The sequence below is a fragment of the Enhydra lutris genome, unplaced genomic scaffold (genome assembly GCF_002288905.1).
Source record: "Enhydra lutris kenyoni isolate GAN:26980312 unplaced genomic scaffold, ASM228890v2 scaffoldscaffold74, whole genome shotgun sequence".
Taxonomy (NCBI): domain Eukaryota; kingdom Metazoa; phylum Chordata; class Mammalia; order Carnivora; family Mustelidae; genus Enhydra; species Enhydra lutris.
The window spans coordinates 3,728,672-3,800,760 of record NW_019154158.1 but is presented as its reverse complement, the minus strand read 5'-3'; the positions used below and the strand labels follow the sequence as shown (position 1 = coordinate 3,800,760).

General features: G+C 39.4%; 1 protein-coding gene across 1 annotated transcript; it reads right to left on the bottom strand.

The window, feature by feature from the left end:
- Positions 1 to 12,198: 12,198 nt before the first annotated feature.
- Positions 12,199 to 60,392, bottom strand: LOC111160152 (leucine rich repeats and immunoglobulin like domains 3). The gene is made up of 19 exons (XM_022523023.1): positions 60,108 to 60,392; positions 54,386 to 54,457; positions 54,104 to 54,178; positions 31,394 to 31,525; positions 30,695 to 30,838; positions 29,546 to 29,689; positions 29,087 to 29,230; positions 28,530 to 28,673; positions 27,511 to 27,591; positions 26,522 to 26,593; positions 23,909 to 23,980; positions 23,262 to 23,425; positions 20,903 to 21,223; positions 19,106 to 19,387; positions 17,512 to 17,964; positions 16,565 to 16,723; positions 14,619 to 14,762; positions 14,244 to 14,519; positions 12,199 to 13,009 (listed from the first exon to the last, which is right to left on the bottom strand). Exons 1-19 carry the CDS (start codon positions 60,353 to 60,355, stop codon positions 12,765 to 12,767), a joined length of 3,372 nt encoding a protein of 1,123 aa, XP_022378731.1. The 5' UTR covers positions 60,356 to 60,392; the 3' UTR covers positions 12,199 to 12,764.
- Between the last annotated feature and the right edge of the window lie 11,697 nt (positions 60,393 to 72,089).

Sequence of the window (72,089 nt, the reverse complement as noted above, 5' to 3'; positions counted from 1 at the left end):
AGTGCTCCCAGAGCATCTTGGACAATATGATTTTAGGTGTTAGCATGCTTGATGGAAACCACACTCCCTGCCACCTCCTGATGCACCGTATCTGGTTCATGGCACACATTGAGATTATGTGCCTGGCCCATAATGTTGCTATATGAGTTTGCAACAATTCACACACTGCCATCGTGAAGCTTCTGCAAGAGGTACAAGGCAGGGATCGAAGATGATAGGAAATGAGCATGTTGTGAGTGTGGAGACCACAAAGCTGTATCATGAAAGGGAGGAGTTCCTTAGGTTTGTCTAGGCTTTTAGTTATGGGGCAACTACAGCTGAGAGTAACTCTAGGAAAGGCCTGCCTCTTTCTACTGCCCTCAGAGAATGACTGGTTGGTCAGCAGAGGTCCTCGTGGCAGGACTGGGCTCAGCGTGCCTGGCTTGCAGAGCTCACAGAGCTCGCAGTGTTCCTTGATTACCATGTGCCTGGGTTATAGTATACCTTGTTCATAGCAAGCTTTGTCACAAGGTACCACATGCTTTGATCACAACCTGCCTCACTTACACTCCTTAGACTTGACACACTTTGGTCAGAAGGCATCTTGGTCACACCATGTTTGTGCCACATGCTCCTTGATCTCCACACGTCTCGGTCCCAGCATACCGGCCACAGAACCCCTCTCAGCATGGTACATCTTTGTTGTGGCACCGTGTGCTTTGGTCATAGTAGATCTTGGCCAGAGTATGCTCGTTTTCTTCTGCCTGTGTGCATGGGGATGGGTCACAGCAGCACTTGGTCATTGTGGGCCTCTGTCTCTATGGTCTTGGGTCACAGAGTGCCTAGCATGCTTCAGCCACGGCATGAGGATGGTCATTCACACCTGGGTAACTGGGTGCCTGAATCATGCCTCATCCGGGTCACAGCACTGTTGTGGTTATAATGTGACTTCTGTTTACAAAGTAATGGTAATTAGAAATCTTCTCTGAGCCTATAGTGTTCTCATGGGATGTGGAGAGACAGGTGGGATTCTAGAAGCCAAGTTAGAGAGGCATCATAGAGCCAGTAATACAGGTCCTCAAAATCAGGTTGATATACATAGTAACAGAATCTGTGTCCCAGAATGTTGAATTGGGCACTTTAAGAACTATCTCTATGCTAATGACTCCTGAATTTATGAATTCTTCCCAGACCTGTATATCCATCTGCTGGCTTGACATTACCACTTTTCTGTCACTCAGAATTGATGTGGTTCCAAAACTGGGCCAGTATGTTCTTCTAACCTGATTTTCCTGCAGTCTTCCCCCTCTGAGATCAGACACCTCCATTTCTCATGTTGTTCAGACCAAAAGTTATGGTCATTCTTGGCTTTACTTTTTCTCATACCCCACATCCAACACATCAGCAAATCCTGCTGACTCTCAATTCAAAATAGGTAGACAATATAATCCTCCCTACCTTCATAACTGTAACTCTAGTCCAGAGGCCATCTTGCTGGGATTATTAAAATGGTCACATAATTAATCTCTCGTCCTCTTTATCTATTATCAACACAGATACTAGATGAACCTGTTAACATAGAAATCTTTGCTTTGGTGAAAACCCTTCAAAGTCTATGCGTGGTGCACTGGGAAAAGGCCAAAGTCTTTGCGATGACCCCTAAGGCCCCACAGTCTGAACTGTGTGACCTCTCTGGCATCCTCTCCTGCTCTTTTCGCCCTTGGCCATCCCCTGCCAGCTGTGAGCTCCTGCTCGGACACCTTTGCACTTGTACTATTTCCGCCCCATGCAGAGCACTCTGCCCCCAGATACCAACAGTGCTGAATCCCTCACTTGTTTTCAGCACTTAGCTCAAATGATCCTGAATTTTGTCTCACTGTTAAGCACATTCCCTTCCTTTTTCTTTTTAGCATTTGCCACTATGTACCATACCATGTATTGGACTCATTTATTTGGCTTATTGTCTGTCCTCCACAGTATGCCAGTGAGGGTAGCAACTTTCATTTCGTGTGTACTTGCATTCCCTGCTGGTGGAACAGTGCTTGACATATGAAAAAGTGGTCAATGCATGTTTGCTGAATGAATGAATAATAGGCAATTACTGCAGTTTAAATTTCATTTCTGCTCTTTGTTTTTCTTTTACCCTTCTGAAAACTCTTTGAGGCTTCAATGTTAATCCCATGTTACCCTTTTGTCCGCTTTTTGGCTCTTTTATTTATTCCCTCTACAAACTCTTCATCTCATACTTCTCAGGACTTAGACTAACATACTTGCTAATCGTTCCATGTGGTTTTCTAATAAGGTCCTCAAATTGTATAAAATAAAATTCATTGCATTCTACCAAACTTGTCATGTTCTATAGCTCAATTAATGATGCCATAATCTATCTAATCATAAAAGTTAGAACTTGGTGTCTTCTGCAGTTTCTCCATGATAGTTATTTCTAACTTCAATTAGAAAACCTCTTTTTGGCCAGGATGACATTTTGATTTCTTGTTTCCATCTTCAGCTAGCAAATATAAACATCTGTACATACATCTATGGGCCTATGTGTATAAGATGCACGCACACACACACACACACACACACCCCAGAGGTTAAAGTCACAGTTTTTTTTTTTATTTAAATTCAATTAGCCAATATACAGTACATCATTAGTTTTTGTTCTATTAAGCTCTAAGTTAGAAAACTGGCGGTTACAACCAGAAGTTTGACCAAGAGCCACAAGTTCCTCAGGTGTCAAAGAGAATGCAGCCAGATTCACTGCATGAACTCGGACACTGAGGCAGGGCTCTCTACCTGCAAATACAATGGAAGAAACAGTGACTTCTGACCAGGGTGAAAGTGTTTGTCAACCTACACACTTGTAATGCTTGAATGAGATACACTGGGCTTGAACCAAGCTGCCAGCCAGCTGCCATGACTGAATTTGCTAAGTGCCGTGTATCACCCATAGCTTCTACTATACGAACTGCTTCTGAACTGGAGGTCCAGCTGTGCCCCCAAGGCAATCATAAAAAACACTATAAAGAAAAAAAAAGTGGTCCTAAAGGGAGCAAAGAAAAATTATAAACCTGTAAATGAAAATTCCAAAGCACATAACTAAAACTAACACTAAAAGAAACAGTCAATGGTATTGGCAAGTGAGAGACTGTCTCAGTCTTAAAAAAATTAAAAAAAAAGGGAACAATCTATATGTGATTTTGAAATCCTTTTAAGGTTCTCAGAGACACAAAAAAAGGAGGACCCAGGGAAGAAAATTGTGAAATGCCAACCGGCAGATATAGCTCAAGAAGAAGCGGTTAAAAACAGACACAACTAGCAATCGTGTATATGTAGACAGAGTCTTTGATTTAAAAAAAAAAAAAAAAAAAAAAAAAGGACCTTCCAGAATGTGGTCAAAGAATTAGAGAATTCAGACATTATTGAACATTTGCCTAGAACGAACACAAGAGAGTAAATGAAAAATGTAAAAGATAATTTGAGGTTCCAAATTTCATCTTAAAGAATTTGAGAATTCAAAAACAGAAAGGCGAATAAGCAATTTTCTAGAAACTAATTTTTCAGACTTGAGGACAAGAGTTCTCCTACTAAAAGTGCATCCTTTGTTTCAGGTATGGTAAACAAAAACAAAGCCACATCTACACCCATCACAGTGAAACTGAAAAGCATAAAAAATATAGTAAAAAGTCTTGAAATTTATGAGGGAAAAGATGGATTAGCAGCAAAAGAATAACAATTATACTTAGAATTTATTTTAATACTATCTCTGAAATGCCAAGAGAACACTTTATATCAAGCTAACCCACAATCAAGAGTGAGGACAAGATGAAGATATTTCTAGACTCATAAATGCCATGAAAATGTACCTTTCAACAAGTTAAAAGAACTTTTAAGGGATAGAGTTCATTGATAAGAAAAACAAATCAAAATTAATGAAATCAAATATGAAGACAAAAATGAAGGAATGGTAAAATTATGTTGGGCAACCTATAACTCATGTGAAAGAAAATTCTAGAAACAACATTGAAGATTGTGGGGGTGGTAGGAAGTGGTAGGAACTCAGTGTGTAGGAAAAATGTGCTGAGGTCATTAAAAGAAGGACAGAAAAGCTTCACCTCTTGTTAGAAAAAAATACGAGAGAGAAATGCATGTTAAAATTTTAGTAGTTATTTCCCAAAGAATTAAAGTACAAACAATATGTTGAAATTAGCAAGGGAAAAGAAAAGTGAACAAGAAAAATTTCAGCAATCTAATAGAAGTCAGGAAAGGGGAAAAAAGAAAGCATAGGAAACAGAACAAAATAAAATGGTAAAAATATTTCCAAATATATTAGCAACCTCAAATGGTAACAGTTGAACTCCTCTACTAAAAACTAAAAACCATATTGGGGAAAAATTTCAAGTATGTTCTGATTATAAAAGATACTTTTTTACTGTGGCAAAAAAAACAACAACAAAATTTAGCCTCTTACCCCTGAAACAAATAATACATGTTAATAAAAAAAATTTAGCCTCTTAACGATTTTTTATTTTATTTTATTTTTTTTGACAGACAGAGATTACAAGTAGACAGAGAGGCAGGCAGAGAGAGAGGAAGGGAAGCAATCTCCCTGCTGAGCAGAGAGCCCGATGCAGGGCTTGATCCCAGGACCCTGGGATCATGACCTGAGCCAAAGGCAGAGGCTTTAACCCACTGAGCCAAAGGCAGAGGCTTTAACCCACTGAGCCACCCAGGCGCCCCCTCTTAACCATTTTTAAGTGTACAGTTCAATAGTGTTAAGTGTATTCATCTTGTTATGAAACAGATCTCCAGAACCTTTTCATACTGTGAGTCTGAAACTCTCCTTATTAGAGTAGAGCTCTCCTTCCCCCTAACCCTGGTAACCATCATTCTACTTTCTGTTTCTATGAATTTGATTTCTTTGGATACCTCAGATAAGTGAAATTATACTTTTCAAATCACACTGAAAAATGGAAAATGACAGGATTGGAAAAGATACACAAAGGAAGTAGAAAATTAGTTGGTATAGAATAGATAGAATCATATTGGACACTCCAATTGGCTTAAGCACTGAGCAACACCGCTTTTTAAGGGGTGGGCCGTGGAAAAAGCATCCATGGAGGAAACCAAGAAAAAATGATTGGTAGAACATGAGTAGAAGAAGAAGAATGTAGAGATTCAGAAAGTAAGGATCACGCAACTATGTATTAGGTCAGTCAAGTGAGAACCTAAACATACACCCTTCCATGTCCTTTTCTTGGGAAATTTGGAAGTTCGGAGTACTGGTGATCCCTATTGGTGACCTTTGCAAAAGCAATTTCAATTGAATTTGAGCAAATTCCTCTCTCTCAGATTGAAGAGGAATTATGCTTTTGAGAAGTTTGAGAAAAATAGGAGAAATGATAATCTAGAAGTGAGGCTGAGGGAAGATAAATATTGCTTTATAGGACTCACATAACCATACTGATAGATTCAGGGCAAAGAGATTACAATGGAGGGGTGGCAACTTGTCTCTCCAGCTGCATCTACAGCCCCCACATAAATTACATTTTCGTTAACAGGGGGCCACTCACTGGTCCCTGAACAACCCCATACCTTTACCTCTTTTTGATAATGGTTACTATTCCCAGGGCATAAAATTTCCTTTCCCTCTTCTGCCACTTCTTACTCATCTGTTTAGATTTAGCTCAGATATTCTCTCCTTTGTTAAATCTTCTCTGACTCTCCTATGAGAACTAAACTCTCATTCCATTGTATTCATTGATAAATGATAAGAAGATATATGTTATTTCTATATGGGATATAGTTATAATTTTTTAAATATCTTGCCTACTAGTTCTATTATGCATGTCATTTCTAGGTACGATTTTAGCCATGGAGTACCCCCCAACCTTTATTACAAGTCGTATGTTCTTCTGCTTTTTTACACACCTGGTAATTTTTTTATTCTATATCAAATATTATGGATTTGAAGTTGTTGAGTGCTGAATATTTTGGTATTTCTGTAAATATTCTTGAGTTTTGGTTTCAAAGACCGGTAAGTTACTTGGAAGTAGCCTGATCCTTTTGAGCCTTGATTCTTTTAGGTGGGACCAGAACAGTCTTCAGGGCTAATTTTGCCCATTACTGAGGCAGGTCCTGAGTACCCCACCTGATGCCCACGGAATTATAAGGTTTTCCACTCTGGTTAGTAGAAAAACTACTGGCCCTGTGGGAACCTCAGGAACATTTCCTTCTAATCCTTTTGGATGCTTCTTTTCCTGGCCTTGGGTATTCGCCTCACATGCATGTGCTAGTGGGTATTCAACTGAAGACTCAAAGGGGACCCTCTGCAGATGTCTGGAATTCTGTGTGTCATCCTCTCTTATGTAGTATCCTAGACTCCCAGCTCTGACTTCTTGACTCAGATGGCTGAGCTCCATTCGGCTCCCTTTTCTTGAGCCACAGGAAATTATTATAGGGTTCACCTCATTAATTTTTATTTTCTTAGGGATCATTGCCTTTGTGATTCCCAATGTCTGACATCTGAAAATAATTGTTTCAATAATCGGTGTTTCAATAAGGAAAAAAAATAGGAAAGCTAGTAGCAGTTTTCAGATTAAAAAAAAGTCAACAGTAAAGTTTTAAAAGTTATAAATGCATAGCTATAAAATTTAAACATTACTGATTAAATTCGTTTAATCAAAATGAGATTTTGCATAGGTTTAATGGCTTTTCTTTTCCTATGCAGCTGCTATTATTACTAACAAAGAGCTTTTTGGTTATTGGCCTCCATGTAATATGATATGTAGACTATAAGGCCACTCAAAAGAGCAAGCTATGTGGGCAACAGCCCTTTTTTTTCTGGTAGTGATCAGATAATAACCAGTTGCGTCCTGAGAAAGACAAATCACATCCACTAATTGATTATATTCATACCTACTTTTATTGTGAACTTTACCATAAAAAAATCATTTTATCAGGGTCTGACTTCCTCAGGACAAGAATTCTTCGGTGATCCAGGCCATGCCTCATTCATTTTTGATATCCCCAGAGCCTAACATATTGCTGGAACTCACATATTATTAGGAGCTAAGAGACCCTGAAACAAAGTTGCAAAAATCTGGATGACCAAGTATACTAAGCTTTCTTTAAAACTGCATCTACAGTTGAGATGGAAACAGGACATTATAACAGCTACAGGATATACTATTGCAATAAAATATTCAGTAAATTCTAGTGGGGTCAAAGGCTTAGTGACCTGCCACAACAGTGGGACCCAGGTCCTGGCATCTGTGTTAAGGCTGTTCACTGAGGCCACACTGTTCATTTTTAAAAGGGAGCTTTATAAATTAATGAAGAACAACGTCAATAAGAATCTTAGGCAGTTCTTCACATTAAAATTACTATTTCAAGTTGGGGCAGAACAAGCTGCTATAAGTAAACTCGAAATACAATTTTCCAAGTGCAATAAACTTTTTCCTCACTTACATTAAGTTAGGCTTCAAAGCAAATACTCTGGGTTGGTGGGGAGACCATACTCCATATAGCCATTGAGAGACCCAGTCTCTTCTACAAGTGAGGTCAAGAAAGAGTAGTTCTTGGCTATGGCTTTCCAATCGGATAGATGCAAGAAAAGGACATGGAAGGGTGTATGTAAAGGTTTTGTTGACCAGGCTTGAACACAGTGCTTTACGCCTCTGTTCACATTCCACTGGGGAAAGATGTCAGATGGCTACAGACACACCTAAACGCAAGGTGACTGGGAAATTTTCAGTAGCTGGGCAGCCATATGTGCAGTTCCAACCAACCAAAAAAAAAAAAAAAATCTGTGACACACCTGGCCATCTGTTTACTTTTAGTAAACTGAACAGGAATTGATATTCCCACCAACTGTTAGACCACATCATCTGGTGATTGTTTAAAAAAAAAATACAGATCTTTTGACTTCCTTTCTTTCTTTCTTTCTAGATGTCCTATTGACATACAGGTTAACTATTCTTAGTATTTCTCATACAGTGACATCACAGCTGGCTTTATAAGTAACAGCTTTCCTCTGATTTTCTCATGACAATTCATATAAAGTTCTATGGGAAAACATTGCTATGTGTGGGACAAAAAGGAAAGGTTTGCTTTTGAAAGAGGTTCTGTATTCTAACAAAGGGAAAAAAAAAACCACCTCAGGAGAATAATTTTGTCGTGCGTCTAGGAGTTTCTTTGGGTAAGAATATTTATTTTAATATTTGTATGTTAATAGCCCGGACATCTAAGATAGGACCTATCACAGTAGATACTCAAAGGTTTCTGAAACAAAACTGAGACAATATGCATAAGGACCAAGTGTACTGTTGCCAAATTTCAACTTTGAGCTGCACATAGGTCAACATAAAGCTGCAGAGGTGCACAGGGGCTGGTCAGGGGTACCGTACTGTACTGTGAAAAGCTGACAGGTGGGGGTTCCATACAGGGTATAGCTTGAAGGGTGGGCTGGATCAATGAGTGAAAGGTCTTAGACACCATAACTGGGATTTAAAGTGTAGCCATCAATGGTTTTTAAACAGGAAAGTAACAAATCCAGATCTACTTTAGAAAAATAATTCTGTGAAACAATGAATTGGGTAAGACAGAGACAAAGGGCAAGAAGATACTGATGAGAGAGACAGAGATGGGTCCGAAGCTGGCAGTGGCAATGGACTAAGAAGGGAGGCATAAACAATCTTGAGGACTTCCAGGTGCCAGAGCCACAGGAGTGGTGCTTACTGATAATTAAACATGGAAGGGAGTACCAGAACTGCAACTGTTCTGGGATGCAGATGGAAAAACCCAGATAATCAACTTGCTCAAGGACATGCAGAGCGAAGTGCATGTAACACTTCTAGGTAGTTCAATTAGAATTAGAGACAAAATCAGTGTCAGTTTCAGGGGCCCTACTAAGCTATAACACTTAACACAATGTACTATAAATATTTATGAATTTGCTTCCTGTCCCACTGATAATTAGGACAAGGACCACTTTCTTTGTTTCTACATCACCTATTCAAAATATACGACTAAGTATATATGAAATATTTGACAACTGATAGTGTGCTATCAGTTTTCAACTCTGAGATAGATCAAAACACAATCATATGCAGAAACATCAAAGTAACTACCAAAACAATGGCAATAATCTCATGAAGGCTTTAGGTGTTATGTTCAAACAGGATTTAAAAAAAGTTAAACTTGTTAAAAGCCAAAGTCAACCATGAAACCCAATAAGGATATGAGAAAATTATAGCAATCCAGGAGTGAAACTCTAACAGTTGTGAATTGCTTTGCCTTATTCCTTAAAAGGCATTCTCAAAAATTCTTTAATTAAAAAAATCTAATTCTAGTAAAAAGCTACATGTGAATACTGGTTATAATTTCTGTGTTCATGCATATCAATCACCATATGGGAGGGTATAGGATTCAGACCCTTGAAACTAAATACAATAGGAATAAGAAATTAACTTGCAATTTTACAGTAGTGAGAATTTGAGAAATGGTACACATTTCAATCTACAATATACTTTCATGTTTTTTATCCTAATATATCTCAAGTAAAATCAAGCATCTTTACTAAAAGACACACATCACTATCAGATTTCTCAAAAAAAAAAATGGCCCCCAATATTGGGATAACTCAGTAAATATATGTTGGCAAAACCTCTTCTCTCTCTCTTTTTTTAAGATTTTATTTATTTATTTGACAGACAGAGATCACAAGTAGGCAGAGAGGCAGGCAGAGAGAGAGGGAAGCAGGCTCCCCACCAAGCAGAGAGCCTGATGTGGGGCTCCATCCCAGGACACTGGGATCATGACCCGAGCCGAAGGCAGAGGTTTCAACCCACTGAGCCACCCAGGCACTCCAAACCTCTTCTCTCTTAAAAGAAAATCCCAACTGAAGTACCTCTGTGCCATTTTTGGACAAATCTAAAACCTCTTGAGATTCTTTCAGGACTTTCTTTTTATACATTAGTTTAAGAAATGCATCATGGAAAAGATAAGTTCTGGTAACTGGATATTTCTAGAATATTGAAATTATTCAATTCACAAAGAAACTGTACCTCTCTTTGAAGACTCTAATAGTTTTTTTTTTTTTTTTGGCAGGACACTGAGTTATTCAATGTGTTAATAGAATGCTGTCTTAAAAAATTGTGAGTTCTAAATTATCCTATTACACAAGTCCAGCCACTGAAGATTCCAAGAGTGGGAGGAACAGAACAGGCACTCTGCGGTAACATTTGGTTCTCATTTTCTTTGAAAAATACCACCGTAGCACATCTATTGTAATATTGGCTATGAATTACTTCCTATCACATTAAATCAAAAAGACCAAAACCCCTCAGGTGTGTACAAATACCACATCACTTTCTTTTTTTGTACCAAGTTTTTAAAAAATAGTACCAATGGTTTTATTCTGAGGAATACCTTTTGGTTTGTTCCTGTAAGAAGATTGTGAAAATAAGTTTGTAAATGTTCCAGAGATTATATTTTATAAAATGTTGCCTGCCACAATTAAGGAATAGTCATCTCTCAACATCTTAAAAAACAGACTCTTTATACATATTAATGATGTTATCATTAGTGCTGATAATGAAGAAAAAACAGTGCCAAAGTTGGGTGAATATCTATTTAAGGAAATGTTGTACATGAATTAGTCTCTATCAAAAGGCTTTATAGAAAGATTAAACCGAAATTTTAGGCATCTCTTCTCATAAATAAGCCGAATGATTTGATATTTATCTACTCTTTTCTGAAGTCTGTATTATTTTAGGACACTTTAATACCTAGTCGATGCATTTTAATATGGAATCTCAATATTATATATCCATGAAAAACTGAGCTCCTCCTGTAACATAAAAATATATAACATAAACATATGTTATGTGTTTATATAAACACATAACATAAAATACATGTTATCCATAGGTTTTAGCACACACAGTGAAAGGGAAAAATGGTATTGATGTAAAGTTAATCTAATTTTTGAATCTCAAGTGTTAATGATTTAAACTCTTGTGGCTAAGTCCGGAAAAATTAAATCCTTTAAAAGGGGTTCATAAACATTGAATAGAATCCTATCAATGCTTGCATCACATCTGGCAATAATGAAGACAAATTAACAGTAAGATTTTGAGAATCTGGCAAAATGATAAAGTCAAAGCATACAAAATCACTTCTCTGCACTTAGTCAGCGGTGGTCCAGGGAAGGATCAACTTCCTGGACTCTGGTGTCCAAATAAAAGAAGGAAAATCTTAACTGCAATCTGGGGTCCAGGTTTCTGGCTCACAAACAACAAAGCTGTACACTCACAAAGCAGAAAAACATCACCACCTCCCCTGAGAGGAACCTGCTTTTCTAATATCTGCTTTCACTTTAACTCAAAGAACTGACGATGACATAAATTCACACCTTCTTAAGGTAAGATTTTAAAGCTTAATGTGCTATGTTAACTCTTCCCACATGTATTCTTTTCTCTTGGGCAAATGGATTTGTCTTTAAACCAGATGTAGACAAGAATTTGCTTTAAAAAAATCATTTGAATTATCAAACTTAAGTTTATGTCAATTACTTGAGACAACGTCACTTAATTTTAAAAATGACTACATTCATTTTGTGCATGTATATATGGCAGTCATGTAATGCCATTTTTATCTAAATACTGTTTAAAACAAATACTTTAAATAGTTTAAGTAATAGATTTGATACTTAATTTTTAACAAGTAGAGCAGGATGACCAAATTAGAAAAATAATTTAATTGTTAAAGAATGTCGCAGAATGGTTTAAAAGTGCCTTTTCTATTAGAACTGCTCATCCAGCAGAAAATCAGTAAGAATAGCCAACAGTTCCATCAACATCCCATTATCATGGGGAACAGTAGATGAAAATCCACCTTCGTCATAGCCATTTTAACTATAGAAATGTGCAATAAACCATGCTCTTGTTGTAATTAAAGGGGTGGTGAATGTGAAACTATTTGGAAAAGCACAAGGCGTTAGACCACATAAGGCATTATTATAATTAAAGAAACATGGCTTGAACGGTGATTTAAGCCATGGTGGCTGTATTGCATTATACCAGACTATATCAATAAATCTTTTTTTATTTGTAAAGTTAGGGATAAATTAACGTACCTCAAGTCTTTGCAGCTCTTTTTCATTTATAATGTGTTTTCACATACACTAATCTGATTTGAATCTGTATTACCCCAACTTTGCGTGATAGGCAGAATGGTCATTTATTCGGCTCATATTTTAATGTGCTGAGTATAATTCCATCAACTTGAGACATGATAATATGAAATTATTAAGCCGAAAATGTGTTGAAAACAATAAAAACTGTAATTGTATAGATGGGGCTTGGGATCAAAATGACACATTTTATTAAATGCAGTGTGCAAAATAAAATTAAGTGAACTCTATTTAAAAGGGTATAAGACAGGTATTATTTAAAATGCTTTAGTACTCGTTTTCAATAAAAAGGAATCTGGCATTATAAAAATACATAAAATAGTCATGGATTCATACCATTAATTTACATATGATTTTTTTTTTTTGCATAAAACAAAGTTAAAATAGTTTAAAAAGGTATTCTTATATGAAAGTTACTCCCAGTATAAAATTTTTATAACATTTTGTAATTTTGGTCCATCTGTATAAATAAGACATTTTATCCTTTTAAAATTCATAACTCCATTAAAAAAACATAGGATTCTCTCTTTTAAATAAAAGTCCACTTGAGGTAGTATGTTTGAGCTCTTCTTTGCTCCCATTCAGTCTATGTGTCCAAGTCATAAGACTGAAAATGTGGAGTCCTATGGTTTTCTAAGGTCTGTTTATAGGTACACGTGTGATTTTCTTGCTGAAAATCTGTCCTTTCTTTCCCATATTCCTCTGACTCAGAGTCCAAGTCTGGAGAAGAACGAGCTTTCAAGGGAAAGGCTCTTGGCTGACAACCCACTGGCTGTCCAAAGCTTGAAAAGGCATCCAGATGAGCTCTCTTCAGAGGCTTTCCAAATGTTCCTGAAAGGAAGAAACCCCTTGAGCATATAGGTCCTTTGGCTAGCATTTAATTCAAAACACATTTCAAATGGAGGAGCATCTTAGCCCGTAAGCACGCATAAGTGGGTTCTATAAGCCATTTACAGTATCAGGTGTATATGCATTCCTGGTATGGAGAGAGACGTACAGAATGGAGCTGGGGAATGAATACATACGTCCACTCTTTATTTCATTTCATCACTCACAGTAATAGTAATCATTGAGCAATGAAGTTCCCCAATATAATTTCTTCCAAATCCTGGCTTTAGTTCTTGCCAGTCTGCAATTCTCTATGAAGGAGATCTGGATTGTTGGTTATAAGTAAACTGTGCCTGGATATGGAAAGTGTCTTTCAAAATAATCCTTGTGCCTTGCCCTTTCTTCTTTACTGGCAGAATGTTACTTAACAGATTCAAACTCTTGTCACAGTCACATAAAACATATTTGCATTTTTTTAAAAAAAGGAATATAAAAAAAATTATACTGTGACAAAACATAAAATTTCATAAAAGCTGGGTAAAATATTTTTAAATTCCTTTTTTTTTTTTTTTTTTTACACAAGATAATTTGTGGTTCATTTTCCCATATCTCCATTCAGTGAAACGATGATCTCAGTTTTTCCATCTACCATCCCCATGTACAGACAAAAAAATTCACAAGCAAGTCTTGGCACTAGCCACTGTCTACCACCCCCAACTTATGCTTTAAGGCTCTGGTAGTCTTCTCCGCCAAAGCAGTCAGCTTGGCTGACAAGCAGTTGTTGCCAGGTGGGATGCTGTCCACCCTCCCTTTCTTTGACTGTGGTCAAAGGGTGAGCCACCAGACATCCCAAACCACAATCATGCAGCGCATACAACTCCACCCCAAGAGCTGCTGTAGCCCAAAACCACTTTTTCCACATGGGTGACAAATGGAGCTCCTAAGTCACTCCCAAAACTTGTCTTCTAGATGATGCCACACACAGAGTTAACCAGAAAGCATCTAAGGCTTAGTTACGGATTAGACACATAATCAAGTAAAATCCCCCATGTCTGACTTTGCCTTTAGAAACACGTAGACTAACTCAGAGGATGTCATGACTACATGATTAAAAACAAACAAACAAACAAACAAACACACATTTTCACAAGTTTGGCATCTGAGACTCACTGCTTTCCCACATGCAACTTGGAATAGGGGTCCTGAGTCAAGGTGTCTAATAATTTAATAAACTTACCCATGAAAGAATTACTTGAAGTAACGGATGCTGGCTCTGGACTTGGACTAAAATCCAAAGAGGACTTGTTTAGACACAAACTTTTCATTCCAGGTCCTTCATTTTGAGCGTAAGGAGAGCTGATTAACTTCCTCACATGGGAAGGCCATCCTATGTCACTGATACTCTGTTCACAGGATTCTTCTGAAGGGTAAGGACATGGGTAGCACTCCTTTTTCTTTATGTAACTGGGCTCGCAGTGGTCTATTAAGGCTGTTCTCAGGTCAGGGCCACAACCTTTTACATTTGGGGACAATAACAGAAAGAGACAGAGTTAGCGCCTCTGGGAAGTCTCTCCAGGAAACAGAACTGAACTCAGGTAAGAAAACCGCATACCTGTATGATAGGCTTCAAATGGATCTGAGCCGTACACATTCCCCTTCAAATACACAGGGCCTGAGGAGCCCAAAAAGGGACAAAGGAATGGATCCACGGCGACTTCCACGTCGGCTTCACTACTATTGTCAATATGGCACGTCCCTTTAAAACAAGACATTTCAGTCACCGAATTAATGTGATTCAAGTACCCTACAACACTCTCTCCACTTCAGGGATTTTCCATATTTGTAAATAAAAAGTTTGGATCGAATAGCATGTAAGAGGGAAAACTGGAAAAATTTATAGTAGGGTTTTAAAACATTTGCTGAGGCTTACGGATTAGTAACTGACGAAATCTGTGCCATCTTACAAAGACAGGACATGATGAACCATTGAACTGCATGTGTTCACAGAGCACTGGCCCCCAGTGGCTTCCCAGAGAAACTGATCTGTGTGTGCACACCGCAGCCAAAGCAGCCATTGAAACACACAATGCCATCAGCACTGCCCCCTCCCTCCAGGTCAGATGAGCAGGACCAGGAAGTGGCATTCAACAAATCATCTCTGAATGCCCAGATCAAAGAGAAGCTCAAAAAAAAAAAAAAAAAGCTGTTGTATCTGAGCCAAACAACTCAGAAATGACACGCCAGTTAGGAGTGGTCACAGCAGTTGAAGGACAAGAGATGTAGTGTAGGTGAGAGATGTTGCAATGGGCCATGTGCCTGGGAAGCAGGAACTGGGCACTGAGTAGTCTCAGAAGAGACTGTGTAAGATGCAATCCCTAGTGCCGTTGGCCCCTCGAGCACTCAGAGCAGACCAATCCCCAGCCCTAGCGTCTAAGAGACATAGCACTACTATGTTCCAGCTCTGTCGCTTTAAACTTTCCTAAATGTCTTTTCCGTCAGCCCTGCTACATTTGAACAACGCTGGAACCAAATGAGTCTAACCAGAACACCCACCTGTATGTGCACATCTTCTATCTCTACACCCTCTATCACTGCCTTTGCCAAGCACTTTGTGACTATTTGTTGCAATTTTCATTTCACCACGGCCTACACTATGAGACTGAGAGCACATATTCCTCCCTCTCAACTATAGAGTCCACCACAGAGCACACATTCAATAAATACCTGTGGGAAAAGATGGTAAAATGTTTGAAAAGAATGTCAATAGTTTTCTCTTTTGGAGCCCTTCATATGTACCAAGCACCATGCAGTTTTCCACCATAGCATTTTATTTAGTTTCACAACAACCTAATAAGGAAGTACTATGTAACTGCCCACGGATACATAGTAAGCGACAGAAGTGGGTCTTGAACCAAGCCTGTGTGTGTGTCTGTGTTATGGTGCCTCCATGATTATTCTTTTTTTTTTTTAATTTTATTTATTTATTTGACAGAGATCACAAGTAGGCAGAGAGGCAGGCAGAGAGAGAAGAGGAAGCAGGCTCCCCGCAGAGCAGAGAGCCCAATGTGGGGCTCGATCCCAGGACCCCGGGATCAAGACCTGAGCCGAAGGTAGAGGCTTTAACCCACTGAGCCACCCAGGCGCCCCCATGATTATTCTTAAAACCACGCAGTTCTTAAAGCAAGAGTCAGAATTTGATTTCCCTAACAGAATTTTAAATCATTTGACTTTTAAGACCTTACATGAAACCAGTTAATGTCATTTAAGAAAGGAGAACATTCAGGGCCAAAGAACATTTATAGTGTAAAGAAAAGTATCAAGTTGCATGGAGAAATTAAACTTTAATTCTCCTACTTGTCTTCTCTTATTATCCAAAGCAAAGATTTTTCTGCTATTTAAGAGAATGGCATAATAGTATTTAATTTCAGCTTTGCCAGTGAGCTTGGGCCAGCTCAACATATGAATGTATTGACTGCTTGTGAAAATTAATACTGTACTTGAGCCTTCCATCAGATTGTTTTGAGACAGCTACAGCCTGTATTCCTTTTAAACACTTACCATTGCTGTCGTGTTGTGGTAAGAAAAACCCGCCTCCTGAAGACGTGACGAACTGGTGGTGGCTTCCACTTTCTGAGGAGATGTACCCATCCTGTCTGTCGGCTAAGGTTCCCTGAGATGACAAGTAACTAGGGATATCTGCCGGCAAGTTGGTCTCATCTATAATCCAACAACAGCATTCTGTTAACCAAGACCGACCATACATACCCCACAGCCTTCCCTGATGAACACTCTATACTGTCTTGGTTTCTGTACAAATCAAATAAATCTACTCCTGAAAACCCACCTTGACTGTCTAGTCTTCAGGTTAGGAAGGTTAGGACTCGCTGCTCTGGGAAGCACAAGCCAATTTTCTATTTTGCCTTCTATAGGAAGCCCTTCCCAAATGTCAAAAAAACAGATGTTTCAAGAGATAAAGCCTTAGGAATTTTTGTGGGGTAGTAGCTAAGCTTTTGGATTAAGCTTGATTTCTGCCATATTTCTCACCTAATATTCATCAGTGTAAGAGGTGGCACGTATCAGGTCACAGCCTGCTCCCACTAGTAACAGAATCCTCCCTAGACGCCTGCACACATACACACACGGCAACATGTGATGAGAGAGAGAACTATGGCAGAGTGTAGACCTCATAAATGAAGGGCTGCTCCTGTTCTCCATCACCTCTGTGTGAAGGCGTGGGACTGTTTTACACTGTGCTTTGGGCTATATCTCATAGCCAACAGGATACTCCTATGAGGTTTTAACAAAAAGGGTTAATCTTTAAACATCAGCTTTATTTTGGGGCTGAGGTGTTATTTTTAGCTAACCATATTCCTGCCGCTTGAAATAAATGAGTCACCCTTCTGACATGGCCTCGGGCTGTGAGACACACATTCTGGAAGAAAATTACCCCAGGACCACAGGCACACACGACTCCAGCACCCCGTGCCAAGCTTCTGTTTACACACCTGTGTTGGTAATGCTGCAATCTTCATTCCTCCGCCTTGTGTGGTATATGATGACCACCCACACGAGCGACGTGCCCACCACACAGCAAACCACCGCTATGATCACGACACCCACGGTGGCCCATCCATCATCATCTAATGATGAGGTGGTCATCTGAGGGGAGTCACAGGTGGGAGTGGGGATCACGCTGAGGCGCACGTTGCCTCTCTCAGTGCCGAGGGTGTTAGACATCTCACACGTGTATTTCCCGGCATCACTGACATCAGAGTCCACGATGATCAGCAGCTGATTGCCTGCTGCAAAAAAGTGCCTTTCGGTGACCACCAAGGGGCTGTCATCCTTGGTCCAGTTCAGTCTGGGAGGAGGGCTGCCTCCAGCGATGCACTGCAGGACGGCAGTTTCTCCCTTGGTGACGGTTCGGTCCAACAAGGGCCGCAAAAATGATGGTGTTTCTGAAAGGACAAGTTATGTTTTCAATCTCCTAAATGAAATCAGGTTTTGCATATCGTAAGACCGACCACTTGAATTTACTAACACTGGAACCTAACACTGTATTCATCCACAAATTCATGCGCATGCTTCTGTGAGAGCCGAAACACGGGTACGACATTCAGAATCTCATTTCATTATTTGCCTGTCATTTGTTACACCACCTGTTAAGGATAATGTTTACTGTTTTTTAAATCTCTCACACTCTTGACAAGATTGGGAATGGTGGAAGAAGGGCAATGCAAAACATTCTAGTCAAATGTATAAAAGTAATTTCAAGGGGCACCTGGGTAGCTCAGTGGGTTAAGACTCGGCCTGCGGCTCAGGTCATGATCTCAGGGTCCTGGGATCGAGCCCTGCATCGGGCTCTCTGCTCAGCAGTGAGCCTGCTTCCCTCTCTCTCTGCCTGACTCTCTGCCTACTTGTGATTTCTCTGTCAAATAAGTAAATAAAATCTTTAAAAAAAAAAATAAGTAATTTCAAGCATGGGGGGTATGTTGATGGGTGGAAAAAGTCAGAATGTTTACATTTTTAAAGGGAAACTTTCTAGTGCTAGACATCCAAACCTATGCATAAATTCTGAAAGGACTTTTATTACTTGGTGTTCACAGGTTACTTTGCTCAACCCCAAGTTTTGCTCAACTCATAAGAAACATGTATGATTAACATGTTCACATTTTTTTAAAAGCTCCTGTTCAGGCAAAAGATAAAAGACAAACTCTGATTTCCAGAATGGTAGGGTAGGTCTAGAAAAGAGAGTAGATCTTTCCCAATCTGCTAACATGTTCTATATGTTTATATGTGTTTTATAGTGTGAAGACTATCAGTAGCGCCTGTGTGATGAGAAGAGGAGAGCAGAGCAAGTGGAGGCAACAGAGCATTTACTTTTCCCCTCGGAACAGAGGAAGCAGAGTCATCTCACCGGCCACAGGCTAAGATGTAATGCACTCCTGACTTCAAAATTCCTGAAAAGCCATTTGTTCTCTCCAGGGAAGGGCAGCGTCCTATGGATTACCTCTCACCCTTACAGCTCCTGACACTTAGGGCCTTTGAGTCAGCCGGCATCTTTAATTTCTATCCCAGAATCTGACAACAGCCGCTTACCTAGGACAGTCAGAGTTGCATTTGCAGAAATGCTTCCTGCACTGTTCTGAGCTGTGCAGCTATAAACCCCGATGTCCTCTATCTTCACATCCACAATAAAGAACACATCATCCTCGGGCATAACATGCATGCGTCTCTCCCTCGCGGCGGGGAAGTCTGTGCCCCCATCCTTTTGCCAGGCTATCTGTGGGGCTGGATGTCCCAGGGCAGCGCACTCCAAGCGCGCCATGGCCCCGGCACGGATGGTGAGGTCCATGGGGGTCTTGGTGAAGGAAGGAAGCACTGAAATCAGAGAAAAAATGAGGGCATTAGTGCTATGGAGTTTTAGAGGTTCATTTTCTTTTTTTTTTTTTTTTAATATATACTTACAAATGCCCCTGCCGTAGGTTAGGCTGGGGTTATTTCTGATTACAAGAGAAGGAATCTGAAGTTGAGATAAAGAGATTCCCTCAAGGTTACACACAGGTACAGAAATGATAAAGTCAGGCAGAGACACAGGTCATCCCCTGTACAAACTGAAGGTCTTTCTCCTATTTTCTAGTTACTTTTTAGTTTCCTCAGTAATTATCTGTGAGATCTTGGGCAGATCAATTAATCTCTTTGTACCCTGACGACTCACTTCATCTTTTTTTTTTTTTTTTCAAGTCCCTTCTGGCTCTAACATTCTATGACTTTAGATATGTGTTTTCTCCTACAACTTTAAACTCAAAATTGTTCTGTGTGTCAGTCCTCAGCAATCATTTGTAGAATGAATGCATTAATGAGTCATATACAAAAATCTTCTACTATGGAAAGTACAAATGATTAATTAATACAGTGGTAAGGCTCCTGTCATAAAAAATGTATTCAGGTCACACAGAGCAAACAATTATAATTTTTATTAACAGCAACTAATACTTATTGCATTTGGTGAGCATTCACTGTATTCCAGGCTAATCCTTTACACCAATTATTTCATCTAATTATCATATCTCTATAAGATATGTACGATTTTTCCTAATAGAAAAATGTAGAAATGGAGGCACACATTTGCAACGACGTGGGTGGAACTAGAGGGTATCATGCTTAGCGAAATAAGTCAATCAGAGAAAGATAATTATCATATGATCTCCCTGATATGAGGAAGTGGAGATGCAACATGGGGAGTTAAGGGGGTAGGAGAAGAATAAATGAAACAAGATGGGATTGGGAGGGAGACAAACCATAAGTGACTCTTAATCTCACAAAACAAACTGAGGATTGCTGGAGGGAGCGGGGTTGGAAGAAGGGGGGTGGGTATGGACATTGGGGAGGGTATGTGCTATGGTGAGTGCTGTGAAGTGTGTAAACCTGGCGATTCACAGACCTGTACCCCTGGGGATAAAAATATATGTTTATAAAAAATAAATAAAAATAAATTAAAAAAAAAAAGAAATGGAGGCACAGGATGGTTAAGTACTTTGATAAGAGTTACACAGCTGTATGCAGGAGTGGCAGGAATCAAACCCAGATCTCTGAATTAAAGGTGGTGTGCTGTAATGCTTCACAGCCTCCCACAGCCGACGAATACATTGTGAACTCCCCAAGAAGCACAACCCGTGTGTCGTTCGGCTCTGTGCTACCCACCATGGTGGGGTCCTCAATGCAGTCCCCGCTGATGTAGATTCCAAGTATATTAGTTTTGCAGAGTGAGAGGTAGAGAAAGGAAGGGTGAGGTGGGAACTACAAACAGAAGACAGGGTTAGGAGTAAGAGAGAGAGAGAAAAACCCAATCTAAAAGGTATCTTTAAATGCAAACGGAAAAGTTAGATCACGTACTGTTGACTGTAAGCTTGGCTTTGACCGAGTAGGATGAACCGAAGTGATTGGAGATGACGCACTGGTACTTCCCTTCACTGGTAAACTCCACGTTGCGGAGCCGGAGGATGGTGGTGTATTCCATCACCTCGCCACCTTGGGCCCGCAGGTGTGCATAGTTTTCCATTTCCGCATCATGCAGTAGTTCATTGTCTTTTTTCCAAGCAAACGTCATTGGGGAATCACTGCTGCTGGCAGCCGAGCAGACAAAACTCAAATTGGAACCTTTTATTGCTGACTGTGTTTCTGGCTGAACAGTGATCTGGGGTTTAGGAAAGTCATCTGTTCAAGAGGGAGAGGAGGAAACAATGATTTTAAGGCTCGACAGTCCAAATGCTACTCAGTTTTTAATACCAAGAAACCCAAAACAAGTGAGTGCTTAGGTTTTACACTCAGTGTATGTTTCACAGATGGACTACCAATCCTCATGTTGAAATGATGGCCTAAATTATAAACTATAACTAATAATAGTTATAAACTAATTTGTTCACTTCAAATAGGGGCTGGCACCTACATATCAATCATTAACTGAGAGGCTATTATTCTGGAATATAATATAGTTTATCCTAGGCCCCTTATGCTTTTTTTTTTTACATAAATATGAGAAGAAATCAGCTAAGAAACTTCTAACTCATGGATCATCTTTAAACGCTACTAGTAGGAACTGCAACTTTTTCCATGTTATCCACAAAAAAGCCACAGCAAAATTAAGAAATCAATATCACCAAAGACAGCAATTAACACCCCATTCACTAAAAACAGAACCCGTATTAAAGAGCAGTAATCTTTAGATCGAGTTGAAACAAAGAACTCTGCCCTCTCAAACTCCCTGTGAGAGCCTGGCTTCAGCCTGGGGTTGAGGGTAGACCGTCAGTCAGGCCAGGCCGCCGTGCTTCACTGTCAGAACTACATGATAATTAGAGCTGGGTAACTCTTTCATTCCAAACGGTTATTTTTAGTTCTCTGTTACTTTTTGGAAAAGTTACCTTTTTTGAACTGCAGTTTCTTGGAGATGGTCGAAACCCAGAAGGAAACAGTTTAGATCTACCAAAATGTATTATCTGCATGCTCTGGAGAAAGGACACCCGGTGGCCTGCATGCCTGTGCGTGTTTGTGGTGGGGGGGGGGGGGGGTGTGCGTGTGAGTGAATGGGCTGTGGGAAGGCTCTGGGTGCTCCAGTGCGGCTCACGTCCAATACCACGCTGTCATCAAGACGGTTTCTGCGTCTGTACGGCTACTCTAAATTTCTCATCTGATAAATCAATGTTTAGATTCACAGTTGAGGTTGAAAGAAAAATCACAGTTGAAAGAAAAATCCAAGGATACCGTAGACACGTCCCCAAATAATAGAGAGCTCTTATCTTGGGACTAGAGAACTGCAAAATAAGCACCATGGGAAAGGCATGGCTCGGGCCCTTCTAGATGAATGCCAAAAGCTTATTTAGATCCAAAAGCTACATCAGACGTTTTATTTCCAGAAACCGTTGGCACTGTTTAATGCTGCAACCTAAAAAAATATATTTTTCTTGTACTTGACTAGACAATCGTAGGCAAAGCAGTTTCAAATAAATTTTTAAAGGCCAACGTAAAATTAGGTTCTGTAATATCTTAACACACACACTAAAATTTAAGCAAACTTTGATTTTGTGTTCTACATGTGCATTTATTTTTACAAAGGTCTTCATGACAGTGAATAGTAAACAGCAGTGTAGTGTAGTTGACAGAAGCCTACACCAGGGAGAGGAGAACCTGGGGTTTTGATCCAGATCTGCTGACTAGCTATGTGAGATTTGAGGTTTGAGATTTCTAGCACTGAGATTCTTCACGCTAGAACAATGGACCTTATGCTGACTGATAATAAATTCAAACTTCCTATTACTTATAATGCTTTAACTGCCAGGAGCAACATTTTTAGCAGCCTGTAAATTATGAACTGATAATTTTCCCTTCGTACCCCAATACACAGCACTGACATGGGTGAGTTCAGCCTCTCCACAATCCCGGAGGTGGGAAGGGCAGTCAGCACACGTCCCACTTCACAGACGCAGACACAGAGACTTAGGGAGAAGGGAGCGCTGCGACTGCCCACCAGTGCTCCCAAGATTCAACATCCTTCTTGTTCCATCAACCCCCCCCCCCATGTCCAAACAGAGACATTTAAGGACATTCTCTCTCATCTGTAACATTAAAATCATCAGCACACCATTTTCATCTACCTCAGCAGAAATAAAAGATTCATCAAGGCAACATAAGCTTATTCAAGACCATTCATGGGCAGGAAAAAAAGAAGAATGAAGACAGAGGCAACAGTCACACTCACCGCACACAAAGCCATCTGGGCTAACAGCAAAAATACTTCTTCCTTTTAGCAGCTGAGGATGGGCGCAACTGGCATTTACAAAGCTCTGAAAGTTGTTTTCCGCCACCCACTGTGGGAGCCATTTTAGTTGGCAATCGCACAAAAGGCTTGATGTATTTAAATGCCTGAGGAGAGTAATTATGTTCAATTTGTTTTATATGAAATGCAGATTCTATGAGTAAACTAACTCAAGTAAATATTAACAAAGCAATGAATGTGGAAACCAAATACACACCCCCATGCAATAAATATTCTCTAGTCCATCTTAAAATGTAGGAAACGTATTAGCACCACGTTGTTGCTGTTTCTGACTTACTGAGGGAGAAGTGCTGATATACTGAAAACACCTCACTCCTGAAGGCTTGCTACCCTGGTCAGGCCTTGCACCACATTAGGTCCCACACATTTAAATTGCAAATTCGTTAACAGAAACAGAAAGAAACTTCTCTTCTCAACAAAGGGAACAGATCGCCAACTCCCTTTGCTTTTTGGTATAAAAATCAAGCTAAGAAAGCACTAGATGCTTTTTATAGACATGTGATCTAGGCTGACATGCCCCTTGACACCAGGTTTCATTTGAAACTCTTGGAAAGAAAAGGAAAGCTTACAATTGCTGAAGTTTCTTCATTTGTGAAAATGCATTGCCTTGTAATGACATGATTGCGTTGTCACTCAGATCTCTGAAAATAAATCAAATACATTAGAGCGAATTATGGTCACTGCCTGCCTCAGGCAAAAGCTGGGCCCACACTGCCCACCCCATCGCCAAACTACTCCATGTGCTGAAATGCACCAACCAGGCAACTCCAGAGAACCCATTAGGAAGCTTCGATCAAAGAACACGAATATTTGTATCAGAGGCAGATCTCTTATAGTAAAAAAGATTTGCTTTATATCCTCATGTCTATGTTATTGGACTCAGGAGGGCCTACACTGTTCTGCTGTATTTTTTTTTTTTTTGTAGTTACATGGTTTGTTCTGCTGTATTATTTTACTGTTTCTCAATACTCAAATTAGTAACCAATAGTAACTTTTAATTAGCAATAATCGCGCCTCGGATAAACCTCATTGGCTACGATACTGCCACTGCGCAAAGCTCAATAGTAACTTTTAAATACACAAATAAAATTTCTCAGTTACGCTTTTTAAAAAACCCATCATGTATAAAATACTTTCTATGACATGCACTGGGTTAAAGGATTTACATTTACATAGTGTTACATTTATTCCTCACAGCAACCCAAAAGAAGATGGTTTTACTATCTTGTTTGGCATGAAAGGGGCAGGTAAGATATGAACTCAATTATTTTCCATTTCAACACCTATGCTCTTGGTCAGTAGCCCATTCTGCCACACACAACTCATGAGTAGAGAAAGCAAGGTGTTCAGACAAGAGGTACTTGCTAAAACACACTTCAGGCAGGACATTTATAAAACCAGAGAATATTCCAGGCTGACTTTATTTTTAACTAGTGCTTACAAACAGTTTGAATTAAAGCAGTCTCCACAACGATTACTACTCTGTTTTTCTTTTATGGGGTCAGAGTATACAAAAAGGATTTTGAATGAGATGAGAGGCAACACAGGACAGAGGGAAGGTACCGAACATGGGCAGAAAAAGAGGCTGGGAGAGTCAAGAAGGTTTTGAAAACTGAAGCAGAGGTTAATACTCCACTGATCCACTAATTCCACTTTCCCAGAAATGGAAAGGGTCAGATGACAAACCCTTTGGCTAGTTTCCCTTTGAAAATAATTTGTTTCAAGGAGTCCAGCAACACTGGTCCGCCCTTCCAAATTCTGCTTTGCAGAATCATCCTACTCCAGCCTGAATGCGTCTGTCAGCGTGGCTAGCAATTCGAACCTCCCTTAAACTAATAAGTGAGTCAGGAGACAGAAAGATGGTTGCAGATAATGATGAAATCGTCTCTCTCAATACACAGTGCAAATGCGGGTTTGCCCAAATGTGTTCTGAACTTCTTTTGTCCAGGTTAATAGATACTAAACTTTTGGTTATAAGCATTCCCTCACAGAGTGGAGATATTTTGTATCACTTTGTACTTTTGCTGTACAAGTGTAAATATTCCCATAGTTGTTAAGAAGCTGGTTGGTTCAGTGCTCATGCGGGTCTTGACTCCTATCCAGGGTAGCTAGCTTGCCCTCCTAGTGACTGGAAATACCTGCGTACCTAAATGTCATTTCAAAAATGTGTGCCAGCAGTTACTAAGAGGGGATGGCGCAGAGACTGTGAAGACAAGAGTTAGCAGCACAAGGACATGGACAGCAGAGGCAGTCCTGGTGTGAGTCCTGCCTCAGGCAACTCTGAGCTGATGGGCTGGTAGCAAAACGGAACAAGAGAAAGAACGAAGGTAGAAAAACAGGTTGTATGTTTTATAATTAAACAACAGCAATGACAAACTAATACAAGTCTCAAAGTAATGTCACTACCCTCCTAATGTCACTCCTAAGGACCACGGGGAATTGTTTTTAATCTTTTTTTCTTTTTTTTTTGTGCAAAGATTTTATTTATTTGACAGAAAGAGACACAGTGAGAAAGGAAACAAAAGCAGGGGGAGTGGGAGAGGGAGAAGCAGGCTTTCCACTGAGCAAGTAGCCCGATGTGGGACTCGATCCCAAGACCCTGGCATCATGACCTGAGCTGAAGGCAGAGGCTTAACCCACTGAGCCACCCTTGTGCCCCTGCTTTTTTAATCTTTAAAATGCAAGACATCCATCGTAACTGTTCAACAGAATCAGTGGACACTCAAAACCTCCACTTCTTTTAATTAAAAATAAAAGTAATAGGAGCTACTGAAAATTTTCTTAAATTAAATGAAACTATATATAAATATATATATTATATATATATAATGATTAAATGGATTAAATGAGACTATATATAAATATCCAGCATAATGCCTGATGTATAGTAAGTGCACAATAAAGTGTCGGTTTTTGAAAATTAAATATATCACTACTTAAGAAAAATAACTCAAAGAAAACCCAATAAGTATAGTTCCTCAAATGCAAAGAGAAATGTATACCTATATACTTCCATATAGATATAGATACATAGATAAACAGGTAGAAGATAAACAGATGTGAAAATATACTTCATGGTACAGAGAGAATGCCAACAAAATTACATTCTAGTTTATCTTTCATGACACATAAATAGATAACCATCTTAGATTCCTTCAGGTAACTAAATTCCAGTCACTCACAGATGTTCTAATGCGTCCAAACCAGTAAAGGCTTTTTTGGTAATAGATCGAATCCGGTTTCCCTGGAGTATTCTGAGGGGGGAAAAAAATTACATTGGAATAGTTAAAGACATTTGGGGGTGGAATTCTCATGAAAAGAATCTCTTTTAAAATCACTGTGGAAAAAAGAAATCACTGTGAATAATTCTATTTTCTTCAACTAAATGATATAATGGGCACAAGCGTATTCATGCCATCTATTTCAGTAATACAGTTCAGCATGATCTCAAAGCATTCAACAGAGAGCCCAGCAAATATAGGTATTCAATAAGTTACTCCAGCAGTCAAATTAAAACTGTGACTTTCAAAGTCTTCTTAAGAGGTAGAAACTTCCTTCCAGGTAAATGGTTTCAGAACTGTAATTAGTGAGGCAGATAATAGTGGAGATCTTCTCCTTACCCTCCTTCCCCACGGATACTTTTATCATTCATGGAAGTTTTGGGCTACATGGAACTCAACTTGAAAACTTAAAACATAAGGCCACTGTAAGGCCAAACAGAAGCCTGTTTTTTGCCTGTATTGCTCAGTGCCCACTGCAGTATTATCAGGGGACACTGGATCGTGTCACTTAAAAAGTCCTGTGAGCAGACTGGAACACTCAGAGTTTCAAAATGGTGAAATTAGGAAGTGTCCTTTTACACAGTGATAAGCTCAAGATTCTAAGTGATCAAAACAATTTAAAATTCTTGTCTAGATGTTAAAATAAGTCACATCTCCCCAAAGTGCTGAATAAAACTGCCATACCAAGGAAGAAAAGCAAATTAATACCCATCTTGTATAGCAACACTCATCTGGGGAGATAGCCAAGGGAAGCAACCAGATTCAGCCTCTAGTTCTAAACTCTCTCAAATCTTAACCTGTAGAATGGACTTCAATGAGTGTAGGTCAGACAGGGAGTTCAACAGGTGTAGGTCAGACAGGGAGGCCACCATGAAGCAAATCCTACTCACAGCCGTCTCAGTTTGTCAAGCCCAGAGAAAGCACCGTTCATATCTTCAATAGTCCAGGAAATTTCATTGTTCTTCAGATCCCTGATTATAAGAAGAAATGTTATTGAAACTCGTACCAGGTACTTAACAAAAGATACAAGCATTCTCCTTAGAGAGATGCTCAGAAAGCCAAGATCACCACCCAGGTGGCACGTAATTCGTAATAAATTCCTCATAATCCCCCATATCATCTCCACCCTTTTCAAAACAATAGAAAACTCTTTCTCTCTCCCAACACTAAGTTTTTGCTCAAAATCAAGAGAGTTGATTCTGTCCTATTAATTCCTCTATCAAGATGACTAAATTCTGAAAGACCTGAACAGTCTGAAAAATACATTAAACTTTAAAACCACTGATCCAACCACACAAGTAGGAGTTAGCCAAAGCACACAGCATGTCTTCCAATTATGTAATGCTTCAAATAGTGAACAGAGCAAAAGTTTCTGACCGTGCAAAAACCAAAAGCCCATTGCACAACATTAAAATTAACATTTCAGAGATTTTTCAAAGGTCAATTAATCCAACTCTCTCTTCTTCCTCTGAGGACAGAGTTCAAGCCTGGATATAACTGGTATACCAAACAGGCATCTTCCTTTGCTCCCCTTGTATATCTTTTTGTTCTGGGTAATTTCTAATCTGCATTTTTATAAAAATCGGTGGATTTATAAAAATCAGTGGATTTTAGAAAAATCAGTGGATTTAAAATCGTTTCTCTTTTGAGCAGTTACCAACTTCCTGGAGATCTGAGAAGGTTAAGTGTAATCACCAAACCAATCTGATCATTGTCCTTTTTAATCTCTCTAAGAAACACATATGGATGAAATGGACTGATTTTAATCAAACTGATCTGGGAAAGATTAAGACACTACTTCTGAGGCTGTACATATTTCCTTCACAACAAAGGAAATCTGCTTGGAGAAAAGTGGGCACATTTAGGAACCAATTAGGTTCATGCACGGAGAGTAAAATGTGTAACTTACAAAGTCTTTAGACTGGAAAGCCCCCGGAAGGCACAATCAGCAATATAGCTGACTTTGTTATTCCCAATGTGCAGTGTATTTAGTAAGCTTAAGCCCAGGAAGCTTGAATCATCCAACCTCGATAAGTGATTGAAAGTTAGGTCCCTGTTAAAAAAAAAAAAAAAGAATAAAAAATAAATAGTAGCCTTTATTCTCCAGTTCAACACAATGATTTGTTTTCAAACAACAGGTAATACATGTAACCCCAATAATCCTTATTTTAACACTCTGCCGTCTTAATAATACTTAGGTAAACATTATTTGTAATCCTACTGGTTAAAAAAAATTGCTCTTTATTTGAAAATAAACAAACCATCACTGATTTAGCCCATGTGGCCTCGAACTCAAACAGCACAGTTGGCTTCAACTTATCACAACAAAAATATGACTAGGTTGCATGTGAACAAAGCTGTCACCTTGGGAACTTTGTTATGAAAATTTCACAGATCAGTGGTAAGAAGCTCATGCTCCAGCAGGATCCCTGCTCTCGGACCTGAGGAGAATAAAAGGCAACTCACAGCTCGCTGAGTTTCTGGCAGAACTCCCAGGCATCGGGGCTGATCCTGCTGATGGCATTTTGGCGGAGATGAAGTTCCTGCAGCATCAGCAAGCCGTAAAGCCAGCCTTTGGTGATCTCTGTTAGGTTGTTATGGTCCAGCTGCCTACATTTACAAGAAGAATCAAAAGCAGGATCACAAGCTCATTATCTAGTCTCTGCAAAGGAGACCTAGGATTACAACCTATTACATATTCCCATTGTTACGAGACGTTCAGCTTTTGTTGTATAAAGACATCAGCAAAAGATACCATGGGCTTATAAATTCTCAGTCATGTTACCTGAAACAAAACTGAATATTAAATTATAAGACTGTAAATTACGAGATTTTTAACATAGGATCTCAAACAAAGCTACGGCATATTCACTGAGCACTCCATGATTGTACTATCAAAGCAGGAACTGTGATAAGCACACTTACAAGATTTCCATGTTGCTCAGCCCCCAAAAAGCTCCATCCATAAGTTTTGTTACTCCATTTCTTTGCATTTTCAGAGACTTTAGAGCACCAAGTCCTTGGAATGTGAGCCCATCTACATTTTTAATCTTGTTCCGGTTCAGTTCACTGCATTGGATAGAACAGTTAGTTTATACGACAAAATTCTGGGGGTAGTAATAAAATGTGACATTACAACAATACAGTTAAACCAGCAAGTGTTAAATTACATAGAACATTTTAAATTTCTAAACATTTTTATTGAGAAGAATTTTGATTTATTAGCAGAGTGAATTTCCTCCTGAAATGTGTGATGTATTTTTGGAAAAATGCAATATTGAAACTAGACTACACTTCAATTTCTTTAAAACACTTATCTACTCCGTGTATTTGTTTTTAAATTATCTAGAGTTAGTATACTGAATATTATGTTAAAACATGAGATCTATTCAGGGGTAGGGCCGCCAAGCTTATTCTGCTTAAAAAGTTGGTTACTCTCACTTTCCAAAATTCTTTTTTCTGTTTAATCTTTCTCTTCAAGGCAGTCATTTTCAACCTTGGCTGCACACTGGGATCACCTGGAGAGCTTTAAAAATTACCAAAGCCTGGATCATACCCCCAGAGGTTCTAATATAATTGGTGTAGGGTGTGGCCTGGACATAGGGATTTTTAAAAGCTCCTCAGTGCCTATAATGTGCAGCCAAGGTTGAAAACCACTATATTGTAGGAGCTGTTCACAGATCATTCCACCACTATTAACGAGCAGCTCTTTGCAGCCACTTAAGCTATCAGAGCCTCCTGGAATTGTCAGTATTATTTTCACAAACCACAGCTGCTGGGCGTCACCATGATTTCGTCAGGGCCACAGTGATGCCTTTGTATGGAGACTGTTCAATGATGACGCTGTTCATTCTTTCAGTAACAATCTAACCTGCCCTGTCAGGCAGGATTTTGTACTACGCGGCTGCGAAGGCTCTTTCTGATTGAGAAATTCAGCCACTCCAGTTCTCAATGGGAAGAGAACCACATTCTTGCTTCGAAACTCCTCTTTGGTCACGTTGTGGATTTTAGGCAACAGACACCAAGGGTTTAGAGGAGGTGAAGAAACACCGTCTAAGAGAACATCTTACTTACAGGTGTTGTAGCTGGGGCAGTTTAAACATCTTGGGCGGGATAGCTGAGAGTCGGTTCCTGTTCAGCTTCAACACCAGAAGTGTGTTGGCCAGACTGTCAAAATACCCAGGTTCCACTGAAGTGACTCGGTTGCTACTGAGATACCTGTTAAAAAGTTTGAAGGTGAGCTTCTCCTTCTGGCTCTTTGGAAAGTTAAAACACATAAATTCCCTGTATTGTAATCTCCAGAGAACCTAACCATCATTTGTATCAATGGACACTTAAAAATTAAGTCTTTAGGTCCTTGTGGACCAACGTGGACTACGATTCACACATACTGCTAAGGAAGGAATGACTGGAATATTTGAAGGGTATAAAAATTTGTTTCAGATACTCATCCAATTTTTATGAAATTCATTTATTAATGAAACAAAGAGTGGCTTAATTTTCTAAAGAAGCACTTTTAGCTCCACATAGTTTTTCTAACAAAGGATGTCTAATTTTTTATAATCGGAAAGTATAACAACAAAATAAAGACTGTGGTTATTTGGGTTTGTAGCAAATTACACGTCAAGAAAAAAGTTAAAGTTACACTGCTGCTACACCAGCAGTTTAAAAACAAAAGCAGACTTCATTACATTTTAAAGTTGATTTTTTTATTATTATGACATTGTATTGTCATCATAGGTGAATATCTTTGTTAAAGAAGACTTGACTTACAGATATTTGAGTTGTAGGGATGGAAGGGGAGTTTTAAGCTCTGAAATATTATTGTTGCTCAGGTCCAAAGTTTCAAGGGATTGAAATTGTTTCAGATGTTCAGGTAATATTTCAACAATTCTGTTTCCAGCTCTGGAATTTAAAGATAGCACAGAAGACAGGGTTAATAATACAACAATCTGAAAGGTGTAAAAGAATTTATATTCCTAATTTGTTCTTCAAAATATGGAAAACTGATTGTTCTAAACTGTACTTTTAAAAGTTAAACAGCAATTCTTATGTCACTTTAATTTCACCTTAAATAGTAAATCATAATATTCAAATGTATGAAAAACATTCCTATATAAATCTGGGTGTGTTTAACAGCTATGGTTACCCAAATGCTAAGCACTTAAAAGTTATCTGATTTTTACATTTTTTTTGTTACCAGTCCTTCTTATCATTTTATTAAATGGTATATAAAATGACTAACACTGAGTTGGCATTCTAGGCACTGATGTGGTCTTTGTCTATTCTTTTTTTTTTTTTAAAGATTTATTTATTTGACAGATAGAGATCACAAGTAGGCAGAGAGGCAGGCAGAGAGAGAGAGAGAGAGAGAGGAGGAAGCAGGCTCCTTGCCGAGCAGAGAGCCTGATGCTGGGCTCAATCCCAGGACCCTGAGATCACGACCCAAGCCGAAGGCAGAGGCTTTAACCCACTGAGCCACCCAGGTGCCTCCTTTGTCTATTCTTTTCCTTGATTCCTAACCTATTTCTAATTCTTCTCCTGGAGATTATGCACACAACAGGTACTAATGAATTTAAAATACTCATCAGATTGGGATTGTTTTTTAAGCCATGCTAGAGAGCTTTTTCTTTAAGAAACAGCAGGTTTCAAGGTATTGCCATAGTCTTCAAAACCAGAGGATACGCTCCAGGGCTTTGAATATTATAAAAGTATTACATAAAAGCACACCAGTCTAAATAATCTCTAGTTAATTAGATTAATAAGATTTGTCATTAATAGTCTTAAATACCAGACCACGATGAGCAATATGGTAGCCACAAGTAGTACTCTAAATTAAAGGTTGAAATTCAGTTACTTAATCACAGGAGCCCCATTTCAGGTCCTCAACACACACATGTGCTTGGTGGCTGTCAAATGGGTCAGTGCACATACAGATCATTTCATCACTGAAAGTTCCCTTGGTGAGCCCTATACTAGACCACAAATGAAAAACAAAACAAAACAAAACAAAAAGGGGGCAAGTCAAATCTCTTAAAAGGTCATCAATACAACAGCTTTCAAGGGGAAACTCAACATTAAATGACAATCTTGCTAGAAAACAGGAATCAAATTGATGTGTAAGCCATCTTATTTGTCACATTAGATCAGGGAGCCTGGACTTTTTAGAGCATCATTTGGCAGGGGAAAACAACATATCAACGTAGGAAGGCCAGGACGAAAACAGACTCCACTTACAAAGAAGGTCTCTTTATAATCCACAGAAAAATCAAACAATGTGGAGGCTCTAGGCAGAACTCCATATGTGATATGTCTCATGCAGCTGTTTTTATACATAGTCTAAGAGTAAGCCTCATTTAATGAGAGAACTTAGGAAATATATCTCATGTGTGTATCTTTCGACCAATAATGTATTTCTATAGTGCTCTGAGAATTTATTAAGCTCTTTTGCATTATTATAGCACACAGGCCTCTCACCATCTCAGAAGGTCTCTGAGTTAAGAGTCCCTCATGCATATTTTTCACAAAATCTTATGCTGCGTTCTGACACAGTGCTTTCACACAGCTGGTCTTCTCTGCCATACTTTGAGGTCCTCTGAAGTAAGGAGATAGGTCTCTACCCCTCTGTCTTGGACTGTTTATGAAATCTAAGAACGTGGAGAACATCTTAAATGTCAAGCTGAGACTAAGGATTGTTCATATATTATACCATTTGGCATTTAATCACAGTAACATTCCCCCATAGAGGTATTATAGACAACTGTAAAATTAGGAAACTAGGGTTTTTGACCCACAAGGTCATATTCGTACCAAAGCAATTGCTGAAGACTAGTTTCATACAATATAGTGTCAAATATATTTGGCAGTTAAGTTCTTATGTGGATATGCACACTCCCACCCCTGCCCAGAAAGGGCCACGACTTCCCACTCTTGCAGAAATGCTGAACTTCTGGTTTCAAACTAATGTGGGAATCAACCCTGCCTCATGGAGCCATAACCATGCCAACACTAAGGATGCCCTGGAAACAGGGTCTCCTCAGTCTTGCTTGTACCCCAGGGAGACAACCGAGGGGTGTGCACATGTTTGCCACGCACCAGAGTAGAAGACCAACTTCCTGACTATGTGCCAAAGTCAGGTGCTGATTTCCCCACAAGAAAGAACAGTAAGGGAGAAAACAGGTTGGACTTTTTCTATTTAAACTACAATAACCTAACAAAACTTCTCAAAATACTGTCAAAACCCTCTGTACGTTACTTTTAAGGACTGCAGGGAATCATGTCTTTTGATCCAGGTCATCTGGGAATCTAACTATGTTCTCATGTCATCCTATACAAGGTAACAGGCATAGATGATGCGTATCTTAAGAGCTGAATTTGTCTGTGATTATAGTAATGTTAAAAAAAAAAAAAAGGTTTAACAGTCCTATTTACAAGTAACAAATATCAAGCCCCTTCGTCTCCCATAAAGTCTTACAGACTTTGTTTAGAGTCAAGTCAGCCATGACCTCTGATTTTGACCATTTCCCACATCTGGATTTGCCAGTGTATAAACTCCTTGATCTAGTTGTGAGGTACAGGGTAATGCAAGAGAGACAATTAGTCAATTTCTAGATCCCGGAGATGGATTTAGTCCAAGAGACAAGCCACAGGGCCTTAGGGTCAGGGTGTGTGGGTTAAACAAAACCACACTTTAGGGAACAAAAATGTTCTCTTAAACACATAACCCAAATGTGTGCATTACCAGGATGTCCTCCCACAAACAGCAGAGTAACCCTGAAATGCTCCCCTCTCTCCATTGCCCTCCCCTGTCCCTAGTCACCACCTCCCATCAAACTCTGCATCCCAGGCTGTCTGAGGCTAGTAGAGCCACACTTAACATTCAACAACACAAAGAAAACACTCAGCCTTAGATTTTTGCAATAAATGGAACAAACTGGTTTTTTGTGGGAGGGAGAGGGAGACCCACAGGTGTCTATCATGTTGGTCAAATAAGGCCACGAGTTAGATAACAGGCCATACAGTCTTTGGTTTATATGTTCGTTTGTTTATTAAGTAATTATGAACAAGGTATTAAAACTGCCAATTACTTGAGTGACGAATAAAATTTTCCTTGCAGTTAAAGTATGCTCCAGCCAAAGCCAGCAATTTCCTGAACTGCACACTTCCTAAATTGCAGTGTGAAAGTGCTCTGTTACAGACGGAGCGTGCACAGTGCCCTCTTTGTCAGCCCTGCTTCCTTGCACAAAAATCCCTTACAACTGCCAGGATAATAGTCCCTGTATCACAGAATTTTAACTCTGTTCTAATGGAACTGAATTAAATCCAAATACCAGTTTCATATTAGCTCTCGGAGACTGACAAATAACCACGTGATATGTACCAGTTTAAACAAAACAAACTTGCTCTGTATCATGCAAGAGTTTCTAAAAACGGAGACAACTCCATTAAAAACTAGATTGAAAGATCTTTTTAATCACCTAAAACCCTCAAAATAAACATAATTCTAATAGAGTTGGTCACAAATAGCTGCTTCTAAAAGATAAAGATTCAATTCAACTCCAGCTTTAATTTTTCTCCAAATATGGATAAATGCCAAAACCGATGAACACACTGAAAGCACTGTGGTTAATTAATATTTTTGGCAGGATGTGCAATGCTTTAACAAAACAAACAAACAAACAAACAAACCGAGTGAATACTTTTTTCCATGACTTGATGTGGAAGTACCATCTTTCCATTGTTCAAAAATCACAATACGTAAGTCATATAAGTATTGGAAGGCATTGCAACATTGTGCAAATCCAACCCAAAAGGACAGCGAACATTTCGGTCATCTGTGTATGTTGACAGTACAAGGTGTTCCATGGTCAAATCAGTGCCGAGGTCAAGTATAATTAGTCCCTTGTGGACACACACAGACCTGGGGGCTTGGTCTGTCAGAGCACAGACGATTCCCTCAGGCATCTGAGAGGCCACAGGAAAAACAGGAGTCCCAGGTAGTTTCACTCAGCCTTGGCTTCTTGGGCCCAACTACAACGGTTTCACTATGTTGCTAATTTCCCCTTTTGTAACCCACTTTGCCAAATACCTTTAAAATGCAGAGCCAAACATAGCCTGCCATTTTCTTATGGTGAGATTTGCTCTGAGAGTGCTGAAGATCTACCAAGGAATAAGATGGATACGGTCCCTGAACCCATGTAGTTTACATTCTAGCAGGGGGAAGAGGCAGACAGATGGAAGGGGTCACCACCGTGATAACTACCGTGATAAGATGGCAATGGAGAAGAAAGAACAGCCTCCTAAAAAGGAGTGACAGCGGTCAGCAAAACTTCCCATGGCAAGAAGACAGGTTAGCGTTCCAAGTAGAAGCAAGTGTGAGGAAGGCAAGGCTTCCCTTTGAGGAAATGAAAGGAAGCCTTGTGGCTGGGGTAGAGAGTTCATGGGTGAAGACTAGGGAGATATGAAGTCCAGGAGTGAGGTAGCCAGGAGGAGAGGAATGTAGGTCAAGTGGGACCCTATACACCTCATACGCATTGGGCCTTTATCTCAAGATCAGCTGGGGGAGGAGGCACAGAGGATTTCAGAATGGGGTGACTATATCACACAAAATTGTGCTCTGGAAGTAGTGGGTAGAAACACTGGTAGGGGAAACACAGGCATGACCAGGTGCAGGAGCACCAGGAGGTGCAGAGGACCAAGACAGTGTGTTGGGATAACAATGACCTTCTGCCTAGCGATCCACTTTGGGGGTAAAGTAGTACTCTGCATCTGGTTCCCCAGAGCACAGGCTGTGCTTTTCGCCCCCACTGACATACAGGCTCAGGTTTCTAGCTCTGGAACCTCTGGACACTGGAACCCAGTTTGGCACCACTAGAGTTCCCATCCACTCTCCATTACCACTTCTGTGTGTGCTGCTGACATGGAAGGCCTTCTAAAGCATGGGGTGCGGACTGGGATCCCAGCTGGCTCAGGTGTGAGATGCTCCTGACCATTTTAATGTCTATTGTCACTAGGAAAACGGACAAGTGTGTTATTCCCATAGATAAGACTGTGTTTAGTTGTTCTGATCCTCTGAACGCCCGCACTGAATGTAAACCCAGACTAAATTATAACAGCAAAATAAAAGTTATGAGGTTAGTGACATGATCACTTGGTAAGATGATGATTGGTTTTACTTTCTGACTCACTGCTATCTCCACAAAGCGTGAGAGTCTCAAAAGAATTTCATGGACTCTTAAGTGCATAAAAATGGTGTCAGTTTATTTCCAGAGTCTAAAAGGAGAGTGGAATATTCTTTGTGAGGAACTAGAATATCAGGTTTTTTCACACTGGAATTCCTACACCAACTACTCTGCAGCTTCTTGGTGAATAAGAAATACCTGTCAATAACAGGCAGCTTAAGGCTTTGCCACTGTGATATGTGAAGAAAGATGTGCCATCTTGGGCATATAAGAGGTTATGTGTGAGTGGCACTGATCATTTAGCGAAGGTGTGGGCAGCGAAGCTTACTTTGAAACCATTTTTTGTATGTTGCAACGCCCTTCCTTCTTAGAATGTATCACTAACCGCACCCCTTGAGTCCAATTCAGTTAGTGTAGCTAACAAATGGCTGAAGTTGTAGTCATTCTACAGAGAAGGCATATTAACTGCACTGACTGGGTCAGTCAACCCAGCCCCAAGGAAATACTGATTTCTATATATAACTTGCAAGCAACCACTTCAGCACCCATTTATAAAAGAATTACAAGTTGTTAAAGAAAACACTACATTTTGCAAATACATTAAAGGTCACTTACATTTCCAACAATAACCTTTGTCCCCCAACAAAATGCTTCCTTGAAAACCACCTTGGCTGGAATAACTAACACCCCATAATATTAGGCTTCTTTTAAGAGAGAGACTTGGCAAGCCAAAGAACCTCTCCCATGCAGATAAAAATAAACTCTCTTTCCTCATCTTTTTTCTAAAAAAGATAATTAAGAAGTTTCATTAAAAGAACACATGTGCAGACTGGTCCCCTGGTACTGTGGCATCAAAGAATAAAGCCAACTGAGGAAACTTTTGCAAGGAGAAAGATTCTTGATTAAGAACTAACAATACTAAACAGCAAATGGGGCACTGTAAGAAGCAGAGAATCCATTCTGTCAGCTAGAAGCCAGGTCAACATAGACTATAACTGTCTTTTGGATCAAGAACATGAATAAAGATAGCCATAATACTTTAATACGAACATCCTGCAATGATCAGGGCCCTATTTACGGGTCAGTTATAATATAGGTTAAAAACGAAAAAAGAAATAGGAGTCAAAAACCCATTTTCGTCACAAAGAAAACAACCCTTTTGGATTCCCAAGCGTGAATTCAGTTTAGTTCTTTATGGAAATAGAAATTTAAGGGTGAATAACTTAAAATTTAAGATGCCAAAGAGACTTACTGAACAAGTATTTTAATCTGAAATAATTTAATTATGTACAATAAAAATTAATTCTAATTTAGTCAAGTATTTTTTAAAAATATTTTCTTTTTTTATTTGACAGGGAGCACGTGCAAGGGGAGCAGCAGACAGAGCGGGAGGGAGAAGCAGGCTCCCCACTGAGCAGGGAACCTGATGTGGGGCTCGATCCCAGGACCTTGGGATCATGACCCGAGCCGAAGGCAGACGTTTAACCAACTCAGCCACCCAGGTGTCCAAATTTAGTAAACTTTAGAAGTTTCCCCTTTCTCTTTGAGGCAGAGGCTTTCTATACATTTTTTCATATGCCGGACCATTGTTACAGTTCAGCTGTGAGTTTGCATTTCCCACCTGGCTTGTGATTTGCTTGTGAACAGGAAGACTAATTCATCTTTGATCCCCTAGAACTCGGGGTTCAGTGAATGGGTTTGAAACCATAAGTGACCAGTGCTTCATCCAGAAATTCTAGATCAAGCTTTAGATTGGTTGGTAAGGATTTATCTGAAGTGTGGTTCAAAATGCTTATGTACATCAGAAAATGGGATGACCATTACAGCTGCCAGCCAAAAAAAAAAAAAAAAAAAGCAAAACTGCCATTTTGTTGAAGCAGCAATTCCAATCATAGTTCCCTAGCAAGGGGATTTTGATTGGATTTTGATTCTCTTCTTGGTTGTATTTTGATTTACTAGACTTTGTGGACCTTGATTTTCTCACCTGTCAAGCGGAAGGACATTGAATGCAATGATCTCAGGCATGCCTAAGGAGCTGTGATTCTGGATTTGGAGGACAAGCCCTGCAGAAGATCAGAATTGCTAGAAAGGCTTCAGGCAAACATTATGTAGAAAATGGAGCCTCTTGCAGAACCTGTCCTCGCTTTGCGGGGAGACCTCTTTTGGGAGTCCCACTGCCTGGCTGCCCATCTTCACCCTTGGTTTACTCCCTCATTTTCCTGGGGCATATCCTCCACTAGCTTTCCAAGTAACCATGAACAGAGGTGCTCCCCTCAGCCCCCATGTTTCAAAACGTCTTTATAGGATTGACAGTTTGAGTGCATACAGAATTTCGAAGTCATTCTCCCCTAGGATTTTGAAGACACTGTTTTACCCTATCCAAAGCATTCATGGAAGTACTGACAGAAGAGCCAGAAGCCATTCTGATTCTCTGTCTCCATGCTTCTCAAACATGGGCAGACATCAGAGCCAGAGGACAGGGACTTCTTCTAGCAGGTTAGATGGAACCTGAGAATCTGCATTTCTACCAAGTTCCTGGGTGATACAGGTGTCACTGGCAACACACGAGAACCACCGTCAACCCCCACAGGTCACCTGTGTTGTTTTATTGTTTTCCTCTTCTCAGAGCTTCACTTTACTCCTGGTATTCTGAGACTGCCCAGTATTATCTCCAGTGGTAGGCCTTGTTTCAACTGCTGGTACTCAGTAGAGCCTTTCAACCTAGAAACGTGTATTTCTTAGTTCTGGGATTTTTGTTTGTCTGATCATTTCCTCCCTTCTATTTCCACATACATCTCTGTGGAATTCCAATAAGGTAGGGAATAGATTTCTGCCTGATTTTCCTATTTTCTCATTTTTTCCTCTCCCATTTTCCATCCCTTTGTCTTTCCGTTCTTCTTTTAGATAAAGTTTTCGACTTTCTTTCGACACTTCTGTTAACCTTTTAAAGAGTCTGTTATATTTTTAACTTTCAAAAGTTCATCCTTATTTTCTCAATATTCCTTATTATTATTATTAATGATTTACCATTCTTTACTTGCTTTGTGGCTATCACATCTCTTTTCTTTCTGCACGTATTAGGTTTTCCAGAGGTTCCCTTTTCCTTCCACTGTCTCTGGTTCTCTTTTCCCATTTATTTCAGACACTGATCTTATTTATTTATTTAATTTTAGAGAGGGGGAGAAGAGGGGTGGGGGGACGCAGAGGGAGAGAGAGAATCTTAAGCAGGCTCCACATCCAGCATGGAGCCGGCATGGGTCTTGATCCCCTGACCCTGAGATCATGACCTGAGTTGAAATCAAGAGTCAGATGCTTAACTGACTGAGCCACCCAGACACTCCGTAGACACTTGATCTTATTCGAAATGTCTACACAAGTCTGGCGATCACTGGGCTAACCATTCATATTTAATAAAAAGCATTCAAAATTTTACTGAGGACTGTGTGCAGAATAGACTTGTTGACTGGTGAGTCCCACCATGATGGCAGAGAGGGGACCTATTTCATGATGGGATCTCCACATGTCTTATTGCTCTGATCTTCCAGTCTCTAGTCTGGTGGGTCCGAGCATGATTGCTAAGATCTAGGAAGACTCACAGGTAAATAAGTTGGGGCAAGGAAGTGTCATCCTCAGTGTTCAGATAAAATTTAATTTCCCTGACTGCAGAATATGCTACCCTCAATCCTCATCCCTTCCTTGCCCAGCTTGGCTTGTGTCCCAAATTCTAGAGACTTAGTCTTTCAACTCTCCAGAGGGTAACTTCTAATCTTCTGCTAACGTCAGTCACTAGGCTTTGAGTTTTGGAGGATGAGTATGAAGGAGAAACTTGGAGGCCTCATTGCTTCTTATAAAAGAGTTTTAACTTTTCCCTCAATTTCAGTCCTACCTTGTACCCTTATAGGCTTTGAATTTCTGAACTCAGAATGGTTCCGCTGAAAACAAAACAAAACAAAACAAAACAAAACAAAACAAAACAACCAAGTTGCTGCTTTTGGGATCCACTCCATTTTCTCTCTTCTAAGTCAGTTATAATTTGTTCATCTGCTTGCAAAATTTTTATGACATTTCTTATTTGGACTGTCTTCTTTCCTATTTTATCTTTGTTCCTCTCTGTGTATATTTTTTTAGACCTTAATTCCATTTTAAGGGAGTTTTAAGAAAGAGCAGAGTTAAATGAATATATTCAGCCCACTAGGCTTAATAGGAAGTCTTCAACAGAAATCCAATCAATGAATAAAAACGGTTTTTCTCTAAAAAGCAAAATAAACCACAAAACCTTCCCTCAAAAGAGCTACTGTAATTTTTTTACCCAAAAATTCACCCAACTCAGCTTTGTATATTTTAATGAAAAATTAGCCTATACAAAGGATTTTCATTCAAGATGATAGTACAAACCAGAAAACACATCATTATTCTGAACCTCAAATTAATAAACAGTTCTCATGCAGAAGATTAATTCTGTATGAACACATCAGGTTAAATTAATGTTATTTTATTTTCTGATATGGTTCACAGACCGATGGACTAAGAACATCACATTTAACCAAGTATTTAAATTGTTCTTGTGAAAAAGACATGGATAATGTAGTGATGATGATCAGACAGGCAAGTGAGCTTACATCCCTTATCTTTATCTTTATCCAGAGTGACATGAATCTTTAAAGGAAGTTGTTAGGATACAAAATCAATGTACAGAAATCTGATACATTACTATATACTAATAATGAAACAGCAAAAAGAGAAATTAAGATAACAATCCCATTTACAATCGTACCAGAAATAATAAAATACCTAGGAATAAATTAACCAAAGAATTGAAAGAACTATACTCTGAAAACCATAAAACTGATGAAAGGGGCACTTGGGTGGCTCAGTGGGTTAAGCCTCTGCCCTCAGCTCAGGTCATGATCTCAGGGTCCTGGGATTGAGCCCCGCATCGGGCTCTCTGCTCAGCGGGGAGCCTGCTTCCCCTTCTCTCTCTGCCTGCCTCCCTGCCTACTTGTGATCTCTCTCTGTCAAATAAGTAAATAAAAGCATTAAAAAAAAAAAAACTGATGAAAGAAACTGAAGACAACACAAAGACATGGAAAGATATTCTGTACTCTTGAACTGGAAAAACAAATATTGTTAAAATATCTATACTACTGAAAGGAATCTATAAGTTTAATATTATCCCTATTAAAATACCAACAGCATTTTCCACAGAACTAGAGCAAACAATCCTAAAATTTGTATGGAACCACAAAGACCCTGTAGCCAAAGCAATCTTAAAAAAAGAAAACAAAACTAGAGGTATCACAATGCCAGAGTTCAAGATATCCTACAAGCTATAATCATCAAAACAGTATGGTACTGTCCCCAAAACAGACACAAGGAATAAACACCACCAATTATATGGTCAATTAATCTCAAAAAAGGAGGTAAGTATAAGCAACAGGAAAAAGTCTCTTCAACAAATGGTGTTGGAAAACTGGACAGATAACATGCAAAAGAATGAAACTGGACCACTTTCCTTACCATACACAAAAATAAATTCGAAATGGATTAAAGATCTAAATGTGAGACCTGAAACCATAAAAATCCTAGAAGAGAACATAGGCAGTAATTTTTCTGACACCAGCCATAGCAACATTTTCTAGATATGTCTCCTGAGACAACAGAAGCAGCAACAAACATAAACTATTGGGACTACATCAAAATAAAAGGCTTCTGCACAGGGGAGGAAACGATCAACACAACTAAAAGACAACCTACTGAATGGGAGAAGGTATTTGCAAACAACATTATCTGATAAAGGGTTAGTATCCAAGATATATTAATAACTTATATAACTCAACATCCAAAAACCAAAAGATCCAATTAAAAAATGGGCAGAAGACACAAACAGGCCTTTCTCAAAAGACGATATCCAGATGGCCAATAGGCAAACGAAAAGATGCTCAACATCACTCATCATCAGGGAAATGTGAATCAAAGCTACAATGAGACAGCATCTCACACCTGTGAGAATGGTTAAAATTCAGAAACATAAGAAACAACAAGTGTTGGTAAGGATGTGGAGAAAAAGGAAACCTTGTGCACTACTGGGAATGCACACTGGTGCAGCCACTGTGGAAAATAGTATGGTGGTGCCTCAAAAAGTTAAAAATAGAGTTACCCTACAATCCAGTAATTAATTATACTCCTGGATATTTATCCAAAGAATATGAAAACACTAATTCAAAGGGATACATGTACCCCTATATTTATTGCAGTATTACTTACAATAGCCAATTATGGTAGCAGCCCAAGTGTCCATCAAGAGATGGATAAAGAGATGATATACACACACAGACATACATACACTGAGTGGAATATTACTCAGGCATAAAAAAGAAATTTTGCCATTTGCAATGACATGGATGGAGCTAGAGTATAAAATGCTAAGGGAAATGAGTCAGTTAGAGCAGGACAAATACCGTAATTTAACTCATATGTGGAATTTAAGAAACAAAACAAATGAGCAAAAGAAAAAGAGAGAGACAAACCAAGAAACAGACTCTTAACTATAGAGGACAAACTGATGCCTCCCAGAGGGGTGGTGGGTGGGGGATGGGTAAATAGATGATGGGGATAAAAAGTACACTTATCTTGATGTGCGCTGGGTAATATGGAACTGTTGAATCACTAAACTGTACACCTGAAAGTAATAGAACACTATTAACTATGCTGGAATTAAATTAAAAAAAAAAAAAAAGGAAGCTGCTAGTGGCTGTGACTCGGTCAGACTGTGGCCCTTGTGGGGTCAACATCTGTACGAGCAAGGACAGTGGTGGGAATAATCAAGTACAAATGTCACAGAACTACACGTATAGTGCATCTGTTAGATGAATCAGCATCCCAAACCTTTCAACGTATTCAAATGATGGTCTAGAAGCAACCAGAGGAATAAGCTGGGATAAGGCAGTGTTTTGAATTTTTAATCAATCATTTTAAAAAGGCCTATGTGAAAGCAATTCCTATGAAAATGACAGTAGACCTAGGGAGCTTGGCTGACCACAGCTCGATAGGAGCCAATAATACAACATGGTCCTTAAAGGTTAACATAATTTTAAGCTTCATTTATGTCCATAACTTTTTAAATTTAAATTCAATGTAGTTAACAGATAGTATTATTAGTTTCAGGGGCAGAATTCAGTGACTCATCAGATGCATGTAATACCCACTCCTCATTGTATCAACTGCCCTCCTTAATGCCCATCAACCAGTTACCCCATCCCTCTACCTCCTCCTGTCCATCAACCCTCAGTTTTGATTTTTATCATTGAGAGTCCTTTATGGTTTGCCTCCCTGTATTTTATCTAATTTTATTTTTTCTTCTCTTGCCTCCATTCATCTGTTTTTGTCTCTTAAATTCCCCATATGAGTGAAATCATATGGTATTTGTCTTTCTCTGACAGACTTATTTAGCTTACCATATCTTGTTTGGGTGCTATATTTTACACCATCTGCCAGATGAAGTGTATATGGGAGGACTTTAAGAGTCTAGACGTGCATTGTGCATGTGTAGCTACTTAAATTTAAATGAAATAAAATTAAAAATGGAATTCTTCAGTACACTAGCCACATGTCAAGTGTTCAATATCCATGTGTCTAGTAACTACCACAGCAAATAGCAAAGATATAGAACATCTCCATCACTGCCGAAAGTGCCACTGCAAAGCTCTGGTCTAGACATGTATCACACAGGAAAGGGTAATTGGGATTTGAGCCAGGAAAAAGAGAAGGCTTTAAGAAAACCTTGAATTTTAAGACTTATAGGTATTAATTTGCAGAAAATATAACAAAGTTATTCTTTCCAACACACAGAACTGACACAATAGGTTAAGATAAGGGAAGAGTACAGCTTAACAAAAAGTCCCGGTAATTAGGACTATTCACAATGGAACAGTGTGTCACCAAGAAGTAAGCTTTTGTCCCAGAAAAGGCTCAAAGGGAGGCTGGATAACTTCTTCTTTCCAGAAATCTCTCCACAGGGAGAAATGTCTCTTCCCATTCTAAGTTACCAGGATTGCAAGCAGATACACAAAACCAACAAAAAAATTGGTTTTGACCAGTTATACAATCTACTAAACTATTGCTAATTCCTCTCATCCTTTAGTCGATACATAAATGGGGATGATGGTGAGGAAGTGAAAGCAAAAGAGAGAGGAGAAGAATAAGAGAAAGAGGGATTTATACAATTGACTACATTTCCTGATTTTGTAAACATCCATTCATCTTTAAAAAGTACTGCCTCTATTCCTAGACCAGTGTCTTGTGCAGGATTACACAGCAATTAGTGATTAACTTCAAAAAGCATCTTATTTTTTTTTTCCTAAAAAATAAATGCTCGTTTTGATTCTATTCCAATGTTTGTTTTGGAATAAAAACATTTAAAATTGCTCATGCACAGTAAAACTGACAGTCCAAGAATGCACACCATGTTCAACCTGTGCTGTAGGGTACTTGCAGCATGAATATTACCTCGATATTTCATTTTGCCTTTAACCTTGTTCTAGAGACTGCTCTATCTGCCAGCTAAAGCTTCACAGGGAGGAAGGGAGACTGTCAGGCAGGTGATTTTAGAAAGGAAGTGTTTATACTTATAATTGCCTTTCCTTTCATGTTTTGAATTTAGCACTTCAGTGACTTTCAGCCAAGGAAAAAAGTGGTGGTACTGGTTAGCAGCCTGTTTCATTGTTTTGGTCTCTCTACCCAACTAGAGCCCCGAGCCTCTCATCTGTGGAAGATGGCAGAGATACTAAAATGAGGACGAGAAGGAGGCAAAGGAACTAGGCCGGGAGAGAGACATGTTGACTCCTGCCACCCCTATCACGAAAAGCAACTGGCTGTAACGTTACTGTTTTGTCTGTCTTGGCAGCACAAGCTTGTCTCAGCACAGAAACGTCTCTGGCCGAAGCTGCACTTGATACCTTCAAAGCAGCAGACAAAATGGCCAGCATGACATTGAAGGCAGAGATGAGAAAATGGTGCAGGTTCAGGATAGACACTGGTCATACAGGAGAATTTCTGGCAAGCTATGCTGGAAGGTCAAGTTCAAAACCATTTTATGGGCTCTGAGAACGCCACTGAACAAAGTCGTCCACTGGTTCATGACGTCGTATCTAAGAATGTTGTTACCTTGGAAAAAGCAAGTTTTAGTCATGAAAATGATTTTTAAGTGTATATGGAGGGGCACAAACAGAAAGGTTAACTGAATAGTTTTTTCTACAATTAACTACATACAATATTAACTGGGTCTGGGCTACTCATTGAGTCATTCATTCAATAACCGTGCATACCTCCCAGGTGTTAGACACGAAGCTACATGCTAGGGTTATGAAAACACACGGGGATGAAAACACACACGCTCTCAGCTTTCAGGAAATTTCATTCCGGTGGGGGAAAGGGACATGAAAGAATCACAGATACACAATTGAGAGATGTCACCACATGTATGATAATAATGTGGACTCTAAGGAAGGGCGATAGGAAAACAGCGCTGGGCAAGGGTGAGTACTGCAGGCCGAGAGAAAAGTCTGTAACGGGGCCTGACACAGAACACACTAGCACACTGTTAGAAGGGAGAAAGGTGTCTAGAGGAAACCCACTGGAAAAGAGGACTCAGATCATCCAGACCATTGGAGGTCTTGGGACGGATTCTACTCTTGACCTAAGAGCAGTGGGAAATTCCTCAAGGGTTGAAAGCACCACAGCAGGATTACAAATTTATGTTTCAAATCTAAATTTAGAGTTCGAACACCCAGCAAACTTGTATTGTGGGAACTGGTTTATGATTAATTGTGAAGATAAACATAGAGGGTAGAGAATACATCTCTGTGTAAACTCTTTTATGTGCAAATCACGTACAAACACTTTAAAATCCAATAAAAGAACACAACTTATCGTATTATGATGTTTATGTATTTATTTTGTAAGACTTGAGCTTTATGAGCTAATTCCCATTAAACACCATAACATCTGGTTTGTTTATCCTGGTGAAGGCTGCAGCCCTCTAATGCAATGTCCTTTAAATACAAAGACACTAGTCCATTCGTCCACATCAGTGGGGCATACATTTGGGGGATGAACTTTTCAGTTAAGGGGCTCAAATTCGATGGGCTCATCTATACCCACAAATGGGTGAAGACGGGATTTACCATCTTAATCAGAACAAAGCTCCCTGATTCCCCAGAAACTTAAATTCTAATGTTGACCAAAGCTTCTCCTCACTTCCCTAATTAATATGATGCAATGGTAACCTCCTTTCAAAAGCTGACTTACCATAGGTTTGGTTTAAAAACAAATAAACAACTATTTGAACTTTACCACATAGTTACAAAATTACTTATCTCCATCATCACTTGAAAACGTAACACTTTGCCTTCCCTGTATGAAGTTGTGTCTCTGAGCTGTGACTATTAAAATATCAATATGTTTTAAAAAAATCACAAAGTAAGTTTGATGAATTATTTAAATAAACTTGGTGCGATATAACCAAGCAATAGTCTCTCAAATCACTGTCTCCTGGTTTTTTTATTAGGCTGATTTTTGAAACTTTCAATGAAAAATGTGTGCTTATGAATGAAGTTCCCACCTATGGTCCTGGGGTCAATACATCGATAAGAGAATACTGCAGATCTGATTGCTGATCACTCGCCCAACCCCACCCTTTTCATTCATACATACATCATACATACATATATAATACATACATCACACATATATCATACATACAAGTCAACACTTATATGACACCTGCCCTATGGTCAATTTCCTTTTGTGGGCACAAAGAAAGATAGGCCCTAACATAGAGCAAGGCTTAGAGTTGGGATAGTTTTAAGGATGGCTGGATAGCAGGTTATTTGGCAAGTCATAATTGTTTATGATTTAAAAAAAAAAAGCACATTATTTATCTTCATGGCCTTTGATTTTCAAAATGAACATGGTTTAATGACTACCTGAAAACAAGGAGAGAAGATGATTCTGTGCATCAATGAAATGTAGTCATTTCATTCCTCTGCTTAGGAAATACGTCACTTGGTCCCCCAAACCTTTAAAACAGCTAAGTGCATCGCTAACCAATGCATCGCATGTCCTTTCCTTTTCTAGACCTCACACACCCTTGCCCTCCGCACACACGGAAGCTGCAGCGCTTTTCTGCACTGGCCCAGCTGGGCATCTCCCCATTGTCCAGGGCATCATCCTACGGGGAGCATGTCTGTATTGTCCATCTTCCCTTTGTTCATTATTCAAAGCCCCCTGAGGGCAGAGGCCAAGTTCTCTTTTCCTTTGTTCCCCAGCACTTAGCACATAGTAGGTGGTGTTGCTGGGCACCCAGAACAGCTCAAAATCCTCCTTATAGACGCACAAGCCCTTGGGCTAGAAATGTTGCTCCGTTATTAATTATAACTGAGTGTTTACCAGCTCTTTGAACTACTTGAAGAGAGCAAAAGTTTTCCAGATAACCCAGTCCAGATGCAAAGTTCTTTCTTTCTCCCTCACCTGCTGCTGCCAGGATAAGTAAGGTTTCTAACTCCTGCTGTCCTTCTCGGATCCAACTGTTGTGGCTCACACTTTTCAGTCCTCACCTGTGCTTTTTGCCATTCGATTCTGTACTGGAACTACCTGAGATAGAGGCACAGACATCTCCCACTGCTCTTACAGATAAAGCAGAAGTAATTAAGTCTGCCTGAGGTCAGACAAGACACTAGCGAGAGACAAGATAACAACACGTGTGCCCCGTTTCCAGCTCAGGCCTTCCTCTCGTCTGCTCAGATACTGAAGGAGAACCTCCTCTGGGCCAAATTCTGGCCTGGGCATCTTAGGGGACTGATAGTTCAGTAAGACCTGAGTTCTACCCTGGAATGCACGAGGGAAAACATCTATCACTAACACACCCTGGAAGATCCCTCATAACACCAGCAAAGTGTTCTTATGCAAACATATTCTCCTTCCCTTTCCCTCTCTGAGTCCTAGAGGGTCAGTTTTTTCTTCAGTATTGGACCAGATCGATTTTGTATTTTGTTATTGTTTTTTGTTTTGAATTTTTAGTTTAGGACCCAATAAAGTAGTTCACATGTGTGCTGGACACAGGGTCTATGAAAAATCTGTATCTCTGAAGACAAAAGTCATCCCTGGTGTATTGAGATACTGAAACTGAAAAAGGCAAATACAAAAGGGGACTTTTATTTCCCACACACTTCCATCTCAAACACACTATAGGGCACCTGTTCACTGGTGAGAGTGGTGAGCTGAATCCCTTCCCTACTTAAACCACTTCGTTCTTTTACTTATTATTGTTGCTGTTGTTACAATTTATTACTATTATTTACCATGCATGCAGAGCTGAACATAAGTTAAGTAAAATATAGGCATGCTGTGTTTCCACTGTAAATTTTTAGCCAGTAGCAAAGACGAATACACCTGCCTGGATAATGTTAAGTGCATGTGGCTTTCCATAAATATTCCTTAATTGTTATACCTAGCACCAGCTATACGCCATACACCTGCACTTAGTGCCAGGGAAAATGAGAGTCAGCCACAAGCCCCAAAGTATAGCATGGGAGAAAAATAGAAACAAACTCATTCATTGCCATGTAAGAGTTGGACATAAGAGGCAAGATGGACCTGGAGAGGCAAGGGGAGGCTTAAGGAGATGACCTTCACCCCCAGGGTGCTGCACACAATCCTTACCTCCCCCTTCACCGATTCAAGCGTCATCTTCCTAGCAAGCCCCTCCCTGCATCCCCATTTAAAACTGTCAACCCCTATTCTGCCACACACACTCCTCTGCCTCCTTGCTGCTTTTTCCTCCCTACCACCACCACCTCTGACCACATCTTTTAGTTGACTTTTTGTCCTTCTCCTTCCATGAGAAGGCAGCTCTGTAAGGGCAGGGATTTCAACTGTCTGTTCACTGCTGAATCTCCACCTTAGACCAGTACCCAAGTACATAGAAGGATTTGGTAAATACTCAGAAGCCTTTCCCAGCCCCATTAAAGGGCTCTTCTGGTCCTCCTTCCTTTTCCTTGACAGCATGTACCAAGGAACTGAAGTGATCTTTTTTTTTAAAAAAAATTGTTACTCATTGTTCTTTTACTCCTCACTAGAATAGAAACTTCATAGGAGCAAGTTGTCTGGTTTGTTCACTGCTGTGTCCCCAGCCCTTAAAATGCCCTGCTCATTTATTCAATGAATTTCACTCAAGTGCATGACCATCATCATCATGATCACAGCTCATAGTCACTGAGCACTCAGCATATGTCCAATGGTTTTATCGGCATTATTTTTCCAAATCCTCACAACCTATAAGGTGGGCATTGTTATAATTCTCATTTTGGAGATAAGGAAACACAGATAGTAACTTGACTAAGATCTCAAACCTAGCAAAGGGAAGAGGCAGCAAATAATTCTAAGCCATCCAACTTGAGCTTTGCTTTAATCACTGTTCTGCTGCCATGACACAATGCTGTCATCCCTCTTGGGCTCCTTTCGTGGTTCCTCCCTCCTACCCCACAGTGATCTGCCCTAACACCCATGGCCACCGCTAGGACATCTTCCACACTAAAGCCAGAATGACACTGTCAAATAGCAAAACTGATCACCTTACTCTGTTTTAAATCTCTTCATTGGCTGTCCATTGGTAAAACTCACATTTTGGGGTCCTATCAGCAAAGTGATCAATATTTATAATAATCACTCTGGAAGGATGACATTGCCATTTTCAGAAAAATTAGAGACTATGAAGATCACGGTGGATATGGGAGAAATGCTCTACCTTTGAGATGAGAAATAATGAGAAAAGGCTTATTTGATTATAACAAACTGGGGTTTTTCAGTAGTTCCAGAAATATTTATGCAATATCTAATCAGATGTGGTAAAGTAGATGTGTTAAAATGGATATTCCTGGGCCCTACCCCATCTCATTAATTCAGAATCTCTAGGGATAGGGTCAGGAAATCTACATTTTTGACAAGTAATCAGGGTACTCCTTTGACATTCAGGGACCTAAATCTTTTCAATTCTAACATATAGATAAGTACTTACACGTTGGGCACTATTATATAAACCATCAATGTCAAGACTAAGACCCAACCAGCTTTATTTAATGACCAATGAGAACTCTCTTGTTCAACAATAATGTTTTAGGACTCATGGATTCAAACCTGTCCTAACTCAAGTCACAGTTTTCAAAAATGTCCCATGCTTGAGTGGCTCATGCCACTTCACAGGACGCTGAAACTACCACGTCCGGTAAAATCAATTTACTTGTGCCAGGGCAACAGTTTTACTATATGTTCATTCCAAACCTTATGCATTTCTTCCCTTAAAATATAGCATCCTGGCTGGCAAGGCTACAAGATAGAGGAAAAAAAGAACAACAAAGCAAAATAAAACCCACAAACCATGTCCTGCCCTTAGCAGGGGTTTGACTTCTGAGATCATGCTAGGTGGAATTCAAAGGAAAGCAAATCTGTTCAGGTCTTTTGCATTCTCACAGATCACCAAAAAGGTGAGAGATGAGCTCTGTTAATGGGGGAGTTCAATGCTCATCCACCTGGCACCCCAAGACCCTGGTACTTTTCCAGGCGTCACTGACATTATCAGAAGTGGTCTGAACATTATCAGATGTTCATCTCTGGACATGGGGTGCCATTTACTGCTGAAGATGAGCAAGGAGGAAGGTTCTCACCAGGTAAACTTCTCTGCCTCCAGCTGGGAAGGGTCCCCACTGCTCATAGCAGCAACAGGATGGAGCACCAACATTAAATCTTCTGCTGAAGATTCCAACTGATTTTTCCTTTCCTTTAACATATTTTCAAATGATTTAACTTGTGCAAATGACCCCAAAAATCTGCTTCTCTCCACAAAATGTTAAAAAACAAAACAAAACAAAAAAACAAAACAAAACAAAACCCTTGATCAAATAAAAGTCAAACAGCTCTGAGAGCTGCTTGGAATGACATGGTATTTAACCATGGTGCCATGGAAATTTTCTAACTTAAGCCATGGTATATAGTTGAACAATTTCTTTTGAAATTTCAGAACCTAAGTACCAATTTTTAGCTCTGATGTTCATGTGTTTCTTTTTTTTTTTTTTTTTGATTTTATTTATTTATTTGACAGACAGAGATCACAAGTAGGCAGAGAGGCAGGCAGAGAGAGAGAGAGAAGATGAAGCAGGCTCCCTGCGGAGCAGACAGCCCACGCGGGGCTTGATCCCAGAACCCTGGGATCATGACCTGGGCCGAAGGCAGAGGCTTTAACCCACTGAGCCACCGAGGCGCCCCCATGTGTTTCTATATAAAAGAAAATGTTCTACCCTATGCAACACAAGACAGAAATTAATGGTGCCTTAGAAACAATGATGGTGTATTGCAATACCCAAAGACACCTACAGGAGAAAACAATTGTAGAAGAACCAGAGAAATATATTTTCAACATATTTCATAGGTATGAAGATAATTTTTCACAACCCACATTGAATTAGCAGTCTCATCACATAAATAACCCTCTGCAGATACTACATAATCTCGGTAATAAGTAGTATTTACCATTACATAAAATGAACAAAATAATCCCTGGTCAGATGCAATGCAACAAATTAAGGAGAAAGAAAAGTGAGATTATTCAAGGTCAGTAAAGATTCCTTAGCACTCACTAAAATGAAACAAATGAAAATAGGGAAAACAGTTCAAATTTTGCAAGGTTTCCATCTTTCCAGACTGCATTTCGGTTTTCTAATTATAAATGAAAGCTTGGAAGTATAAAATCACTGGTTATTTATTCCTAATAGAAGTTTCTGATTTCCTTACAAGTTCTTAGGATTTCAACTCTACACCAAGGCAAAGGGAAGATTGTTTTCTCCACCCCACCCAAAACTCCAAAACTCCACTGTGGACCCTCTCAGCCATGAAGCACGAAAATGACTCTCAACTCAAGACTCTCTTGAACATGCTGACAGAATCTGCCAAGACACAGAGTAAGAACAGCAGGGGGAAGCAGCATTCCCTGGGAGTTAGAAAGGCCCCATTGGTCAAATGAGAATAGCTAAAGCTGTTTAAGATACCAAAACCAGTATTCCATTTAGACCCTAAATTCTTAAGCAAATGTGAAAGACAAAGAAAACAGGTATTAATGCTAGCATAAAAATGTTTTTGAAACTTAGTGTTTATTTGTCAAATACCGACTCCTTTTTTTTTTTTTTTTTCATTCCTTTCTGTTTCTGATCTTTGGAAAAACCACATCAGTATCAAATGTCACTTAGTTCTTATTCAAACAGAGGGAAGCAGACACAGCGGCTGCACCCGTGACTTAGGTGACCTGGGCCCTCAGTAAAAACCAACCTCTATAAATCACCAGATGTAAGCAATTGGGTAGTGATCACTTTAATTAATTGAACAGCTTTCCTGAAATTTACTGTATAATTTTAACCCTCGCGACACCTTTCTCAGAAGCAACCAACAATGGTGGGCTTTTAACTGGTTTAAGGAAGGAAAATATTTTAACCTCGGTGGCTTAGGTATATTTTTAAATTATTCAAGATTAAGGTGGCAAGCTACTTAAAGCTTAGAAATAAATACTGCACATTCTAAATGCTACCCTTAAGTGCCAAGTCAAAATTATTCCAAAACATCTCCAATGTGTGACTATAAACATGTTAGGTCTTAAAAATACAGAAAATTTAGCACAATTTTAATGTGAAAACTCATCTTTGCAAAACAACATGCAATGGTATTTATAACTTCAATCACATACTTAATTTTAACTGTATAAAGTTGATATTTTGAGTTGATGTTTCTGAATCTCGATTTCTACTATAGGTACCACACTTAAAAGAGAATACTCCAGTGCCTTATTACGAACTCCCACTTCCTCTCACAAAACAATTCCGATCACCCTCTAGTAGCAACTGTGTAATACCTAATCCACAGATCCCATGCCGGCCACTGAGTAATGACCAGAATTAGTCCAAGTCTGTAGGACATAATCAAACCCATGTCTCTATGAGGTGAAGGCAGCTTCTCTCAATCTGGGATACCAATTCAGCAGTGACAGCAACAAGGAAAGTGTGTTGTTAAAATGGTACTTACAATTTAGGAAAGAAAAAGCCTGGAAAACAAGCCAACAACTTAAAAAAAACCTTCTCCATTATCTACAGAAGGAAGTATTCATATTTTGTTCATAAGACCTTTACTCCAGCCCATATGGAACTGTGGAACTGCTACCCACGGTCCCTGCAAACATACATGCAAAATCCTATTAACATTCACTTACAAGGACAGAAGTGTAATATTGGCTGAGACTGGTCCTAGATTCGGAATGGTCTCCAATTCATTGTTGTTCAGTTTCCTTTAAGTGCCCAAACAAAACAAAACAAAACAAACAGACAAAAAGAAAAGCTGATTAGATCATCTGTAAATCACAGAGGTGAAAACTTCATAAAATTATTTAAAAATACCTCCCAAGTTAAAAAATTTTTAATTAATTGCAATCCAAATGTTCTTTATGGTTAAATAGCATATTTTATTCAAATCTCAATTAGAAAGTAAGACTCACACTTCTCGAAGGTTCTGAAGGTGGCTCATGGAATTTGCCTTGATGAAAGACAATCTGTTGTGACTCAAGTCCCTACGAGAAAAAAAAAAAAAAAAAGTCAAGTTGTAAGTGGTTTCCAAAAATCACTAGTAGTGTTTAATGACGTGCAAGATAGAATGGATTTACGAAATACCTCTATCGACACTAGTGACAATGTAAGAAAGATCTGGTTCATCCTATCCCCAAACTAGATGGCAACCAAATTGCCAAACTCAAAAATACAAATTCTGAGGACAAAATTAGTTTAGGAGACTTGTAGGTTCAAGTGCTTTAAGCCCACAGATTTTTAGGCGATGTTTGTTGGCAAAGGGTGAACAGGTCTTTTGTGAACTGGTTGTTTTGCTTCACCCTCCTCATCCCCTACCATCTCCTCACCTCCAACATGATATGATGAAGTCATGGCCTATGAAAAGTGGCTCATTAGGCAGGCTGTTGAAACTCAAACCTCTAAAGAAACCTTTTTACTATTATCATAAAATTAAGCATTGGTGTACTTATTATAGGCAACAAAATAGAAATTACTTTTCACACCTATTTGTTTCTCTGGGTTTAGTACCAAATTACTGAAGGTATCATTGTGTGTATATGTGTTGAGAGAGTTGAAAACAACTCTGCTTTCCTGAATTCCCCAAATCTCAGTAACTGGTAACATAATGTATAATTTAAGCCACATAAACCACGTACAACGCAGGCTATATAGGAACCCACGATCAGATGTCTTCGCAATCATTAAATAAATCTGCTTCTTAGAGACTTCATCGGACTTACTAGCAATTTCCATAAGACATTGTTATTTTTAAAAAAGTGAAACAGAACTCCTACATAGACAATATTCCTAGACTAGGCCATCTTGGCATTTAAGACTCCACAGTGTTAAAGAAAGCCCAGTGAACGTTCGCTTACATTCCTTTATGTGTTGACACACTGAGTGTGTGCCTGCCATGTGGTGAATTGAAAGTGAGAGGCTGGAACAGCTACCGAAAACCAGACTTACAAACAGTATGGCTGAAAGCTCTCTCCTCCAAAGAGGTTTACCAACCCTTACCGAATGAATTCTTTCAGTGTTTACTTTTAACCAACCAGCGTTTTAGAGAACCAAATTGTACTGGTGCAAAGCATGAACCAAAAATGAAAGGCAGAAACATCACACCCAGAGAAACACAGTATAACCTCGTCCAGTCTACAAAGTGAACAATGAGAAATCAGGGAACCTTTTAGTCTTTTCATGTTTGTTTTGAGACTAAACCTGGATTTCTCTATTTCACCTAAAAAAAAAAAAAAAAATCTGCAAAAGTTTTATTTGAAACATGTTTGCCTAAAGACCTACCAGACAGTAACAGACATGAGTAGATTTGTTCTGGTAGAGTTATAACATGAAAAAAAAATCTGGCACAGTCTTTAAACTATAAAAATCCTGCAATTACAACCACTGCGGTGCATGCTCACCACGCTGGAGCCAGACACTTTCCCTCCCAGCCCAGCTCACGTCCGTCTGGAGTTCATCAAGGAACCCGTGAGCCCAACAACTCATGTTAGGATTCAAACAAAACCTGTGTGCTTTTAGCACCACAGACAGTCACAGATTTCCCACAGGGTTTCAAAAACAACCAGCAGAAAGAGTCCTTCACCTGGGAGGTAGCCTGAATCAACAGAAAGTCTCATTTGGATCCACTTAACGAAACAACATTGAACCAGCAGAAAACTGCATCCCCTATTGTTTCAATGTGTAAAGGGAAAAGGGGAACCGATCTGGCATTTACATTTATTACAGGTGGTTTTCTTTTTAATTAGAAAAAAACGAAAACCACACTTCACTTCATTTTAAGGATTATTTTGTAAGGCAATCCTATGAGAAAAGAGGGTGTTTAACTCCCACCCACCCCCAACCAGTAATGGAACGAGTTCTCCAACAAAAGACTTTAAAAATGAGAAACTGCCTTCCGAGAAGTGTGCACATGCTGGAGACCACTCATTTCTGATCCAGAAGCGGGAGCTGGTAATCTTAAATATTTTAGTTATTGCAACACACTTCCATTCCTGAGTTTTGTGTACTATTAAAACCACATTATGTGGGAGAAAAAAAAATCACCTCTTAAGTGACTTTTACTGCTAAATACTTAAGCCATGAAACTTTTAATGTGTCTAAATTTAGGTTTAATACAGTTTGTTTCAGAAATGATTACTTTCCAGTTAAAGGATGTCATATTTTCTTAAATCTTCCCTATATTGTTTCTATGGCTAGACCACATTAAAAACAAAAACAAGTTGTACAATGTCGATATTTTCTTAAACCCATGAGAACGTTCAGTAAGAAAAGAAGATTCTTCATTTTCAGAGTTCCATGTATGAACACTTTCCCCAGGAAACCTTTTGAAAAAACTCTGTAGTGAGTTTAATAAATGGGATAAGTGGTAAGGTGGGGAGGTGTTAACTATTTACCTAGAACTCAGCTGGCCAAATGCTGGAAAATCAAACTCTACATAGTAGAAAAAAATATCTTTCCTCCTGCACATTAACAAGCAAATAAATATATATGAAAATAATTAATTTATAACATTTGGTTCCAGCCATCATTTTCTTCCTTTTAGCATTTGGAAATCTGACTTCCAAGTCAAATTTTAAAATGCAAATCCAGCACAGCTTCTTAATCAATCCCACTGGGGCCTGCAGAGCTGCTAATTCAGCAGAAATCTGGAAAGCTGAAAAACAAAAAGCCAGGCTGTAGCTGTTTTAAGACACTGATCCAAAGTGACTCATAAATCAGCCTGCTATGTTCAAGTTTTAGTCTGGAAAATATAGAAAAACAGCTGTGAAAACCATGAGGACCATGACCCCCACCCCAGCCCCAATTCTGGTACCGACCAGACGATTTATAACGGCTAACACTAAAGAAGTCACAGCAGCAGAAAGTACCTTTCGGACTTTCGCCTCAGTCCAGCTCATGCAAACATTTCTACGTGATAAGATAAATAATTCTGAAATTCCAGTGAAATTTTAATACATTAAGCTCTCATTGGCAATTGAGCAACTTTTCCCTCTTTTGGCTAACATATTCCATCAAGCAACTCCTTTTTGGGTTCAGAACTCTTTGTAAGCACAAAATCTAGATGTAAACTCAAGTCTGCATTTAAAGGCAGTTGTAAGCAAAGCTTCAAATAGTTACTGTTTTAAAAGCCACTTTCATTAAAGTATTACAAGTCACTCTTTGAAAGGAGAACTACAATATTATTTTACAGCTCAAACTATTTTTTTCACAAGTGAGAGTCTTAAGGCAATAAGTTACAACTAAATAAAGTGAAAAAAATACATGCACACGTATTTTAGAGAAATTAATTTTTTTAAACTTGCAAATTCAACAAATGATACAAAAGATAAAGTTTCCTTGAATGGTGCTCTCATAAATTAGTCCTAAGGCAAAGGTTTACTATCTTAATTACCTGAGAAAAAGTTAAGATATGGGAAAAAACAATACGTATTTTTCTCTTACTTCTGAACTCTGAAACAGTCTACCTAAATACTTACATAATTATGTAAAATTTAAGAAACAGCTATCTTATGCCTCTTGTTCCAGACACCAAGTAACTGAGAATTAAAGCCCAATTCCCCGTGTTTTTCTGCCTCTTTCAAAGGCAGAGAGAGGAGATCTCTAGAGCTTTAGGCACAAACAAAAGAAACATTTACAATAAAGAATTTAGACCACATGGTTTGGTGACAACTACAAAGCTGGTTAAAAGTCACACAAGTACAAGAATGACAGAGCTGTCCAATGAGTGATCACAGTGGGGCTTCTGACAACAGTCCTAGTGCTTATTTGTACAAGTGGAACTTATTTTCACATATATTTAAGGAATGTGGACTTGTATTGAGACAATTTACTGCTGGCGGAAATGTAATTAAAGATTGTGCTAACCAAATAAACTGTAATTTGTTTTTAGTGTGCCACCAAATTATCTGCAAAACAAAATCCTTAATTAGGTCAGCTACTTTTAAGACAATGTTTAAATAGGTATCAAAACCCTTTTGGTTTAACTCAACTTCTAATCAAGACTAATAGTTTTTTTTAAGACATCCAAATACACGCACAAAATATATATTGTACACTGGCATGACCCAGTAAGCTACTTGACAAGGAAAAACTACTAATATAAGCTAACTTTGGTGAATCATTCAAGCATTTCTAAACACACCCCAGGAAGAGCTATTCATTTTCTTTTTCTCATCTCTCTATTATTCATACATGTTCACCTCCAGTTCAGTTCCATATGTTGTCAATAGAGCCATTCACATTTCATGAATAAGGCAGCATGACCTCCACAAGAGGCAATTGAACAGAATTAGCCACAACTAATTGAAAGTCTTCCTGCTTCAGGTTAAAGCCCTTATCTCCTTCTTCAATTATAAAACAAAAACAAAACCAAAAAACTATTAAACAAGACATCCCATGTTAAGAGATTAGAAAATCTAAAACTCTGTAATTCCACTTTTTTAATAAACTAAGGTTTATTAACACAAAGAATATGATTTTGATGGCTAACCATCGCACAATTCACAAATAAAGATTTTGATTTGCACAATGATTTAAAAACAGTTTCTTAAACTATGGAACCAAACTTCCTACTACTATTAGTATGTTATGATAGTCTAGTAGAATTGTTTTAAGAATGTAGAATTTCCATTGCAATTCTGCTAGGCCCAAATCTGAGGGTCAAGGATGGACTGCACTTTATTTCTTTTAGACAAGAAAACTTTTTTTTTTTTTTTAAAGAAACACAACTTGTAATTGCTTACATTTTACACAAGTTCGCCAATTTTAACAACACTAGTGCTAGGAAAGAAAAAGGAGATGACATTTGGAAAGAATCAGCCTTTCCAACTAAACTACATTTTCTTCCTTGTTCTTCCACGCAGTTGGCAGTGATTTCAGGTTTTCAGACTTCACAGCTCGCATCCAAAAACTTGCATAACAGCGCCCAGTCCTCTCTCTTAAACTGTTTGCTGCAAAGCTACAGAAATCACGCCCTTCGTTCTGAAAACTCTAGTTCCTTTCTTTCCATATCTACTGATTAGTTTCGCCAACTTCTTACCGGAACCAGGATGTGTTACAATTTGGTTGAAACTTTACGGAATTTCCTATAGCGAAATTAAGCACAGGGGCGAAAACAAGACGATGTCTACTATAGCTTGGACAGTGACAGAACTCTGGTGAGGAGGCTTCTCAAATGAAAGGAGCTCATTCAGTTACTGGCTGGGAACAGGAAAGTGGGCCTGAATGAGTTAGAAACTGTAGTTGAGCCACAGGATCGTACCCTCTGGGAGAACTGCGAACTCTAGTAACCCGCAGATTGCCACCTCTGCTGTCCCGCCCCCGCAGGGGCGCGCATTTGAATCCAGGGCCCGCAGGCTCTGGGCTCAGGACCTTGACTCTACTCCTCGGAGTTGTCAGTGGCTCCTTTCCCTCGCCCACCTGCGGCCAGGTGGGGCGAGCCCAGGGCCCACCGCGCGGCCCGCTAGGCACGAGGGCTGGGCAACTGAGGCCTCGATGGCTCCTTTTCCATCTCCACCGAGCACCGCTGGAGGCCTGGGTCAGGAGCAACTCCCCCAGAAAAGGCAACCGCGCGCCCAGCGAACCGGCCCCTCGCGATTCTCAGGCGGGTCCCCCTCTGCCCTCAAGGAGAATACTTACAGGCGAGCGATCCAGGGCGGGAGAGACTCGGGAAGGCGCGCCAGCCGCTGGCGGCTGCAGTCCAAGAGGTCCCCGAGGCACCGGCAAGGAGCGGGACACAGGCGCTCAGCGGCGACCTCGGAAGACTGCCCCAGGGCCCCCGGGCTGCCGCGACCGCTGCCCTCGGCCGGGCCCAGGCGTCCCAGCACCGCACCCAGCAGCAGTCCCAGTGCCACCGACGGCGCGCGGAGCTTCTCGGGGGCGCCCATTGCGCTCCTGCGGCCTCTCACCCTGCCGGGCGCTCCGCAGCCGGCGCGCGCTGGGGGCCCGGCACCAACTTGCAGCCGAGAGCGGCCGCCCGCGCTCGAAGTCGCGTGCGCGCGCCCTTGTCCTGCGCTCCCGACAAAAGTCCTTTCTTCTACCGCCAGCAGCTCAGCCCTTGCATGCCCCGGAGCAGCGAGAGGGGAGCCAAAGAAGACCGCCAGCTGCGGCTGCGCTGCAGTCCGAGCAGCGTCGGCGCTCCCAAGTCCCTCTCGCCCGCTAAGAAACTTTTTCGCCTCCTCCGCGCGATAATGCGCAAAGTCCCGGCGCGGCGGAGTCGGGAGGCGGGGTGTGCGGAGCAGCCGCGCGTCCATTGGCCGGCCCGGCCCGGTCGCCCCGAGACCACGTGACAACAACAGGGCTCCAGACTCCGGCGGGAGCGCGGGAGAAAGTGGGGCTGAGATTGTAGGAAATTCGGAGTTATATTTTCCAGCCTCTGCGGCCAGCAGTCTCCACTGCGTCCTGGGAAACATATATCAAGTGGAGTTGAAGAGGAAAAGGGAGTGTGCAAACAACTGAACAAAATTAGGCCAGCTTTCGGAGTTGGAGGTATTTTAGCGGACGTGAGGGGAGTAAAGTTAGCTTTATCAGGAAAACTTTAAATTCCAAATCGAAAAAAAAAAGAATCAGAAATTATCCTATCATCCACAGATGAAACAGTGGTTTCAGTGAAAATACAGTTGTTCTGACATTAATATTGGTCGATTTTTTTCCCGTTATATATTAGCTCAAAAAATAAAAACAATAAAATTGTTGGAAATGGTATATTGCGTTACAAACAGCCACCGTTAGTGCACTGGCTAGAGCTGTGGGGAAATTATGGGAAGTGACCTTCTAATAAGTTGTGATGGCAGTCATAGAGTGTATGCAATAGCTGGAAATAATAAAAATAGTCACAGTTACTTCAAGGCAAAATGAGAGCTAGGACCTTGAAGGAAAAGATTAACATAGGCACCGTGGTCTACCTGGGCTTTTGAGTGATGACAAATTCTTATTGAGAATGCTACCAGGCTAGAAGTACTTGTCCACCTGCGTGGGGTCGGGGGTGGATTCAGGCATATGGGACTTCCCCAGTGAAGTCTATGTTCTAACATAATTCTTGCAGGTGACTGGGGCTGCAGGATTTTGGAAACCCCAGAGTTCATCTGTGAACATCCTGCTCCTCTAGGTGAGGATATATACCCAGAGAAAGTTACTAACTTGTTTGTGGTAAAAAGAGGAAGCTTATTTTACAAATGCGACTTCTGCAGTTATTGTTTCTTATGCTGTCTGCCAAAGCATTCTGTATGGGCTGTTTAAACTGCTCATTATTGAGGAGTAGAGATAGTTTGTAGAGTAGAGACTTTAACTTTTTAATTTCCACTGTAGCAAATCACCTGTAAAAGCAACCCCATTCTTGAGGGAGAGAGAAGACTCACTTTGAAGGTGAAAAAACTTTAGGTAAGATATCCCATCCTCTTCCAGTTACTGTTAGTGTCAACTCCACCACTCTTTTTGATGATGTGCAATTAGGAAATATTTATAATGACGGCACCTTGGTTTTGAATGATCATTCTGCCTGCTTGGAGTCAAGAAACAGAACAGTCATGCTATGGATTTTTCAGCTCAGTCTTCTCCATCTATTTCATGTAAGGAAAGTCAGGCTTAGTGCATTGGAGTTTTTGAAAAGAAGTATGCTATTATGCACATGCCTTTGTGTATAAGTATGGCAACTTTCTAATTAACATATCACCCATATGACAGAAGTAGTGAGAAATGGGCTGCCATTTGGCTTGGTTTCTTTCCCCATTTTCCACTTTCCTTATTTCATTTTCTGTGAACTTATTCACACCTCTGCGCTGATATTTACCATATCTATATTTCTGGCCCACATCTTTCTCTTAAACTGTAGACTTGTATATTCCAACCACTCATAGGTCATCTCACACTGGATATTCAAATGTAACATGTCTAGAATTAAATTTAATCACCCCTCAGCCTTACTCCTTTTCCTCCTGAGTTAGATATCTTGAGGAATGATACCTCCCTCTGTCCCCATGTCAACTACTCCAGAAACCTCATTCACCCTTAATATTTCCTCATTGTCACCATCACCTCTACAATCAGCAAGTCCTAATGAAGCTAGCAGCTACATGTATATCTCTTATCCATCTCCATAGATACAATGCAAACTGAGACCACCAGCAGCTCATGCTTGGATTACTGCTACTGCTACAGCCTCCTCTGTCTGGCATTGCAGTCTTTTCTCCACGTTGCACTCAATATGATAAGCCAAAAGCTCAAATCAGAGCTTGTGACTCAAAAGCCTGATTCCTACTTTTCTCAGAGTAAAGTTTAAATTCTCTGGCATAACATGTATTTGGCTTCTAATCACCTCTTTAATTCATTTTATTTAATCCTGTTCCTTTTACTCTAGGAACTACTGGCAGTTCTTTTCCCATGCTGCCTTCATTGCCTTTGGCTCTCTTTCATCCCCTGGGGCCTATGTCTCTTTCCCATCTGATTGGTTTGGGCTTCGACTTAAGCATTCCTCTTTTTGAAGAAGGTTTCCTTGAATCCTGTTTTAACTATCCCTCACACTACCAACATATCCACTATTCACTGGAATGTAATTGGCCATTTTTACTCTGGAACTTCCTAGATAATGCTTAGAATTTCCAAGTCAGTTCCCTGGATTAGCTGTTACTTTCAATTCCTTCTGTAAGATTTATTGACTAATACCTATGAGTAGTTGAAACCTAGACGCAACCAGCCCCTACCTAGTACGTCCTTTCTTTACAGGGTTGCTCCTTCCGAGAGGAGGTCGATTCGTAGTAGTTCCAGGCTTGCTTATGTCTATAAGCAAGTGAATTAAGTATTATGTTAACCAAATATATCCGAGTGCAACCGGAAGTAGCTTTATTCCTTGTAACAAATAATGAATTTGGTAGCTTAATGATAGCTAATGATGAATTTGAAACTTGGGAAAGATTCCTAAAAGGTAGTTACTAAAACACAATGCTATCAGATTGGGTATGGACAAGACAATTGAATAACTGGGGAGAAATTATAGATTAGGAGATTTCTTCACACGGATTGCTTTGCAAGCATCTTGAAGTTCTTCTCTCACTTCAAAGTAATTGTAATTGGGAATCAATCAGCAGAGGATATTTTATGGACGTGGCTTATGCTTGCTCAGAACTTCACATGGTCATTGGGAGAGCTAACAATGATGACATGAAATGGTTTTAGCACACATTAATATGGCTATTCTCCATCTCAATATGACCTCAATGATTCAGTCAATAGAAAGGGGAACTAGTTCTACATGGGAACTTTAAATCATTGTACTATTTTCCCAGACTTCTAAAACCCTTTATGAACAATAGGACAGAACTTCTATGGCGTGGCTACTGAATGAGCAGTTTCCTTACACGCCTGTGCCATTTTGTTTGTACGTACATAGACAGTAGGAATGGAGGCAGAATGTCAGGAAAGATGGTTTGTAATAGAGGAGGAAAAGGAACATAAAACTCTGTTTAATCTCCTCGAATTTATTGGTGGATAACAGTGGTCCAGGAACAGTTTTAAGGTGTCATTGAGTTCTCTGATCTTCTTATGAGGTAGTTTATCTGTGTACACACATTCATACTCACAGACACACAGACACACACACACACACACACAAATACTAAGTAGTATCAAATGTTGATTTTCCGTTCTTTTGGCTAATCTCTCATAAATAAGGATTTAGTGTGAAGGAGCCAGATTCATTTTGAACGGAGGTCTTTTAACATTTGGATTAAAAGGAGATCAAGTGCTGGCTTTCTGTACTCCTTCAGAGGTTTACACTGGTTAACTGGCTGGTTGAAAACTGACTATTGGAATGACCTACATCACCCCAGACAACTTTGTCCTGGTGAATGGCAATTCCCATCCATTTTTCTAAAACAGCCTTCTGTCGCCCATTTTGTGGTTAGTGTAACCCAGCCCCAGTTCTCTCTTCAGTTTTCCTGTTTTTTTGTTTTTTTTTTTCCCCCTCTCTCTGGCAAGTGTGAGACTTTCTTATCTTGAGTGTTGGCAAGGGCAATGACTCACCGATAAAAAGTAATAGAGGTGCTAAGCTGTCAGTTTTAACATCCCAGGGCAAGAATGAAAGCTAAACACTCAGTACTTGCTTTATCATTACAATGAATGACACAGTTTGTGTAAGTGTGAACTGTGAAAAGGAAAAGAGATAAGGCAAAGGAGGAAGAAAAGCACAAAAAAATCCCCAGATAATGATGCCAAAAGCAAATGTTGCTGTACTCTGTAACCTAACCATATCTTTTCCCATTCATTAAGGCATTTTAGAAGAAATAGATAACCCTCCTCTCTCACAAAAAGTGCCATGCTTTACTTAGAGAACAGGAGAATAGAATCTTACTTTATAAAAGCCCTGTGAACATGTCCTAACTCTTCAGAAAATAGTTAGAAAAATGAAGATGACCACCCATCTGTTTCTCTCAAGTTGGCCAACTGTGTGATATTACTGTAATTGAAAACAATGTTATCTGAACATTCTTTTCATTTAACCACAAATTACACATATCCTATCTTTTATTTTACCCATTTCTCAAGTCACCCACTAGGAATAATGAGTGCTCTCAGCAGAATTCATATTGTGGGCAGAACTAGAGACCCTGGAAATCACCTAGGTGTAGCCAGGAACTACTGGGAGTGGGGAGCCCTGAGGTGGGGGGTAGGGAAAGGGTGAAAGCTCAGGGCTATGACCTCCTCCAGATTTTTCTCAGTGGTGTGTCCTTCCCCTGCAACAGATCCTTTCAATGGTCTCCAGTTTCTCCATTCTTTTAAGGACTTCAGGGTACATTCTCTTCTTTCAATGTCTGTTCTCTTCTTTTTCTGTAGCCAGCAGTATTACTAAGACCCTACTGGGAATCTCAACAGATAAAAAATAGCCCACCCTGTCAAAAATGCAGAAATCCAAATGATTGAGAGTTTGTTATGGAGGATGTGAGATAGTTAGAAGGCTGACAGGGAGGTCAAATGCATTGTAGCTTTGGCGTATATTATTACCTCATGGTGCTGGTCTGTAAAACAGGTGAAAACTGACACGTTGCTAAACAGTAGTATGCCGTGACTGCAAAGCCCTGTGTAGACTCTAGTTCCTGTTACTAAACTCCCAAGTTGCTGTTTTCTTTCCATGTTTCACTGATATAAAGTAAGTTCACTACAGAAACATTCTGCTGTTGGGGTTTTTGACCAATGGAATATTGGAATTAAGGAAACCCTCAACTATTTGTCCTGAGGAAAATAATATTTAATCTTAAAATGGAAAACAAACAAAACATTTTATAACCTTCATATAAGACCCTTAATCTATGTGTTATGACAGCATACTATACATATCATGAGATTTTTAATAGGTCTCTTATGCCATCTCCAAAAGTTACTGCATAACTCAATTTGTTATGATTTATGCTATGAAGTCAAAAAGAATCATTAGGCATGTTTACTGAAAAGACTCATATATCCCCCCTGAGAACTTTTCTGAAGAATATTTTTCTTTCACTTCTTGGATGTGCAGTTGGTCTGTACAGTATTCTAAGAATTATTTTGCATTTCCAAACTGTAAGAGCCTCATAAATGAGTTATTTATTGCTTTTATTTACAGAGTCATCCTCTTACACTCTTGATGTTTACCCAAGTTTATCAGATTAAGGTGACTCTGTCATGAATATTCTCAAAATCAAGTGCCCTGCATTAAAACTCTGCTTCTATGCCTAAAAATAAAGATCTCTATCAAGCTACAGTGTTTACTATGTCATTATGCATCAGAAGGATTCTCAAATAGAGAATGAAGAAGAATTTTGGTTATATGTGGTCAGCTTCAATATAATACTGTGCTCGTGTCGTAGTAAAAGCAGAACAAATACTTTTGTTCTAAAATCTTAAGTTTTAAGCCCAAAGCTTTACACGTTTCTGTTATGTTTATACACACATAGAGAAAGATTCCCTTGGAAATATATACGTAGAGCTTGAAGAAGCTTTCAAGGGCACCTTACTTATCCACTTGCCCCGGGCAGAACCATGTCTGCAGCAGGCAGCCGCCTCCGGTCCCATGGCAATACTTTCAGACTTGAACACCTTTTTCAGTCAGAGGATTCATCCTTACAGCCCCACATAAATAAATTCCTCCTGCTTTCTTGCTGTCATTTGAGCTTTTCTGCTTCTTTTGGGCAAAATAGAAATGGTTCCTAGAAATATTTCTTAGTTTTCTTCTTTGTGAATTAAATAATTGCAATTCTTTCTTTCTCACAAGCACTACTGTTCCTCTATCTTACACCCTCATGAGGATCAAGAATGTCTCTTTTCTGGTCATTTACCTTGCATAGGTGAGTGTGGCAAAGGAGAAGTAAGAGACTCCTGGGACCTGACAAATGAAGATATTCAAGCCCTGTCAAGCTTTCACTATTCTTACAATTTCTTAATATTTGCTGTGTGTCCCCTCATTTATTACTTATTACCACCCTGTATGACATCATCCCCATGTTGCAGACTAGGACACTAAGGTATGGAGATGCTAAAGAATTTGCCCATGTCGAAGTTGGGTTTGCAACCCAATCAATCTTACTCCATGGTGTACTCTCTTAAGCACCATGCTACACTGCTTTCCACTAGAGTCAAAAGAAGGAAGTTTCCAAAGCCTACCTAAATGCTCCAGAGAAGGGGTGTCTCCTTGGTAGGTTGGAATCAATAGGGGAAGCATGCATGGAATTTGCCTGGTAATTTTTGATGGTGTCTGACTACAGTCATTGCCTCTCCTTTCTTTTCCTCCTTTTCCTTTCTTCTTTAATCGAAGTTTAGGGAAAATTATTTGTCTTTATGTAGATATATAAATCAGTCACCTTACTTTCTGATTCATAAAGGTTAATATGCCTGCCCAGTATCAGAGTGTTCCTTGAAATCTAACCATTAGAGATTAACTATGGGCTCACATGACTGTCTCCCTAAAGTTCTCTTCTGCAATGTCAATACACCCTCACCTCCAGGAGTGTCGTGTAAGGTGTCACTGGCATTTTAGAGTCAGTGTTCTATAAAAGTCCAAATGGCTTGCAGGAGAACCTAGGTGGTTGCTAATCAGAAGATGCTAAAGATGCAGAAAAGGAGACAGGCTTGGCTTTCTTTGCAATTTGTCTAGGGCTGTACCTAATTAGGGGACTCATGAATGGGATACATTTGTCTGAGAAGCCCAGAGAAAGGAAATATTAATACTAGAGATTATATTTCAGCTGTTGAGATGCTTTATATGTGGTAGCAGAATTTTCTTTAAGCTTTTGGTTTATTAGGTAATGCTAATTTTTATGCTTTCTATGTCTTCTAATAGTGTATGGAGAATTTTTCTTAAAGTGTCCCAGACGGGCTAGTTTTGAATTCTGGTTTCCCAAACAACTTTTTTTAAAAGGGTGTCCTTCAAGTCCATTGCCCCAGGAACATCTCAGAAGCTTCCTTTCTTTAGGGGACTCTGCAAGTCGTTTCAGTGATGCTTGAGCTAGAGTCTTTCTCACATTCAAAGACCCAACTCAAGTTATGAGAGAGTAACTCTCATTGTCTTCATTTACACTTATTAAGCCATCACCATGACAAATAGTTTCTATTCTGAGTAATATAAGAGGCACCATGAAAATGAACTTACTGGAGTTCTGATAAAAATCTATATTTTCTAATATTATAAGAGAAAGTGCTAGAGACACAGGCTCCCTGTATTAAAAGTTGTTACTTCATTTTTGAAGTAACAAGTTCAAAATTCAAACTTCATCCAAAGTTAAGAGCGCTCATCTATGATTTTATGAGTCTGTACACAAAAATAATTTATATAAAGTATATTGATTTTTTTCCAGTTATTTCTTAAATAAGTTATTAAAAATAAAGTTTATTTGAGCAGGTTTTCCTAGAGCATTAAATTATTTAAAGCAGTGGTAAAATTTTTAAAAGCCAAGACCTATCTTAAGAACAGGAATATGGACACAATCTTTATTTCACCTAATGAGAGTATACCATAGGAAGTTAATGAAAACATGAATAATTAATTATAATAAATGCCGATGGGTCTGCCCGAAAGGATTCTATGGCATTAGAAGTTGATGAGCATTTTCCTGAAGTTTGTGATTATTCATTGAAATTGATATGCTTGTAAAGGGAACAATAAAATGTACTATATTCTTTTCCTTGTAACTTTGGATCTTTTCCTATATATAGTTTTTCCTATAGTTTTAATGAGAGTACATGCTAAATGTCTCAAGGTGAGGGTAGAATTCTCCATCTTGTTAGTAATTATACTTGACTTCTTGTGATCCAAGACGAAAATATTGGAAACAAAATTATGCATAATTTGAACATACTGATTGCAGTCACAAAAGATCTTTCTAAAGTTTTGCCCTAGGCAAAAAAAAAAAAAAAAAAATTAAATCACCTTTTATAAAATCACTCAAATGTAGCATGCTTGTCTCCATTAAAAATAACTAAAATATCCTAAGGCAATCCTTATTTGGTAACTATAGTTACTTCTTTAAGATGTGTTTTATGTGTGACTAGATCTGAAGTTAAGAGCAATCTGTTTCTTAAAACTCTGATATTAAAAAAAATAAATAAAAAGTTTAGGTGAGACAGTCTTTAAAACATCTCTCATCTTTTGTCATCCTTGGTTCTAAAACTTTATACTGGATATGATTCATCTATGTACTATTTAGGAGGCACAGGATAAAACAAGGGTACTTAGAGATGATAGTGCTTCTCTAGGGTGATCAATATAACTTTAGTATCAGACCCAGGGGTGGCTTAATAAACAAAAAAACTGTTTGGCCCCTTTCTCAATGTACTGAATAAAAAATTCTATAGATGGGTTCTGGTGATCTGCATTTTAACACACCCTCCAAAATTTGGGAATCTGCAAGTTGCCACTCTGAAATTGTGGGGGTTTAATTCTCCTATTACTATGTGGCTTTTCTTATATACTTTCTTTCCATGGGTGATGAAACCCTTACCATGAGTGCATGAAGCTCCTATCTCTTCCTACTTTGCTCTGTCTAATATAGATGAATCTCATGGAGTACAGAAAAGAAGATTATGATTCTATCTTGAGTAATCATGGTTGCCTAGGACCAGTATGGAAATCTGGCAAAAAAGAAACATACTTTCCTATATATTACAGGGACAAGAAGGATACGTTCTATGGTGACAAGCAATAGACATTTATATGATATGTAACTATAAATAATATGTTACTGTACAAACCAATTATACAACCAGCCAATATTAAAAACCATGTATCTCAACAGGCTGCACTATTCAGTGACCCATTTATGCTAAAGGCAAAAGAAGAAGCACTTACAGTTATGGAAAATCCAGAGATCAGGAAATTCCTGAGTGTATTTGTGTTACAACACTTGTCAGGTGTGTGTGTGTTGGTTTCTTCCCTATGACGCAAGTTCCTTGAGTCTTTGAGGCCAGGAACTGTCGCGAGTTGCCATCTCAGCTGGTGGTACCACCTCTCACCTGTTCACTGGGGATTCTCCTCCACTCTTCTCTTTCTCTCACAATTTGCAGCTCACCTCTTACTTCGGCAAGTCCTGTTGGTTCTATTTTTGAAATATATGCTGATTCTCACCAGTTTCCACCCCTCCATTCCCACAACCCTATTTCAGCTACCTTCATCTTTCTCCTGGATTAATAGACAAACTTCTTACCCATATCTGATGCCACTCTTGAATTCCTATTATCAGTTCTCCACGAAGCAACCTAAATCTTTTTAAACATAAACTAGACTCCTCTATGCTTCTGTTCCAAATCTATCTGCAGATTCTCTCACACTTGGTATTAAATCCAGAGTTTTCCCTGTGATGTGGTCTGCAGGGCCAACAGGAGTTGCTTCCTTCCCCAACCTTATCTCCCACCTCTCTGCTCTGATTTGTATCAATCTTCCTCTGGCAGCACCATGCTTAGTCTCTTTCTCTTGTTTCTGGAACATGCCAAGGTTATACTCACCTGAAGTTAGTTTCAGTTGTTGTTCATTCAGCCAGGCCTGGGCTGTGCTTCCTTGATCACCCCCTAGCTCAAATTTCACCTCCCAGAGAAACTTCCCTTCCACAGCTTCGAAATAACCTCCCTTTCCTCCCTCCCTGACCCTAGATAAGCTCTAGTTCTTGCCTTATTTTACTTCTTTGTATTATCATTACCTGATAGTGATTACATCCTCTCTATTTCTTTTCTTTTTCCTTTCCTTTCCTTTTCTTTCCATTCCTTTTCCTTTTCCTTTTGTATCTTCTCTTTTTTCTTTTCCCTCCCTATCTTTCTCTCTTCCTTCCTTCCTTTCTTTCTGTCTTCTTATATCTCCCACCAGAAGGTAGCCCCTTGGCAGAATGGAAACTTGGTCCTGTTTTACCACTAAAACTCCATGCCTACAACACTGTCTGGCATGGCAGAGTAATCAGCTAAACTTCATTGAATGTTTGTATCTCCAGAGCAGTCACATAATGAGAGGTTTGTATATGGGGCTGAATGTCTCAATGACTATTAAAAGCTTTGTGTTTCCAGTTTCAATATTCCCCTTAAGCAGAATGTGCCCCCTTCCAGATGAGTACCATTACCTGGTCCTCTCCTCTGTCTCCTTGGTCATATTTTTTCCATCAAAATAGATTTGTTTTCTTCTGTTTGGATTGAAAGAAAGTTAAGGAGAAGTTAGTTCTTATTAAGTAAAAAGTAGCATTGTGGTCTGAAAGTATGCAGGGGATAATCTCAGTCCTTTGGTATCAGTTGAGACCTGATTTGTGACCCAGTATGTGGTCTGTTCAGGAGAAAGTTCCATATGAGAAGAATGAGTATCTTTTGTTTTAGGTTGGAATGTTCTGTATTTATCTACAAAGTCCCTCTGGTGCAATGTATCATTCAAAGCTCTTGTTTCTTCATTGATCTTCTGCTTAAATGATCTGTGCATTGCTATGAGTGGACTGTTGAGGTCTCCTATTACTAATGCATTATTATCAATATGTTTCTTTACTTTGGTTATTAATTGGTTTATATAATTAGCTGATCCCATGTTGTGGGCATACATATTTACAGTTGTTAGATAAAAAGCAATTTGGGGCTCATTTCATCCTATAAAATAATCTAAAAATTAATTTTGCCCAGCAAAAGGATAGAGAGTGACATTCAAATTATCATGAAGCAAGGCAATATTAGGGATAAGACAACAGACGTAATAATGGGCCTTTGTCCCTTGTTTCTTTCTCTATGCCAATGAGGATCTAAATACTCTGTGTACTAATCCACTTATTAGCGAAATTCTTCCCATTACATGTTTCAGGTTTCTCATCAGATTCTCAGAGGACACCAGTTTAGATTTTAGACACTAACTGCCTCACTGTCACATTTCTAAACAGAAAGTCTATCTTTATGGAATGGACACTTCAGAACGTGTATAATTGAAAAGCTGAAGACTTTTCAGTAGTACAATGGTCTTATGGAAAGGTGTCTTCCTCTTAATACCTTAAGAAGTATCTGAAAAGTAGCATCTATTATAGGAGGGGACGTATGGCTTCTGATAATATTATCTACAGTGTTTGAGAAATAATTTTGATGATTAATGCAAATGAACTAATAAAATTCCTTTTGTTACAGTCCCCCATCCCCCCACTTAGAATTCAG

Coding starts and splice junctions, on each gene's coding strand:
- LOC111160152 (XM_022523023.1), bottom strand. CDS start 60,355: ATGGGCGCCCCCGAGAAGCTCCGCGCGCCGTCGGTGGCACTGGGACTG. Junction 26,594..27,510: donor CTTGACAAACTGAGACGGCT/GTGAGTAGGATT, acceptor TTCCCCCCTCAG/AATACTCCAGGGAAACCGGA. Junction 19,388..20,902: donor AGCCAAGCTTACAGTCAACA/GTACGTGATCTA, acceptor CTCTGATTTCAG/TGCTTCCTTCCTTCACCAAG.